Below are 54,981 nucleotides of genomic sequence, written 5' to 3' on the forward strand. Positions count from 1 at the left end.
ATACTCTCCTCTGTTCTCCGTCCCTATAGGTCCCCTACCTCCCCCAACACTAGGTATCCACTGTCCTGAAACTTATTTCCGTATATATATATATATATATATATATATATATATATATATGGAAAAAAATGTGTGTGTGTGTGTGTGTGTGTGTATACATATACATATATATATAGTTTTTTGTCTTTTTAGGGCTACACTCGAGGCATATGGAAGTTCCCAGGCTAGGGGTCCAATCGGAGCTGTAGCCACCGGCCTATAGCCACGCAGGATCTGAGCCCCGTCTGTGACCTACACCACAGCTCAAGGCAACGCCGGATCCTTAACCCACTGAGCGAGGCCAGGGATCAAACCCACAACCTCATGGTTCCTAGTCGGATTCTTTTCCGCTGTGCCACGACAGGAACTCCTATTTTTTTTTTTCTTAAACTCCTGAAAATATATTGTTCAATTTTGGCTGTTTCTAACTTTATCAAAAGAGTATCAAACTGTAAGGACTTACTTTTTTCACTCTACCTTACTTTTTGTCTTTTTTTCAGGGCCACACCCACGGCGTATGGAAGTTTCCAAGCTAGAGATTGAATTAGAGCTGCAGTGCTACCCTACACCACAGCCACAGCAACAGGGGATCCGAGCAACATCTGCAACCTACATCGAAGCTCACAGCAACACCAGATCGCTGAGTGAGGCTCACTGAGTGAGGCCAGGGATCGAACCTGCATCCTTACAGATACTAGTAAAATTCCACTGAGCCACAACGGGAACTCCTTCACTCTATATTTGAATCCTTATATTCACCCACATTGCGTTGTCTGTTGTTTTTCTGCTTTGATAATATTCCTTTGTATTAATATACAACAATTTATCTCTCCATTCTCCTGCTGATGGGCATTTGAGCTATTTCTAGGTTTTCCCTGTTCTGAACAAGCTTGTGGTGTTCTTTTGTCTCCACATCTTCGTGTGCACACACACAAGGTCTTCTTTTGTGTATACATTTGGGTGTAGAAATAACAGATCACAGGGTATGTGAATACTAGGCATTAAACCTTGCTGCCAAACTGGTTTCCAAAGCAGCATTTTAAGGGACTCTCTCCACAACTTTTCAACATCTGGTACTTGTTGGACTTCTTAATTTTTGCCTATTCAATAATTATACATGGCTTCTTACTGCGATCTTTTTTTTTTTTTTTCGGCTTTTGTCTTTTAGGGCTGCACCCGAGGCATATGGAGGTTCCCAGGCTAGGGGTCGAATGGGCTCTGTAGCTGCCAGCCCTCACCACAGCTCACGGCAACACTGGATCCTTAACCTACTGAGCTAGGCCGGGGATTGAACCTACATCCTCATAGATACTATCAGGTTCATTAAACACTAAGCCACAAAGATGAACCACAGCGGGAACTCCCCTTACTGTGATCTTGATTTGAGCTTTTGCTGATCATTAAAGAGATTGAGTTTCCTGCCATGAGTGGACTGAGCATATTTTTCCCCCTTATATGAAACTCTTGGTCATGTAATTTGCCCATTTTTTCTGTTGGATTTTTTTGTCTTCTTCATATTTTCTTTTTGACCATGCCTGCAGCTTGCAGAAGTTCCTGGGCCAGGAATTGAACCCCCACCACAGGCAGCAACCGGAGCCACTGCAGTAACAGTGCAGATCCTTAACTTGCTGAGCCACATGGGAAATCCTGTTTATCCTTTTCTCTCTCTCTCTCTTTTTTTTTTTTTTTTTTTTTATCTTTTTAGGTCTGCACCCGTGGCATATGGAAGTTCCCAGGCTAGGGGTTGAATCAGAGCTACAGCTGCTGGCCTATACCACAGCCACAGCAACTCAGGATCCGAGCCACTTTGGTGACTTACACCACAGTGCCAGGCAACTGCTGGATCCTAAACCTGCTGAGCAAGGCCAGGGACTGAATCTGCATCCTCACAGATACTAGTTGGGTTTGTAACTGCTGAGCCACAACGGGAACTCCTGTTTGTCCTTTTCTTTATTGATTTATAAGTTTTCCTTTCTCTTCTTTTTTTCTTTTTTGGCCACACAGGGGCATATGGAGTTCCCAGGCCAGGGATGAGATCTGAGCCATAGTTGTGACCTACACCACAGCTATGGCATTGCAGTTTCCTTAACCCACTGTTCCAGGTGGGGAATGGAACCTCTGTCCCAGCACTCCAGAGATGCTGCCAACCCCATTGCGCCACAGCGGGAACTCCTGTAATTGTTCTTTTATACAGATAGTCGTGATATAATCTTATGTTTGATTGCATGCAAAGTTTGAAAAAAAATTCCAGAAATAAAGAAGAGAAGCAGAAAAGGAGGGTAGGGTTTTTGTTGTTGTTGTTGTTGTTTGTGGGTTTTTTTTGGTTTTTTTTTTTTTTTTGCTTTTTAGGGCTGCACCGGAGGCAAATGGAAGTTCCTGGGTTAGTGGTCTCATTGGAGCTACACCTGCTGGCCTAGGCCACAGCCACAGAAACCCCAGATCTAAGCCACATCTGCGACCTACACCACAGTTCACAGCAACACTGGAGCCTTAACCCACTGAGTGAGGCCAGGGATGGAACCTGCAACCTCATGGTTCCTAGTCAGATTCGCTTCCACTGTGCTACAGTGGGAACTCCAGAAAAGAGTAGAATTTGGAGTGAGAAAACTAGAAGTTTCCAAACTAGAACACTGAAGTCAGAGACAGACTAGAGTGTGTCAGGGTGATTGGCAGGACCCAGGAGACTGGCTACTCAAGGCCAGCCACCTATTCATCTTCAGACCTACTCCTTTTCCCCAACACTCACCCAGGGCCTGGCTCAGCACCTCCCCATGTCTGAGAAATACATGTGGGGGTGAATGAATGGAGTCCAAGCCCATGGCAATATGCTGGCAGAAATGGCCTTTCAGGAGTTCCCATCGTGGCCCAATGGAAACAGATCCAACTAGGAACCGTGAGGTTGCAGGTTCCATCCCTGGCCTCGCTCATTGGGTCAAGGATCCGGCATTGCCGTGAGCTGTGGTGTAGGTCACAAACATGGCTTGGATCTGGCGTTGCTGTGGCTGTGGTGTAGACCGGCAGCTACAGCTCCAATTGGACCCCTAGCCTGGGAACCTCCACATGCCGCAGGTGCAGCCTTAAAAAGTCAAAAAAAAAGACAGAGAAATGGCCTTTCAGTACTTCCGTTGCCATCTGTGCCCACAGAAGCCACAATCAGCCTCCTCCAGCAGGGCCAAAACTGCTGCCCAGCTCATGAGGAGGCTCTCTCCCTGGAGAGGGAAGGGCAGAAAACCCACTAAGGCTCAGTTTTATCAATCCAGAAAAGGGCCCTTGGCCCCTTTTCACCCCTGCGCCCCCCAGGCTCTCCTCCTCCAGGCCTCTGTCCCTGGTGTCTCAAAGCCATGCTGTCTGTGGGAGAGGGCTCAAGAGTGTGGTCACACCCAATCAGAGCTACAGCAATCTGTCGGCCAGACCCTGGTCCCAGACCTCGTTCCTTTACGTGCCAGGGACCAAGGGGAAAACGGACAGACGGGGACTCCCGATGATGTTGCTGTGAATGATCTTTTTCATCTTGCAAAATGGAGAGAAAAAATGCTGAGGATTCTCACCCCCAAAGAGATGAAGTGGTACAGTACTATGCACTGCAGCATTGTTGGTATTATCAAAAGAAACAACCTAGGAGTTCCCGTCTTGGCTCAGTGGCTAACAAATCCGACTAGGAACCATGAGGTTGCGGGTTCGATCCCTGGCCTTGCTCAGTGGGTTAAGGATCTGGTGCTGCCGTGAGTTGTGGTGTAGGTTGCAGGCGCGGCTTGGATCCCGTGTTGCTGTGGCTGTGGTGTAGGCCGGGGGCTACAGCTCTGATTGGACCCCTTGCCTGGGAACCTCCATATGCTGTGGGAGCAGCCCAAGAAATGGCAAAAAGACAAAAAAAAAAAAAAGAAAGAAAGAAAGAAAGAAAAAGAAACAACCTAGATGCCCATCAACATGGGACTGATGAAATCATTTGTGACACAGAAATATTGTGAACTATTATGCAATCACTAAAATAATGGGGCAGGGAGTTCCTGTCGTGGCTCAGCGGAAACACACCTGAGTGGGATATTCTTCCAGTAATAGTCTATGTAATTTTCAAGCAAGTGCAAAACTTTGCACACATCCCTTTATACAAATTGTAGCATCCCATATGCACTGTTCTGCCCTTGACATTGTTTTACTTAACAATCTCTGGACTCCTTCTATTTCAGTCCACAAAAATCTGCCCCATGCTTTTTATTTATTTATTTATTTTTTCCTTTTTACAGCTGCACCTGAGGCATATGGAAGTTCCCAGACTAGGGGTCACATCTGAGCTATAGCTGTGGCCTATGCCTCAGCTTATGGCAATGCTGGATCCTTAACCCACTAAGCAAGGACAGAGATCAAACCCACATCCTCACAGAGACAATGTTGGGTCCTTAACCTGCTGAGCCACAGCAGAAGCTCCTGCTCCATTCATTTTATTTTATTTTATTTTTATTTTTTTGCCTCTGAGAAGAAAACTGGGGTGGCAAGGGTGAGGGAGGGGTACATGGACAAGACTTTTCACTAAATTATGTGGTTTTTTTTGGCTGAACCTTAACTTGGTGTGCCACAAGGGAACTCTTAAGCTGAATATTAAAATGGCAATCTGCAACTCAGAAGTGCTGACTTCTTTCTGCTTTATGAAGGCTGAAGTCTCTCTCCTGAGGACTAAGAAGCCTCTGCCACCACAATTCTTGGAGGATCGGAGAAGAGAACCCAGAAATTCAGCTCCATCGGAGCCTCTGTAGCCCCTTCCATGTGTGAGGTCACATGTCCCTCGGCAAGGACCGCTGCTATACCCCCTCCATGGCCTGCCAACTCCAAGCCCCTCCATATCCGTGCTGCCTCTGGATGAAGCCCCTAGAAGTTCACCTCTGCTCATGTTTCCTCTCCTGCCTAAACCTTGTAATAGTTTCCACAGTCAACCAATTAAATCTAAACACTGGGGAGTCAGGCCCAGGTATTAGTTTTTCTGTTTTTTTCTTTTTTGGCCGCCCCAAAATGGAGTTCCCACATGGAGTTCCCAGACCAGGGATGATATCCAAGCCACAACTTCGACCTACACTGCAGCTGTGGACACGCTGGATCCTTAAGCCACTGTGCCTGGGTCGGGGATAGAACCTGCCTCCCTGAGCTCCAGGGATGCTGCCTATCCAGTTGTGCCATAGCAGGAACTCCAGGTGTTAGTGTTTGGTTTTTGTTTTTGTTTTTTTTTTTTGTCTTTTTGCCTTTTCTACGGCCGCACCCACAGTATATGGAGGTTCCCAGGCTAGGGGTCTAAATGGAGCTGTAGCCCCCAGCCTACACCAGGGCCACAGCAACGCCAGATCTGAGCCACATCTGTGACCTACACCACAGCTCACGGCAATGCCGGATCCTTAACCTAGTGAGCGAGGCCAGGGATTAAACCCTCAACCTCATGTTCCTAGTCAGATTCGTTAACCACTGAGCCACGACAGGAACTCAGGGTGTTAGTATTTTTCAGTTCTTCAAATGGCTGTAATGTACAGCTCAAGTGGAAAGCCATGGCTTTGGAGCAGCACTGTCCAATAGAATTTTCTGTGATTGGAGTTCCCATCGTGGCTCAGAGGAAATGCATCTGACTAGTATCCACGAGGACGCAGGTTCTATTCCTGGTCTTGCTCAGTGGGTTAAGGATCCGGCGTTGCCGTGAGCTGTGGTGTGGGTTGCAGATGCAACTCAGATCTGACATTGCTGTGGCTGCGGTGTAGACCGGCAGCTACAGCTCCGATTTGACCCCTAGCCTGGGAGCCTCCATATGCCGAGGTTGAGGCCACAAAAACCAAAAAAAAAAAAAAAAAGCAAAACAAAAACAAAAACTCCAGAACCCTCTTTTTCAAAAATAATATTTTTATTATGCCGGATATTACACATATATGTATATTTATATATTATACAGATGAGTTATAAAATATAAGCATTTTTAAGAAAAACAGCTAATATGATCATACTAACAGCATAGCTAATACAGAGTTAGCCAATAGTGCTTACAATGTGCCAGGCACAGTTCTAAGCATTTTTTTATTTACCTTTTATAATGATTTCTATTTTTCCATTACAGATGGTTTGCAGTATCCAAGCATTTACATACATCATGCATATTCATTGACTTATCAAATCCCCCCCTTTATAGATGAGAAGATTGAGGCACAGAAAGGTTGAGTAACTTGTAGCAGGTCACATGGTTGTTAAGTGGTGGAGTGGGACTCAAACCCAGGTAAGGAGACCCCACTGTAAGGGTGCCAGCTTTACCAGGCATAAGGCTGGTACCTAGAAGCCCGTTTTAAAGGAATTCATTTTCTCAAACTAAATATCACTCAAAATCTAATACAAGGAGTTGCCGATGTGGTACAATGGGGTTGCTGGCAGATCTGGGGTGCTGGGACACAGGTTGAATCCCTGGCCCGGCACTTGCGTTAGGATCCAGCATTGCCACAGCTGGGGCATAGGTTGCAACTGTTACTCAGATCTGCTCCCTAGCCCAAGAACTCCATATGCCACCTGCAGCCGGGAAAAAAAATCTAATATGATAAATACAGTGATAACTGATTTTATCAAGCACTTACCATGTTCCTGGCTCTGCTCAAAGCGTTTTAAAATACATTAATTCATTCCACCTTCATCACCAACACCCCTTTTTTGGGGGGAGTGGGAGGCAAGCCCAAGGCATGCAGAAGTTCCTGGGCCAGAGATAGAACCTCTGCCACAGCACTGCTGCTGTAGTGACAATGCCAGATCCTTAACCCGCTAAGCGCCAGGAAACTCCACAACCCCTTTTTACAGACATGGAAACGGAAACTCGCCCATTTTACAGACGTGCAAACTGAAACTGGGGGCAGTTAGGTAGTTTTCTTAAAGTGATACAGCATGTCACAGTGGTAGAGCAGGTACTTAAACTCTGTTATCTCTGATTCTTAACTACTCCAACTCCTTGTAAAGTGCATAAAAGCATGGGTGCTTTTTCACTCTGGGTGGCACCAGTGGGAGGGGGCAATAGAGGCAGTTTTGAAAACCACTGTTCTAGAGTACCCATCCTTCTCTCCTCCATTTCCAGACGGGGTAACCGGGGCCAAGAAGTAATAATGGGAGTAGGTCACACAGTGTTGAGGGCTGGGGGCTGGAGCCAAACCCCTCAGACTCTCTTAGGAGTCAAAGGGAAGGAAACTGACATTTCCTTTGAACCTAATGAGCAGGTGAGGTTTTCACTCAGATGATCTCCTTTTCACTTTACAACCACCTAAGGGTAGCTGTTTGGATTAGTTTTTTTTTTTTTTTTTTTTTTTTTGTCTTTTGTCTTTTTAGGGCTGCTCCCACGGCATATGGAGGTTCCCAGGCTAGGGGTCGAATCGGAGCTGCAGTTGCTGGCCTACACCACAGCCACAGCAACGCCAGATCCGAGCCGCGTCTGTGACCTACACCACAGCTCACAGCAATGCTGGATCCTCAAGCCACTGAGCGAGACCAGGGATTAAACCCACCTCATGGTTCCTGGTCGGATTTGTTTCTGCTGAGCCACGACGGGGACTCCTGGATTAGCATTTTTGCAGAGGAAGAAAATTTTGTTTAGAAATTCTAGGAGTTGCCATTGTGGCTCAATGGAAACAAATCTGACTAGCATCCATGAGGACGCAGGTTCGATCCTTGGCCTCACTCAGTGGGATCTGGCGTTGCCATGACCTGCTGTGTAGGTTGCAGACGCAGCTCGGATCCTATGTTGCTATGGCTGTGGCTGTGGCATAGGCCAGCGGCTACAGCTCAGTTTCGACCCCTAACCTGGGAACCTCCATATGCCACAGCCCTAAAAAGACCAAAACAAAAACAAAAACAAAAAAGAAAGATTTCAGTTAAGCCATTTGCTAAAAGCAAGTTTCAAACCCAGGTCCCTTGACATGCAAACACAGATTGTTTCCATTGGACCACACTGCCGCTGCCTCCAGTGCACTGAACTCCATCCCCCTGCTGCTGTGTCAATTCCTCCTTCTTGACATGAACAGAGATGAGTCCACCACCATCTTCCCTGCTGTTGCTCCTCCAGACTGGCTTCAGAACCTTAGAGGCAGATCTGTACCCACAAGCCTCCACTCTGGGGCCCCAGGCCCACTGAATTCTGTCCTGACCTCCCTCCCACACAAAAGTAGAATCAAACACCAGCATCAAAGGAATCATCTCACTGAGACATCTGAGAACTGGTTCCAAGCTGGGCTAGCAGTCTGGGGGCCCCAGGACGGGGTGCTTTAGACCTTACCAATTAAATGGAGGTCCGAAGCAGCAGCAGCAGCACCTTGGGCAATGAAATAAAAATACAGGGACTGGAACTCCCGTTGGGGCTCAATGGTAATGAACCAGATTAGTAACCATGAGGACTGGGTTTGATCCCTGGCCCCAGTGGGTTAAGAGGCCCACTCAGTGGGTTAAGGATCCGGTGTTGCGCTGAGCTGTGGTGGAGATCGAGGACACAGCTTGGATCCTGCATTGCGGTGGCTGTGGTGTAGGCCGGCAGCTGCAGCTCCGGTTCAACCCCTAGCCTGGGAACCTACATATGCTATGGGTGTGGCCCTAAAAAGACAAAAAAAAAAAAAAAAAAAAAAACCCAAAAACAAAAAAACAACAACAAAAAAATGCAGGGACCCCCAAACCTACTAAATTAGAATCTGCTTTTAAAGAGTATCCCCAGGTGATTCATTTGCACATTAAAGGCTACAAAGCACTAAGTTAGACCTGAATCCCAGGGGAAGCAGGCTTATGCCTGCCCCGTGTAACTGACCCTCTGTGGCTCTTGGCTTGGTTGTTAGGGGCAGCTGTGAGGTTGATGATGTTATTGTAAGGAGAACTTGGATATTAAATTGCAACCAAGGCCTGGGAGATTACTGCAACAAAGGGAACCCTGGTTGTTTTATTGCAACCAGCATCTGCATGGTGACCTGAGTGACAGGCCCAAGAGATTTGTTGCAAAGAAAAAAAAAAATTTAAGAAGCCCTTACTGCCATCTCCATGCAACAAAGTGGAGAAATGGATAGGACTCTTTGGTTTTCACTAATTTGGGATGTGCTAAATTGGAAAATAGTTTAAAAACATGTTTGTTGCACTGAAACAGCATATTTATAATACTAGCCTGGACACTAAAAGGAAACCAGTGGTGACACTGGATTTACTGAAACATCTCTAAGACCTTGTGACAAGATTCTCTCCTAACAATAAGAACAAAGAAAAGTACTAGCCTGACAGAATCTGGACTATTACACTGACTGCATTTCAAACTGGAATGCATGGTAGAGTAAACACCAACTGGGATCTAGCTGCTCTGTTGCAACAAGTTTGGATTTGCTATTGAAATAACTCGACAAGTCTGGGGCTAAGGGCATGCATGAGGACCGTGCAGAGTGCCCTGCTGTGCCAGCAGCCTGGGGCCTGGAGGGCCTGGGTATAGGACCAGAGGGATTCCTATCACAAGGCAGAATTATGCTGAGAGACCACATTATTATAAAGGCAAAACATGTGAAATGCATTGTCATGACCATAAGGACAACAGATAGGAAGGCTGTAGGGAGCAATTTCAGGCCTCGGCTAATGATAAGCAGCCATTCCATGCCCGTGATGTTGGCAGGGAGCAGTGTGATCCTGCCTCACAGTTGAGGAAATTGAGGCTCAGGGAGAAGTTCAGAGGGTAGTGTAAGTTCTTATGATTGGTGAATAGCTGGGCAGAATGTGTACCTGGGCCTTTTGGCCTCATCCTGCACTTCTGCAGGGAGATTCTGCATATGCTTTGAAGCAGGATCAGGAAACTCATGGGGAAAGAAAAAAAGCTTGTTTTCTCTCTTTGAACCTAGAATATTTTGTTGCAAAATTTTAAGGATCTAAACATGGTATAAGGTAAGATCTAAATAACTATCTCATTTCTAAGAGATCATAGGTGTCTGGAATTTCAGCAAATCCAAAACCAACACAGTGACAGCAAATCAAAGATGTAATTACAGCAAAGTCTTGTCTGGCTTAAGAGACCTGAGTTCAACTTTTGGCTCTATCAATTCTTAACATATAACCTAGGCTAAAATGTGGTCTCTGGAATCTGGCAACATTACATTTGTCCTCTAAGGCCCAACTCAAAGTCATCACCTTTGTGAAGCCTTCCCAGATTCTTCCCCGGACTCTTACCCTCCAAGAGAGGTAGTGATGTTTTACCAATGGTTTGGGATTTACACTGTCTCTTCCCAAAAGAAAAGAGTTCATATTTGGGCCCGTGGCTAGTGGTAAAACCCAGATCTCTTCTGCCAGGAAATAGCACAGAAAGCCGAGACCTATCTAATGCACATGGATCGCGGTCACTTTGTGCCACAACCCCTCGGACACCTCCTGGCTACCAAATTCCACAAAGGCCGTAGTGTCGGAGCAATCCCCGACGTTTCGGTGACCCCACAAATTGTAAGCACGTCGAGGTCCAGGGCAAACCTCTGTGCGCTCAGGGGCGCGGTGCCCAGCTCTCGCCGCTGCGCCCAGCACTCTGCCAAGCACCGCAAGTGCCGAGCAAACATTCGTGGACAGGGATGGAGCCGTGGGCAGGGAGACACTACGCCTAGATGTCGACACTCCACTGCGCTGAAGCCGCTGTTGGGAGCGCCCCGTGGGGCCGGGGGAGGGGCGCCAGGCCGCTCCGTCCAGCCGGGCGCCAGCTCCTCCCGGGCTGGCGGGCACCCACCGACAGCGGGCACACAAAGCCTGCTCGGCTTGCTCGGCGATCGGCTCCTTACGCCTGTGTCGCCACGCGCCGCCAGGCGGCTCCAGGTTGGGCGTCGGGTTGGGGCAGGCACGGGGCGTCAAGAAGCTGCACGCATCAAACCGCCGCGGGAGGGAGCGCGGAGGGGGGAGGAGGAGGAGTGGGAAAGGGAGGAGGGAGGAGGAGGAGGAGTGGGGACCGGGCGGGGGGTGGAGGAAGAGGCCTCGCGCAGAAGAGGGAGCAATTGAATTTCAAACACAAACAACTGCACGAGCGTGCACCCACCGCGCCGGAGCTTTGCCCCTGATCCGCGCCCGCCCCGTCCGTGCGGCGCGCGGGCGGAGACGCCGTGGCCGCGCCGGAGCTCGGGCCGGGGGCCACCATCGAGGCGGGGGCCGCGCGAGGGCCGGAGCGGAGCGGCGCCGCCACCGCCGCACGCGCAAACTTGGGCTCGCGCTTCCCGGCCCGGCGCGGAGCCCGGGGCGCCCGGAGCCCCGCCATGTCGCGATCCAACCGGCAGAAGGAGTATAAATGCGGGGACCTGGTGTTCGCCAAGATGAAGGGCTACCCACACTGGCCGGCCCGGGTGAGCAGCGCGGCCCGCCGCCTCCTAGCCACCTCCAGGCTCGGGTTGCATAACACCCGGGAGGGCACGAGCGCTCCGCGCAGAGCAGGGGGGGTCGGGTGGGGGCGGGGGATGTCCGAGTCCCTGACTCTTTCCCGAGCACCTCCGAGCCCACCCGCCGGTTATATAATGGCTGGGGGTGGGGGGTTGGCGGCGGCTGGGAACACCTGGGCAGACGGCGTCCGCGCGTAGTGGCGTGTGCGCGGCGTGGGGATCCGAGGGCGCCGGTCACTTCCCGGCCCCCGGCTCCGCGTGCTTAGTTCCGCCCCCAGCCCCCATACTCCCAGCGGTTTCGGGCGCGCAGCCTGGGTTGGGGCCAGTCGTGTTACTCCTTCCCTCCCCCGCCGCCCCGGCGCCACAGCCATCCCCTTCAGGGACCCCCTTAAAGACCCCCAGTTTAAACCTTCACTGATGGTTGCCCCTAGCTCAAACTCTCCTCTTCTAGATTAAATGGTTAAGAAGGATCTCTGCTCAGAAAGGGATAGATGGAGGCGGAGTTCGCTTCTAGAAAACTTTGGTTTGGGGGATCGTAAGAGATCTGAAGTTGGGAGGGTCGAGGAATGGTTGGGGGGCGACAGAAGAAATCTGTCCGTCTTAGAAATTACCCGCTGTTATCCTTCGCTCCTCAGCCCCGCAAAAAAAATGCCTCCATATGCTGCCAACTCAAATGTGGGGCTGAGAGTGGCAGAGCCCTTGTGGGATTGGGAAGTCCAGTCCAGACTGCCTCTTAGTGGAGGTGGGGGGAACCGAGTTGCCTCTCCTCCCCATGTTGGAGCCTCTCCCGCCAGAACGGCCCAGCCTGCCATGTGGTTGATTCAGCCCGCCAGTATGAAGCCCCCCCCACCCCAGCACCTGGCCAGGTGGGAGGGTGGGGCCCAAAAGCTCAACCTGGCACGTTCATCATGTTTCCCCCTAAGAACTGAGACAGGTGAAGTAGGGGATAAGGGAGGTCGTTGCCAGAGGGTGCTGGGGGAGGTCGGGGGTGTCCAAAGGGGCAGTACCTCTGGCAGCTTGTTTCAAAGTTGGTATAGAGAGAGGCCTTTGGTATTGGCCCTAGAGTGTCAGGACTCCTGTAGAATGAAATCCAAGGGCAGAGACGAGTAGAGGGAGTGAGTCTTCTGGGCGAGGGGGCCAAGTGCAGAACTGCCTTATGGTGGTGGGTTGCTCTCTTCCACTCAAGTCTGTCTCATCATCTGGCCCAGAGTCTGCTCTGAGCTTAGGCAGTTGACCCAGGCTTCCTGTTCAGAGTGTCCAGACCAACTTGGAGACCACCCCCCACCCTGCTCTGTTCGTGTCCTGAGGAATGTGCCCAATCCCATATGCCTTGTTCCCTGAAACTTCTAGATATCTGGCCTCTACAGAGCAACGCAGGGCTCTCCCAGCTTCCAGGGCCTCCTAGGGGACTCGGTTAGAGGGCAGTGTAAGGAAGCAGCCACAGACAGCCTTGCATGTGCATGTATATGTGTGTGGTGTCTGAACACGTGTACTTTACCCTGCACCTTTGATCCATCTGACTTCTTGGTCCAGATGCCAGGTCCTGGTGGGCAGGGCAAGAACTGACCCAAGGTCTCTACTGCTCCTACCTCTGGGAGTGGGACAAAGTCCAGAGGCTGGGGAGGGGGCTCAGGTGGAATGTGGGTTGCAGGGAACCTCTTCAGGTTGCAGGGACGAGGGAAGTGGGGGGCCACATATGGACCCACACTAGCCCCTGTGAAGAAGACCTTCAGGTTTCTGGTGGCCTTTGGAGGGAGGGAGGGGGACAGGATGCCAACCACTTCATCTCTTTCCCTGGGCCTCTTGGGACAGGGAAGGCAGTTGAGGCCTGGGCTCTTCAGATAAAGTTTGGGTTGGGGGAGGGAGATCAGGCTGGATCCTAAAGAGATAGGACTCCACCCATTGTGTGTGCTCTGGCTCTTGATTGTGAAAACTGGGGATGTGTGTGTGGGGAGGGTACACCCAGGGCTGTTATCTCCCAAATACATTCTCCTTTGAATGCCAGAAGAGCAGACAAATCTGCATCTCATCACCATCCTTGGATGCTGTCTTAGTCCATTGAGTGGCAGAGCCAGAAGGGGCCTGGCCCCTCCTGAGATGGAGGAAGGGTAGCAGGGCCTTGCTGACTGCCCCATCTAATGGGCAGCCAGAGTCCTCCGTCTTGGTGAAGGCCCCCGTGTCGACTTCCCTTCCCCAGCCTCTGCTTCTGGGGGAGGTTGGCTGATGCTGGGTGAGACTAGAACAGCCCAGGGCTTGGAGAGTCCAGCCAGAGGGGCCACGTGGTAGGCAAGACCTGCTGGAAGGATGGTGTGTCTCCATCTTAACCTTCTCTTTTCCTCTTCCTCCTGCCTGCCTTCCTGGGGGATCTCCAAGCACTTAACAATTAACCTCCAACACCCAGGGATTTTTTTCCCCCCCTTGGGTTCCTTCCTCCTTTCTCCACTTCCGGTTTCACGGTCCCAGAAAACCTGAGCAGCCAGAGGGCCTCACCCATCTTTCCTCCCCCCTGCCCCTCCCCCACATCCAGGCACCACCTTCTCTTTTCTGCCTCTTGGACTTGCCACACTTTCCTGGCCCCAGCTGTTTCTTGCCCCAGATTTTCCGGTTCCTGGGTCAGGTCGGGCCTGGGCCCTGGGTGTGGTGGTCAGAACCCTGGCTGGCAATCGTTGTGGGCTTAAGCCTTCCCGGCTGCCTTCCTCTGTGCTGAGCAGGCACCCCTGGCCTGGATTTGGTCGGAGGCTGTGTGTGTGTGTGTGTGTGTGTGTGTGTGTGTGTGTGTGTGTGTGTGTGTTCAAGTCTTCTCTCCCCACTCCTCACCTGGGAACTTCAGATCCCTCTTTAGAACCTCAGAGGGTGTCTGTGGGCTCCGGGAGGAGGGGCCCTCCTGTGCTCTGGCCTGTCTGATGGTACCAGGCAAAGGCAGAAGGGTGGGGGTGGGAGTGGACGTGCCCCAGCCTGGGGGAAGTAACTTGCCAGGATTCCTGAAATGGCTGAGAAGTAGTAGGGCCCCTTCCCCTGTTGGCTAGGGGAGGAGGGGCAGGGGGTCCCCAGCACTCATCTGGCCCCGCCCTGACCCACTTAAGCCTTGACTCACTTGTTCTGAGTCACAGCCTGGATATAAAGGCACCGCCTGGGAGACTCGCGTGTCTGTATTGGGGGTATCTGGGATCTCATATCCTCTACGTGGATGAAGAACCGCCCTTCACTTCCAAATGCCAGAAAAGATGTTTCCTTTGTGGCTTGAAAGATAAGGGTCCACTACAGAAGAGATTTCTCCCCTTTGGGGGGTGAGGGGTTGGGCATTCCCTTAAGTGAAAAGAGCAGGCCTCTCCTGCAGGTGCCTACACGCGAGGTGGGGTGGGGCAGGGTGGGAGGGGTGGCAGTACCCTTTGGCATAGGTGCCCATCGGCCCAGGCCCCTGACTCCCTCTTTCCTCTAGATCCATCCTTTATTTGGCTAGAAGTCAGTAGGGCGGGTGTATCTGGTGTGTCTCCTTCTGTCTATTTTTAATTCCCATCCATTCTTTTGTCCCGTCCCCCCCCCCCCCCCCCCCCCCCGAGGCTGGGCAGCTGGTGGCCTCCTGGATCCCCTGTCACAGCATTCAGCTACCTCAGAGTTTGCTTCCCACGGGAAAGAGACCGATGGCCAGGGCACTGCTTGGCCTGGCCTGAGTTCCTTGTGAGAAAATCTCAGGTCTCATGTTTCTGACCCCTTTACTGGGCCGACCCCTCTTCCTGAGCCTCAGTTTCTCTCCTTTCCGCACATGTTTCCGGTGAGCCAATTACTGTCCTGACTCAGAAAGGGCAGAGCCCAAAGTACTTCCCAGCTGGGACCCTTATGTATTCTCTCCCCCACCCCTGTTCTTGGTGCGCAAAGATCCGAGAAGAGGCCTAGGAAAGGGCTTTCGCTATTATTGTCCTGTCCTCTCTCCTGGGATCTCTAAGCCCTGGAGGCTCTCGTTTTGTTTTTTGCTCCCCCCCTCCCCCCAGAGGAGGGTGGGGAGCTAGCTGGCAAGAGGACCCAGGTGTCCTGGCTAAGGATTGGCTCCTCCTCCGCCCACACCCCAGCTCTGGCTTCCTGAGAAAGGGCCCCGGCCCTCAGCCCTTGCTGTGGTTTCAGGCACAGCCGGGGACCCAGGTGCCAGACTCCAGGCTTGGGGGTGGGGTGTGTGTGAGTGTCCCCTCCTCCCCAATCTGGAGAGAGGGCCTGGGGGGGAGGGGCAGTCACATTCCTGGTTGCTGAGTGGCCCCGGGGGCGGGGTCGGGTTGTCATGGCGATGGGGATTGAGCTGGGGTGGGGGACAGCGTTCCTTTCCACACACCCCCCCCAACACACCCCAGTGTCTCCAGGTCCTGGGGAGGGCCCAGTTTGTGCTGAGCCTTCCTGGGGGGAGGGGCTGGACCTCTGTCCCCAGAGGCCACAGGGCAAGGGGGGAGGTGCCCAGGAGTCTGAAGACTGTGTCTGGAGCAAGATGCCCCTCATATTCTTGCCCAGGTTCCACGCCCCTCTCCTGGGTGTGTCTCAGCGCATTTCCATCCACCCAGCCTTCCTCCCTCCGCAGGCCCCCACTCAGGCACTCTGTCCCGGCTCTGTGTGTTAATCACTGCCTTGGCCTGTCAGTTTGTTTCCTATCTGCGCCTGGGGCCCCAGTCAACATGGCCACCCAGCCTCTGTCCGGCGGGAAGCCAGGCCGCTGGGGCTGCTGCAAGTGGTGCTGGGAGTTGTAGTCCTCCTCCCCCACCCCCACCCCCACCCCAGCTCAGCTTGGCCTGGGCTTCTAGGGCCTGATCTGGGAGAGGCTGCCTGGGCCACTGCCTCTCACCATTTCCCTGACCTCAGACCTCTGCACCTTCTCGACCACAGCACCCCTCATGCCCCCAGGACATACATATGAGGCAAAGGATCAAGTCAGGAGGTCTAGTTCCGAAATCTGTCCTTCACAAACTTGTCTTGTCATTTTGGGCAAATCACTTTTCTGGGCCTGTTTCCTCATCTGTCAAATGAGAGACCCCTACTGACTATATCCCATGACTTTCCAAGTGTTCCACAGAAGTCTTTTGGGGGTGCTACTGATGAGGGATATTGAACAGGCCAGCCGCTTGGCTTCATCCCTCCATTTTAATTAGTGCAGTCTGGTTTCGTCTTTTTTGTGTGTGTCTTTTTTAGGGCTGCCCCTGAGGCATATGGAAGTTTCCAGGCTTGGGGTCTAATCGGAGCTGTAGCTGCTGGCCTACACCACAGCTCATGGCAATGCCAGATACTTAACCCACTGAGCAAGGCCAGGAATTTCACCTGTATCCTCATGGATACTAGTCAGGTTTGTTACTGCTGAGCCACAAGGGGAACTCTTGCTTTTGTCTATGTCATAGTTATTCAGCAAGTCTTTACTGTGTAACCCATGTGTGTTAGGCACTGTGCTGGACATAAAAATAGACTCTCTGATCTCAGGGCAAGTATAGTCCACACAGACATTAATCGAATGATAATATGAACTGTAAAGTTGGAATCTTGAGGATGTGGGTTTGATCCCTGGACTCGCTCAGTGAGCAGTCCGGCATTGCTGTGAGCTGTAGTGTAGGTCACAGACGCGGCTCAGATCCCATGTTGGTGTAGGCTGGCAGCTACAGCTCCAATTCGACCCCTAGCCTGGGAACTTCAATATGCTGCAGGTGTGGCCCTAAAAAGCAAAATAAATAAATAAATAAATAAAACAAAATTGGAATCGTGAAGGAGAGGTGCTCAGAGTTTTTTCTGGGAAGCCGATCCCATTGGGAGAGATGATAAAGCTTTCTGGAGGAAGTGATGATGGGGCTGAGGTTGGAAGGCTGATCAGGAGATAGTGTATAGGAGATTGAAAACTCAGTGTGGCTGGAGCAGAAGGCAGTGTATTGGGAGAAGATGCTGATAGCAAGCACATATGTGGGACATATTACATGCCAGGTTATGGTTATCTAATCCTTACAACCCTGTAGCTTAAGTACTCTGACTGTCTCTGCTTTGCAGGTGAGGAAACAGGTTCCTTAAGTTGCCCGAGATCATACAAATACTGGTGGCACTATTGGAATTCAGACCTTGACATTACTGAGAAGGGTGAACAAGTGGGCCCTAGAGATCAGAAAAGCCATTGAAATGTTTCTAACAGGGGGATGAAATGCACAGATCAGCACTTGGAAAAGCCCCCTCTGACAGCAGTGCAGAGAATAGGGTTGTGGTGGGGCAAGGATGGAGACAGAAGAGACTGTGGTTTAGTCCAGGCAAGAGGTGACAGTGGTTGGACCAGGGTGATGGCAAAGACATGGAGCTTTATGGACAGGATCTGTTTATGGATGCGGTTTGGTTCATGGAGAGAGGGCATGACTCGGGGGATTTCTGCTGGGCTTTTATGTCTGACTTTTGACCAAAGTTCCAAAAAGTACTAAAAATGTGCTAAGAATGTGTCTCCTGGGTCCCTCTCAGTCTGATTTTTCACAAAGGTGGCTTCGCAATCGGCCCCTCAACCCCTACCCCCCAGCCCCAAACTCATGACCTCAGGACTCCAGTTCACACGCACTTTCCTTCTCTTGCTCTCAGATTGACGAGATGCCTGAGGCCGCCGTGAAATCCACAGCCAACAAATACCAAGTCTTTTTTTTCGGGACCCACGAGACGTGAGTGAGGGGGCAGAGGCGGGGAGGGCCCTGGGCGGACCCCTTTGGGGAAAGAGCGGTGGTGACGTCACCCCTTCCCTGTCGGGCTGCCCAGCTCAGAGGCAGTGAGGGGCTCGAGAGCACAGTCTCCCATCTCTCACCAGGGCATTCCTGGGCCCCAAAGACCTCTTCCCTTACGAGGAGTCCAAGGAGAAGTTTGGCAAGCCCAACAAGAGGAAAGGGTTCAGCGAGGGGCTGTGGGAGATCGAGAACAACCCTACCGTCAAGGCTTCTGGCTACCAGGTGAGCTGCCATCTGCCCCCGAGACCCTCTGGAGAGCAGGTGTGGCCGTGGGTGTCTGGGGCCCCCATGTGACGCTTAGTCTTTAGGAGTAGGGGGCTCTAAACCAATGCCAGGGCTTTCAGAGTAGGAGCTCATGGGGTGGGGGGTGGGGGGGCGGGGGAGGCTTCCTGCAGGAGGCGGGGACGGGGCTGTGGGTGTGCGATGTAGCCGCGGCGAGGGGCCACTCGTTAGACAGCGCCTGGGGGGCAGGGTGGGGCGAGAACAGGATGGAGGCGGTAAGTGGGGGACAGGCCTTTGGCGGGCCCAGCGTGAGTATAGGACGTGGCCTTAACTCTTTGCACGAAGGCTTCCAGGAGGAGGTGCTCGTGAGCCGGGCAGGATGAGGCGGGAGGGTGGGGGGCGGGGGTTGGCGGGGAAAGGGTCCCAGCTCCCTTGGGGAGAAGTTGACCCGAGGTTTTGCCTCCTGCTCCAGCCCTCCCCCCTCCTGCACCGAGCCCTGCCTGCCCGGCCAGTGGGTTTACCCCGGGGCTAATCCGACAGAGGTGGGTCTCCAATCACTCGTGAGACTGGGCACCTGGGTGGGGGCGGGGGCGAGGTGGGAGAAGGAAGGAGCGAGTGGCAGAGGGAGGGGTCTGGGGAGGGGGCCCGACCGTGGCAGCCGCTGGTGCCACTCAGCCCCTCCCCGTCTCCGCCGCAGTCCTCCCAGAAAAAGAGCTGCGTGGAAGAGCCGGAGCCGAAGGCCGACGCCGCTGAGGGTGACGGCGATAAGAAGGGGAACGCAGAGGGCAGCAGCGACGAGGAAGGGAAGCTGGTCATCGACGAGCCGACCAAGGAGAAGAATGAGAAGGGGGCGCTGAAGAGGAGAGCAGGAGACCTGCTGGAGGTAACTGCCCGCTGCCTGGGGCCCAGGAGGGGGCAAGGCTCCCAGTCTGAGGAGAGAAGCTACTGCTTCTTCAGGGAGTGCCCAGTCCGAGAGCCAGACGGAGCTCCTAGTCTTGGGGAGTCCCTTGCTGAGAAGATGGGACACAGGAGAGACATCTGAGCTAGCAGAGGGCAGGAGAGGGATTGCAGCTCTTCCCCCTACCCCCAAGGAGCCTCTGGGGAAAGGAGGGGAGGCTGGCGTCCTCCCCGTGTAGCCTCAGCCCACCTCCTCTCTGCTCATCCTGCCCAGGACTCCCCCAAACGTCCCAAGGAGGCAGAAGACCCCGAAGGCGAGGAGAAGGAGGTGGCCACCTTGGAGGGTGAAAGGCCCCTTCCAGTGGAGGCAGAGAAGAACAGCACCCCTTCTGAGCCCAGCTCTGGCCGGGGGCCTCCTCCGGAGGAAGAAGAGGAAGAAGAAGAAGAAGAAGAAGAAGAAGAGGCTACCAAGGAAGATGCTGAGGCCCCGGGCATCAGAGATCATGAGAGGTGAGTGAGCCCCCTGCCCTGTGGCAGTTGGACTGGGAGGGCCCAGCCACCTGCCAAGAGGAGGAGGAGGAGGAGGGCCTGCAGCAGTCAGCCTCTCAGGAGGCAGGGGGGGCTCTCCTAGGAGACCGGCACTGGCTGGGGCCTGGCCAGGCCAAGGCCGCACCATTAACCGTTCTCCCCTCCAACCCTCCCCTGCAGCCTGTAGCCACCAATGTTTCAAGAGGAGCCCCCGCCCCGTTCCTGCTGCTGTCTGGGTGCTACTGGGGAAACTGGCCATGGCCTGCAAACTGGGAACCCCTTCCCCACCCCCACCCGCTCTCCTCTTCCATTCACTCTCCCCCTTCTGAGCTCAGCCCCTGGAGATTGATCTGGATGGGGCAGGCCACCTGGCCCTCACCTCTATGTCCCCACACCAGTGTGATCCGAGTCAGGTCCATGTCTTCTGCTCCATGGGATGAGATGAGGCCGTTGTGTCCCTCCCTACCTGGAGCTGTTTCCCAGCGCATTTGTCGGGGCCTCGACTGGCTCTTTCCATCTCCCGACACCCCTCTCCCCCTCCCCCGGGCATTCTAGACCTCTGGGTTGGTTGGGATCAGGGTCATGAGTGGAAGGGATGGAAGCCTAGGTGGGCTTCTGGGGCCTGGGAAGGGCAGTCTTCACATTGGGGTAGGGAGTGGACAGGAGGCTCTAGCATCTCCTTGAGCTCCTGGCCCTTCCTCCCACACCTGTCATCCCAGCTGCCTAGATTCAGGGAAAGTGGGATAGCTTTGGGGGGAGGGGCCCCCTTCCGCAAATCCTTCCTCATTGGCAATGCCCCTTCTCCTTTGCTGACCCTGGGTGTCATGGGAATTGGAGTCTCTCAATCCCACGATTTGGGGGTTTGCAGGTTCTTTGGGCCAAGGAGCTGAGATCTGAATGCTTGACTTCACCCAGCTTGGGTGGAAGTGTTGAGGAGTATCCACCCACCTTTAGATCTCAGACCAGAGATGGGATGCCCTGGGGAGATCCTTAGCTGCCCTTTTTCCTCTCCCCACAGTGCTCAAGGCCAGCCTACAGTCCATATGTCACCCAGACATTAAGGAAAAGACACATTTTTTAGGAAATGTTTTTAATAAAAGAAAATTACAAAAAAAAAAATTTTAAAGACCCCCCCCAACCCCTTTGTGTGCCGCCCCCCCCACTCTGCTCCTTTCTTCCCCAATGTTGCTCCCATTTCTGAGGTGCACTGGGAGGCTCCCCTTCTGTTTGGGGCTTGATGACTTTTCTTTTTGTAGCTGAGGCTTTGGTGTTCCTTCTGGTGTCATTTCCCATCCACATACCCGCATCTGGTCCCCTCAGTGTCGTCACCAGATCAGATTTGTAACCCACCGAGAGGCCAGAGGGAATTAAGCGCCCTCTCCCAACCTCTTTCTAGTGGTCTCTCTGCCTCTTCCGTCTCTTGTCTCTTTCACCCTTGCCCCTCTCCCTTGGGCTCTGATGAAAAATTGCTGACTGTAGCTTTGAAGTTTAGCTCTGAGAACCGTAGATGATTTCAGTTATAGGAAAATAAAACCCATTGATTACTACATTGGATTTTGACTGATTCTTTGGGGTTGTATTGGTTAACAGATTGGGGGGGGCGCAAATGATTTCCAAGTCCACTTAGATTGAGGTAAGGGGTGTCAGCCTCTTCCATTCTCTAAAATTCTACATGAGGGTAAAATTATATAATACTATGCCCGGTATTCTACTTCTGCCTGGCCACTGTTTACCAGTGTCACCCATCAGCACCTGGGAAAGTTAAAAAAAAAAGGTTTGCACAAGGAGTTCCCATTATGGTGCAGTGGAAACAAATCCAACTAGGAACCATGAGGTTTGGGGTTGGATCCCTGGCCTTGCTCAGTGGGTTAAGGATCTGGTGTTGCCATGAACTGTGGTGTAGGTGGCAGACACAGCTCAGACATGCTGTGGCTGTGGCCGGCAGCTATAGTTCCAATTGGATCCTACCCTGGGAACCTCCATATGCCTAGGGTGTGGCCTTTAAAAAGCAAAAAAAAAAAAAAAAAAAAATTTGCATAAAGAGTGGGTGTGAAAGGGCGACATTATAAGCCACAGCCTCTGATGGCCAGGGAAGTGGGGGTGTCGAGGCTGAGGCTGGTTGTAGAAACAACTTTGTCCTTCAAGGGCAAAGCTAGGGATGCCTGCCACTCTTAACCGGTGATTAGGGGCCAGGAGGTTGACAGCGTGAAATCCTCCCAGTACTCCTTAATTAAGTGGAATAGCTGGATTAGATCCTGAGGTTTCCTCTAGTCTGACATTTTGTGACTAGATCATCGACTGGCACTGAAGTGCCCACGTTTCATCTCTTATTTTAGAAAGCCAATGTTATTTCTGTCATCTGCCTTAACCCCTGCTAGCGGAGAAGGGCGGGTGGCGAAAATATTCGGAGTGCAGCCTCATGAGAAAGGCAGGCCCTCTGCTTTGAATAGGAAGCCGCAATCACCTAGAAAATGGAGCCATCGTCTCTAGTAACTACAATTCCCAGAGGTCTCCACGCAGAGCATGTGCAGAAATGTGCCAGGCCCGGCAGCCTATCCATCTTTGCCTTCAACTCCCGACATGCTTCACGGTGCTCTTACGCTGCCTTGATTTCCTCCTCGGCCAAATTTCCTTTTTCTCTCGTGCTTCGTAGCGACGGACTACAACTCCCAGCATGCAGAGAGGCTGTGCGTTATTGCGTTGTTGAGCGTCAGTTGTACAATTAAGACTCCATTTCCCAGAAAGCCGAGAAGGGGACGGGTGGGGCTAAGGTCCCGTGTGCAGGGGGAGCAGGCGGAGGCTCTGCGACTCAGCGGGAAGCGGAGGTGAGGGCTTTGTGGCCTAGAGGTGATAGCACCTCTGGACTAGTCTGGAGGCGAGAGTGGGAAGGGCCTTCCTTTGCCCCGGCACGGGTCAGCCGCCTCCTCCGGGGTCTCCCTGCATCGGAAGCTTGGAACGGGTGGGTGCTGAAGACTGCTGGGGACTGGACGTCTCCCTCACCTAGGATGGGACTCGGGGGGAAAGCCTTAGGAACCGAGGCCTGAGGGAGCAGACGCTCTCCGCCATGAAAGCTTCACTGCGGAAGGGGCACCAGCATCTCCAGGGTTTGGAGGCAAAGAAGGGAAAGATTTAGGGGGCCTGCTTCTGGGATCTCCCCCCAGAGCTTCGGCTCTAGAATGGCAGAGGTTAAGGGATGTCACGCAGGAGTCTTTAAAAATTGGCTCCGCTCCTCTCAACCTGTATGAGCTAGGGCAAATGACCTGTTCTCAGGGCCTTGGTTTCCTTGTCTCCTGTCCACCTCCCCAGACAGCAGTGTGAAGATCAAATGCCAGGAATAGTGAAGTTCCCAGCATTGGATCTGTCACATGGTAGTGCTTCCAAAGCATTTTTTGATTCTTCTGAATAGGAACCTTGAGACTCGTAACATTCATCCAGCTTTAGTTTGAAAATAAAATTAGGTCATTTCTTTTTCGTATTAAATTAAGAAGTAGAGAGAAGAAAAATGACCCAATAATATCTCACTGTTCAGATGAACCGGTTGATAATTTTTTTTTTTTTTTCAAGTACACGTGGTTAGAAACGTTATGGGAAGGAACAAGATGGAAAGTAACAGCCCTTCCAGACTTCCTCTTCTCCAAAACAAGTACTTTAGTTGTTTTCTGTTTCCTTCTCGTCAATATTTATGCCTGGGACAGGACATATATATATTTTAAAATTTGTGCAAAAGGAATAATATTATCCAAATGATTCTGTGGCTTGCTTTGTTAAAACATTAAACACACTTTGAGTGACAGAAACGACCCTCTAAGATGTTACAGATAATTAAACCGAAGCTCAGAAGTCAAGTTGCCTAAGGTCACAGATTAAGTTGATGGTGGTGCAGGGACTAGAACCCAGGTTGCCTGACTCCCAGTTCAGAGCTTTTTATGTCATTAAAGCACACTTTATTTGTACTTTGAAGTTAGGCTTCTTTCTTAGTTATGAAACAAGGTCAGTGGTACCTCCTTTGTCAGTTGTCTTTGAGCTTAAATGAGATGATACAGGAAAGCACTTGGCATGGTACCTGGAAGGTAGCAAGTGCTCAATAAACTGAAACGCTTTTTTTTTGTTGTTGTTAGTCTTCTTAGGGCCGCATCCTCGGCAAATGGAGGTTCCCAGGCTAGGGGTCGAATTGGAACTGTAGTTGCTGGCCTACACCACAGCCACAGCAACGCCAGATCTGAGCCTCGTCTGTGACCTGTACCACAGCTCATGGCAACACTGGATTCTTAACTAACTGAGCAAGACAAGGGATCAAACCTGCGTCCTCATGGATACTAGTCAGATTTTTTCTGCTGAGCCACTATAGGAACTCCAAGCACTTTTTTTTTTTTTTTTTTTTTTTCAGGGCTGCACCCTCAGCATATGGAAGTTCCCAGGCTAGGGGTTGAATTGAGCTACAGTTGCCGGCCTACGCCCGCCACAGCCCCAGCAACGCTGGATCCAAGCCTGGTCTGCTACCTACATCACAGCTCACAGCAACACTGGATCCTTAACCCACTGAGTGAGACTAGGGATTGAACCCGTGTCCTCGAGGATACTAGTCGGGTTTGTTAACTGGTGAGCCACAATGGGAACTCCAGCATTTATTATTTTTGCCCTCAGTTCTCTCACCACCCCATGGATTTAGTCCATTATCCAAAATTGGGAGGCTTTAAATACATACCTAATTGGGAAATCTAGGACACTTTAATTCTAGAGTCTGGCTCTGGACCCTTTTCCTCTAGAAAGAAACTATCTTAGGGAGAAGTAGTTATTTCCTCATTGAAATTAGGAATTGGAAGTGATGTAGGGACATTTTAACCTCAGTTTTTATCTCTGCTACCTGCCTTCCTTTTGGTCTTATGCCAGTGTTTTTTGTCCATTACCTGTTTGCTTCCCATCTTGTTCTTGGTACATTTATTTAATGACTTTTTTATTGAGTACCTACTACATGCCAAGCCCTACAGGGATCTGCTGGATTCAGAGGTGAGCTAGAGGAGTTCCCATTGTGGCTCAGCGGGTTAAGAACCTGACATAGTGTCTGTGAGGATGCGGGTTCAATCCCTGGCATCACCCAGTGAGTTAAGGATCCAGCATTGCCACAAGCTGTGGTGAAGGTTGCAGATATGGCTCAGATCCAGTGTGGCTGTAGCCCACAGCTGCAACTCTGATTCAACCCCTAGTTTAGGAACTAATGTATGCTTAAAGTGTGTGGCCTTAAAAAAATAAAAATAAAAAAAGGTGAGCCAAATAATATAGTCTCTGGACTCAATTAACTTTTTGGACTTTTTTTTTTTTTGGCTTTTGTTTTTTTAGGGCCACACCTGTGGCATATGGAGGTTCGCAGGCTAGGGGTCTAATTGGAGCTATTGCTGCTGGCCTATGCCACAGCCACAGCAACACCAGATCCGAGGTGCGTCTACAACCTACACCATAGCTCATGGCAATGCTGGATCCTTAACCCACTGAGTGAGGCCAGGGATCAAACCTGCAACCTCATGGTTCCCAGTTGGATTCATTTCCGCTACACCATGAATGGTACTCCAGCTTTTTGGACTTCAGTGTCACATGTATGTGGGTTTGAATGCCAGTTCTCCCACATAGTAGCTATATGACCGTTGAGAAACCGCTTAACCTCTCTGAGTCTTTTTTTTTTTTTTTTTTTTTTGTCTTTTTGTCTTTTCTAGGGCCACTCCCGTGGCATATGGAGGTTCCCAGGCTAGGGATCAAATCAGAGCTGTAGCCGCTGGCCTACGCCAGAGCCACAGCAACGCGGGATCCGAGCTGCGTCTGCAGCCTACACCACAGCTCACGGCAATGCCAGATCCTTAACCCACTGAGCAAGGTGAGGGATCGAACCTGCAACCTCACGGTTCCTAGTCAGATTCGTTAACCACTGTGCCACGACGGGAACTCCATCTGAGTCTATTTTGTAATCTGTAAAGCAAAGATAGTATCTTGTAAGGAGTTAGTAAGATGAAATCCATTGACCCATGGAGTAAGTGCTTTAAAAATTTTTTCTTCCTTTGTTTCTTTGCCTCCTTATTTCTGTCCTACCCCAGAGCTAACTAGGAAGATTTCTGGGTCTTTTGCTGGCCAGGGGCCTTCTCAGAGCCTCCAGCCATGCGGCTGTCTGCCCTGCTGGCCTTGGCATCCAAGGTCACCCTGCCTCCCAACTACCGCTATGGGATGAGCCGCCCAGGCTCCTTGTCAGACAAAAGGAAGAACCCTCCAGGGACCAGGCGGCGCCGGGTGCCTGTGGAACCCATCTCTGATGAAGACTGGCATCTGTTCTGTGGGGACAAGGTGAGTCTCAGATGGGGAAGCATAGTGGGGCAAGGATCTCCGTCTCTGACCCTCACATACTCCCACAGGTGGAGATCCTTGAAGGCAAGGACGCCGGGAAGCAAGGCAAAGTAGTTCAAGTTATCCGGCAGCGAAACTGGGTCGTTGTGGAGGGACTGAATACAGTAAGTGAAGAGTGGGGGTGGGGGTACCCGGGAAGCCTGTCCCATCTGCCCCTCTCCATTAAGAGCAGCACAGGGAGACAGGAGACTGGCCGGGGGTGGTGAGACACCTGAGCCTCCTACTTTTCCATTTGGGCTGAATGCTCTGAGCTGCGATAGGCAAGCCGCCGTCACACCTCTGGCTTCCTGATGGTCCCCTCCCCTCTCTTGGACAGCATTACCGCTATGTTGGCAAGACGGTGGATTACCGGGGCACCATGATCCCCAGCGAAGCACCCCTGCTCCACAACCAGGTCAAACTTGTGGATCCCACAGACAGGCAAGCACATGGGGCTCTGGTCAGAGGGTTTCCTGCCCTCCGAGTCCACACAGCTGTCGACCAGGTTTTTCCAAAGGGTGTGGTGGATTGGATGTGCTGGAAATGGAGAGGGGCCATCTGGTGAACTTGACTCCCTGTCGGAAACCCCAGTACAGGGGTAGCAGAGAAAAAAAGATGGTGACCTTGGTGTTTTCAGTCGTTGACTTTTAGGTTGGAGGATAGCAGGGAGGCCTGGCTTCGTGGCTGGGCTCACTTCTCCCATCCACTAGGAAACCCACTGATGTGGAGTGGAGATTCACTGAGGCAGGAGAGCGGGTACGAGTCTCCACAAGATCAGGAAGAATCATCCCTAAACCTGAATTTCCCAGAGCTGACGGCATCGTCCCTGAAACATGGATTGGTGAGGCTGGGCGAGAGGCAGGAAGATGGGGGTTGGGAGGAGCAGGAGTAAGGGATGTTAACAAGCCCTTCCACCCATCGTCTTTGCTCTGGCTCAATAGATGGCCCCAAAGATACCTCAGTGGAAGATGCTCTAGAAAAAACCTATGTGCCCCGGCTAAAGACACTGGAGGAGGAGGTGATGGAGGCGATGGGGATCCAGGAGACTCGGAGACACAAGAAAGTCTATTGGTATTGAGTCTGGGCAGAGCCACTGCTCCCCTCTTTGTCTTAGCCTTGAAGCTTGGGGCCACCTCTTCTTCAGATGCTAATAAAGAGCCTTGGGTCCTCCTCTGTGTACAGCTGCTGTCTTCTGGTAGACTGGCATCCCTGACCCCGATGCACCTGCTTCCGGGACTGAGGGAGGGAGCATCTGTCCTGATGTTATGACAAAACCTGGAGAGCAGTTAGCCAGCCTTAAGGTAGCCCTGCCAAAGGGCAGGGCCTGCAGATTCTGGCATGGGGATCTAAGGGAGAGAGCCTCCCTCCGTGGAGATCTCTGAGTCACAGCGTGCTGCTTATTAGGGAAGACAGTGGGGCTGGGGTGTGAGACCTGATAGAGCACTTCTTCAGGGTGCAGTACAGAGGGTGCGTGTCTATCCTTGTCTAAACTTAATAGAAATCATAGAGAAACAAAGATTTCAGTTTTTTAATAAATTACAAATAAATGTTCACATAATATCAATATCATATTTGGAGGGAGAGAAGGGGTACAAAGCCGAAGGTCTGCAGGGAACGGGATTCCAGGTAGTATGCCGGATGCTGGTTCTCTAGCTGAGGAGGTGAAGGTGCTGCCACCCAGTGTGGCACCTGGCAGTTTCAGAGGGGGTTTGGGATCTGCCCTTCCTCACGCCGTGTCAGCTGTCTTCAGTCTCCAGGACAGAGAAGGCCTCACCCAAAGGCCTTTTGGTGGCCACCAGAACTAGGTTTCTGGGAGAGAGTTCGGGGCTGAAGATGGGCAGGAGCTCAGCATGGAAGCCTGTAAAACAGACAGGGCTACTCAGAGGGGGAGAAATGAAACAGACTCTTAGCCATGTCCTGCCTGGCCTGCAGGCGCAGCTGCTTTTTCCCATGGGGGAGGCTCAAGGGGGTCTAAGGAGACCCAGCTCTCTACCAGCAGCATGGGTGCCCGAGGCACTGGCTCGGGAGGAGGCAGTCCTCCCCACACCAGGTTCTCTGTGCTTGGGATGCTGGCTTCACGCACCTCAGGGATGTACAGACATAGGTTGATTCAGTTGGTTATCTGCATTAACAAGTCCCCACCCAGCCAAAAACCACCACAGTGGTGAACCTAGTCCCAACAGGGGCAGGGGCTGGGACCTGAAGGAGAACCCTAGAATGCCGACCCCTCTGGCCTTGAGTCCCCACTCTGGCCACCCTCACCCTGCTCCTGAAGGTAGAGTAGCCGGTCCAGCAGAATCAGTGTCTCCACCAGTGGGGCCAGCAGCAGAGCCAGGCTGAAGAAGGCCACCACACGGTTCTCCTGGGCCTGGTGGGCCCGAAGGGCAGCCAGATTCAGCGGCAGGTGGGGGTCCAGCCCCACCCGCTGTAGCCCCCGCTGCACATATCTGTGGGGTTAGCCACAGATAACACTCAGTTTGGTTTTAGGAAACCACCCCCCATTCAAACGGTCCATTCTTGGAGTTCCCATCATGGCACAGTGGAAACAATCTGACTAGGAACCGTGAGGTTGCAGGTTTGATCCCTGGCCTTGCTCAGTGGGTTAAGGATCCCGTGTTGCTGTGAGCTGTGGTGTAGGTCACAGACGCTGCTTGGATCTGGTGTTGCTATGGCTGTGGTGTAGGCCGGCAGCAACAGCTCTGATTCGACCCCTAGCCTGGGAATCTCCATATGCAGCGGGCACGGCCCTAAAAAAGACAAAAAAATAAAAAAATAAAAAGACAAACTGTCCATTCCTAATTCCATTCCAGCTTTGCTTGATTTTCAACCCTAAGGGGCATGTTTAATGTTGCTGTGAGCTGTCTGTCCAATAGCAAATCAATCCAAACATTTATTTTTAGCCAAATCTAATTATTTAGCCATATTTCCAGCAGTGAAAAATTTTGATCAAAGAGTGACAGCTTCCTTTCAAAGAAAATTTGAAGCTGTCTCAGAATGCAAACTCACCACCCCCACCCACCCCCGGCACACTTAGATTTTCTTGAGGACGAGCTCACAAGTGAGGGTGGGAGGGGAATCGCACCTCCAGTCGGTGATGCCTCCCTCCTCACCACCCCCCCAACACCCCCAGCCTCACTCTTCAATCTTGAGCTCGTGGACCCTGGGGATCCCCTGCACGCCTGGCCGGCGGAGCTCAGGCTGGGCTCGCCGGATGACGGTCTCCAGCGCCGCCCGGTAGCAGTGGGTGCGGAGGCCTGGGCCTGCTCTCTGTAGCCGCTCAGCATACTCCTCCAGGGCGTGACAGGCCCCCTCCCGCAGCCTGTAGGGCAGTTCATAGCCGGGCAGCCCAGCCACCCACTGACTCAGTGGGTAGCCGCCAGGGTCACTCAGCTTCATGTAGCAGCAGCCCACGGAGGCCAGGGCCACCACCTCAGGGCAGCAGGAGAAATGCCTCAGCAAGGCGACACTCAGGTCCCCACAGGCATGGAGGCCTGTCAGAAGCAAGCGGGTCCCACTCTGAGCTGAGGTCTCCAGTGGAAGCAGAAGCTCCTCGCACAGGGCTGTGGGGTCTACCCACCTCACCACGTGGTGTGGGGGGTGGCGAGGGCCAGCTTGGACCACCTGTGGAGGCAAAGGCAGATGGGAAGTCCGTTTGCTGTCCCCATGCCACCTCAGGCCCCAGGAAGGCATGTGGCCTCTGAGCTCCTTCCCAAGGAGGAAGGTGGGAAAGAAACAGGCACAGGAGAAAAGGAGGACCTTACATCAGGAAATGGGACAGATTCTGGGTCTGTCGTTATCTTTGCATCTCTAAGTCCGAGCTTCCTCATTTTTAATGAGCCTAATACCTGACTGGCCACTTCACAGGTGGGTGTGAGAGGATTTATCAGTGTGGAAAGACATTTCTTCCCCCCTTTTTTGGCTTCCCTGAGGTATATGGAGTTCCTCGGCCAGGGATCAGATCAGAGCAGTTGTGACCTATGCCACAGCTGTGGCAACACCGGATCCTTAACCCCCTGGTCTGGGGTTATACAGGGATGGAACCTGCATCCTAGCACTCCAGAGATGCCACTGATCCCGTTGTGCCACAACAGGAACTCCCAGAAAGCATTTTTTTTTTTTTTTTTTTTTTTTTTAAGGGCTGCAGGTGCGGCACATGGAAGTTCCCAGGCTAAGGGTTGAATCAGAGCTACAGTTGCCGGCCACAGCCACAGCCACGCTAGATCTGAGCTACATCTGCGACCTACACTGCAGCTCTTGGCAATGCCTTTTCCTTAAACCACTGAGCGAGGCCAGGGATCAAACCCACATCCTCATGGATACCAGTCAGGTTTGTTTCCACTGAGCCACAAGGGGAACTTCTGGAAGGCACTTTTTAACTAGAAAATGCCTTTTAGATATGAGAAGGTTTGGCCAAGGAGGGACCTTGGAAAAGGAGTAGTGGAAATAGGGACACACCACCTCAAGCTGAGAAAATGAGGGAATTCAGCCTTTGTGCCCAGTTCCGGCCAAGCAGACCCTGCTGTCATGGTCCTGGCTGCAGAAAGGGCTGGCCTACCTGTGGGTTCCTCTTTTCTTCTTTCGCCAGAGTCTGCAGGAGCTCCTGGTCTAGGCGCTGGGCTCTCTCCACCAGTCTCGGATCCCCTTCAATGCTCTTCACCATCAGCCCCAGCCCCAGGGACATGAAGCGGGAGAGATGGCCCTGGAGTCATGAGGGGGAGGGTGGAGATAGCTCCTCTCAGTGTCCTCTCCACTGTCACCCTCCCTATCCATGATTTGGATGCCTGGGTGCCAGGCCCCCAAAGGCTTAAATTCTACCCAGCTTATTTAGCACCTGCCTCCCTGGGTCTGTGGCCTGATAACCTGCCCTCTGGCTGTCCTATCCTCACAACAAAAAGCAACAGGACATAAGGGGTCTGGCTCACCTGGCCTGAGCCTACATCCACAACCTGGGTGCAGCCTGTGAGGTCGCTCAGCTTCTTCACCAACTGAAAGAGGAAGGAACAAAGGTGTCCTGGCCATTGGCTATTGGCTCCTGGGGCCAACACCCATAATGAGAGTGGAAGAGCTGAAGACGGTAAAGGAAGATGGGGAGAGGGCACCATGGGAAAGACAGGAGACACGGAAACCAAAATGGGGTCTGCTGCCCCAGGCTCAGGCTCCTCTCCTGGCTCCACTCAGGTCAGTGATTCAGTCTCCTCCACAGAACAAGAAGAGCCCCACTGCGAAGTCATGAGCGGATGGTGAAAGTTATCAGAACAAGAATAAGACAATGATTCGAATAGAGCCACCAACCAACCCAGCAAAAGGATGAAGCTATGGCTATAGCATACCCGCTGAGGAAGGGACCTTCTAGGGCCTCTGGTCCTGCAGGTGATATAAGGCACCCACATCTTTGTAACCCACAGGCCTAAGGAGTCCCCAGGCTCCCAGACACCACCTGCACCCCAGCCATCTCCTCACCTCTCCCAGCCTCCGGATCTCATGCTGCTTCTTGGGCCTGACGTGTTTCCGGAATGGAGCTGTCAGTCGGGAACTCTGGCTGGGGTTCTCCAGGAACTCTGAGGGGGTCTGAAACCCAGGTGTCCGCGTAAAGGCCAGGGCATAGGCTGTGGACTTCAGGGCCAGCAGGGTGAGTGGCCACACCGACCTGTACCTGAGATAGTCCGGCCCCGGCCCCCAGTGAATAGTCCCATTGCATCCTGAGTCTGCCCCTTACAACCCAGGAAGCCCTTATAAGACTGAGCAGTGGCTCCCTGCAGGGCTCAGCACCAGGTCCCCCAGCACAGGACCCCCCTTGCCCATACCTGACCACTTCCCCTTCCCCAGGCATCCCCAGCAGCAGTGTGGCCAGCTGTGGTGGGTTCAGTCCGTCCAAAGCTTCCTGCCACGCACAAGGGAGTGTGCCCCACAGGTTGTCTGTGAAGAATTCCTGTAGGGGAGAGGCAAAAGTGACCGACAGGCTACTCCCCTTCCCATCTTCCCCACCCCACTCTCCACACAGGACCACTGGCTGCAACCAGCAGGCACCTCTGTTCATCGGTGTCACCTCTTCTCTGAAGCCTGCTCTAGCCTCCCCCTCCTCCTCTGAGCCCAAACTGCATTCTGGACACACCTCTTCTTTTAACGGTTTCCCCACTTTTTAAAAAAAATTATTTATTATAGTTGACTTATTGCCAATTTCTGCTGTACAGCAGTGACCCAGTCATACATCTATACACACTCTCTTTTTCATATTATCTTTCATCATGTTCCATCACAAGTGATTGAACATAGTTTTGTGCGCTGTAAGCAGGACCTCATTGTCTATCCATCTAAAAGTAATAACCCCACTTATTTGTCTGTTTTCTCTACTCAGCAGCATCTAAGAGCAGGGATGGTGTCTTCATATTTGCATCCTCAACACCAGAGCGACTGACACACAGTTTTAGTGCGTTACCATTAGCAAACCTACTATTACACGTGCCAGACACTTTATATGCCAGACATATATGCCAGAATGTTGTTTTATGGCCACACCCATGGCCAGGGATTGAATCCGAGCTGCAGCTGTGAACTGCGTCGCAGCTGTAGCAATGCCAGATCCTTTAACCCCTGCGCCAGACCAGAGATCAAACACATGCCTCCAGTAGCAACCTGAGCCACTGGAGTCAACAGCATGTATTTGTATTTATTCATTTGTTCAACACAAATTCTGAAGCTTGGTTGGGGCACCAAGCTCTATCCTAGGCTCAGGGGACGCAAAGAACCAGACAGACAAGATCCTTGCTCTTGCAAAGTTTACATTAAATTACTTAAGATAACATCAAATGCTGCACAGACAATCAACAGTCACATAATGGGGAATTTGAGAGAGGACTACTTTAGATAGAGCAATGAGGGAGACTTGTCTGAGGAGGTGACACTTGAGCTGAGACTTGAATGATGAACAGGAAACAGCACATGTAAAAAAAAATTCAGGCAGTGGTTACCAGGGACAGGGGGTAAGGAGGGCCAAAAGGTACAAATATTCAGTTACAAAACGAGTCATGGAGATGTAACATACAGCATGGTGACTACAGTAAATAATACCCTATTGTATATTTGATAGTTACTGAGAGTACATCTTTTTTTTTTTCTTTGTCCTTTTGCCTTTTCTAGGGCCACTCCTGCGGCATATGGAGGTTCCCAGGCTAGGGGTCCAATCGGAGCCGTAGCTGCCAGCCTGTGCCAGAGCCACAGCAATGCGGAATCCGAGCCGCGTCTGGGACCTACACCACAGCTCACGGCAACGCTGGATCCTTAACCCACTGAAGAAGGCCAGGGATCGAACCCGCAACCTCATGGTTCCTAGTCAGATTCGTTAACCACTGAGCCACGATGGGAACTCCCCAGAAAGTTACTGAGAGTACATCTTGAAAGTTCTCATCACAAGGAAAAAAAAATGTAACTATGTATGGTGATGGACATTAACCAGACTTCTTGTAATCATTTCATAATATATACAAATATGAGTCACTATGTTATACACCCGAAACTAGACTAATATGTCACGTCTATTTCAGTTTTTTAAAATGCAGGTAATAACAAATACTTACAGAATACTTTAATATGCCAGGCAATGTCTGAAACACTTTACATATATTAAGGCATTTAATCCTTAAAACCACCCTATGAGGTAGTACTATTTTTATCCCCCTTTTACAGATAAGAAAACTGAATCACAGCAATTAAGTAATTTGCCCAAGTCAAAAAGCTGTAAGGAGCATAGTTGGGATTTGAAACCAATTTAACGCTTCTTGCTCTTGACCACGATACTCAATTGCCCTTCTGTGGACAAAAAACATTCTAAACAGATCAGAAAGTGCAAAGGCCCAGGAGTTCCCATTGCGGCACAGTGGAAACGAATCTGACTAGCATCCATGAGCATGCAGGTTCGATCCCTGGCCTCCCTCAGTGGGTTAAAGATCCAGCATTGCTGTGAGCTGTGGTGTAGGTCGCAGACGTGGCCCAGATCCTGCCGTTACTGTGGTTATGGTGTAGGCCGGTAGCTGCAGCTTCGATTCGACCCCTAGCCTGGGAACCTCCATATGCCAAGGATGAGGGCCTAAAAAGACAAAAAGAGCAAAAGAAAAAGAAAAAGAAAGTGCAAAGGCCCAGATCAGGCCAGTGCAGGTGTAGTATCGTGAATGTGAAGGGGTCTAAAAAGGAACACAGATTATGCAGAACTTTATAGATAATGGTAAAGAATTAGAATTTCATCAAAGTACCTAAGAAACAAATAAGTGTCATCATCAGATTCACATTTTCAAAAGATCAATCTGTTTTATGAAGAATTGTTTATGGAGGAGAGGAAGCAAACACAGAGCTCAGTTAGGAAGTAGTCCAGGAGAGAGACAATGTTAGCTTGGCCTAGAGTGGTAGCAATGGCGATGGAGACAAATGGGTGAATTTGGTATCTATTCTGGAGGTTGAACCAAATAGGACTTGTTGAAGGACTGGATTGTAGATCAGTGAAGAAAAGAGCTAAATTGAGGATGGTTTCTGGGTTTGGGAGCTGAACAATTCGGAGGATGCTGGTGCCATTTATACATCATCTCATTTATTTTTCACAATCATCCTTCAAAAAGGGATCCATTTTACAGCTGAGAAACTGGGGCTAGGAGGAATTGTTTTAATGCCTAAGGTTAACACAGTAAGCGAGGCAGGATTCTAGTCCAAGTCTCTCATATTCCAAAGCTGGAATTGTCCATTACACTGCAAAACCAGGAATTTATTCAAGGCTTGAATGAATGAACATGTGTGTTCTTGGAACACCTCACACGTTCCTGGGAAAGTTCGACGCAGCTGCAGCAGCATGGCTCAAATATCCATGCATTTTACTACTTTGGATTTCAGAAGCTTAGAAAGACAACCCAGATGCTAACATATTAACATTTAGGTCAGAAGAAAAAAAGGAAGAGCAGCCTCAAACTTTTCTTGTACAGACAAAAGCCTGAAGAAACTCATATTAGAAGAGACCAGACGCTAACTCTCCAGATCCTCTCCTGTCGTGAGCACCTATCCACCACACAACCAGGAGGAGCACCCCACCCACACCCCTGTGGCCTCACAATGATGTAGGCGTCCAGGATGGAACGGTAGAGCGTCACGACCCGGGTGAGGTTCACAGCTAGTTGCCTCCTCTCCTCGTAAGAGAGGCCCCGGGCGGAAACCCCCGGCATTCCGGGGCCCAGCCGGTGGCGCGAGGAGCGACAATGCAGTGAGGAGGGAACAGGGTCAGGACTACACGGGTCCAGGACCCAGGCTGGATTCAGTTCTGCACTCGGAGCAGGAAGAAAGCGCTCAGAATCCAGCCCCCGATGCTGCCTTTCCGGGACTTCAGCCTGGGTGAAGACTTGAGGCGCCCTCCAGACGTCACAGGTCGCGACGTCCCATAGCGCGAAGGTGTCAGCGTCGGAGACACACCGGGCGGGGGGGGGGGGGTTGCCAGCGCAGTGACGTCACAGAGGCGTCCCCCGGCGCCCCGCTCACGGAGAGGGGTGGGCCAAGCTCAGGTCCCGCCCCTTCCCGTACAACCCCCCCCTCCCGGAAGTGAGGCCGGGGTCTCCCGCGCGCTGCAGTTCTCGTTTGTCGCGGCCTCCCTGAACCTTCGAGTTGTACCTCCACGGGGCTAGAGGGGCTGGGGAGCGCATCCCGCCCCCGCCCCCACCCACGCCGCCTCCCCCACCGCCGCCGCTGCCGCTCCCCACACACTCGGAATCCCTGGCCTCGCTCCCGGAGGCGGGGGCGCTGTGGGCTCGCGCGCGCAGGCCCCCGGCGCGTTCCAATCCGCGCGCCTGCCGGGCCGGGCCTCGTCGGCGCGTGCCAATTTCCGTATCCGGCTCCTGGCGCTTCCGGTCCTAGCTGGGCACATCTAGGAGGTAGGTGCGCGAGCGTGTGGGGACGGCCGAAGTGGTGCGGACGGCCGAAGTGTGCCGTCCCCCGCGTCGGTTTCTTCTCTGTTGATATGTGGTGTCAAAGGTCCTTTCTTGGGAGAAGGACTTGGGTGAGATGCATGTGGCGATTTCCCCCACCTGGAGATCAGGGACAGGGGTTCCTGGAACCCGCGCTGGGGATGCCTGGGTAAGCCAGAGGTCGTCTGTGGCATACCCCACACTGCCTTCGAGCATACTTAGACGTTCTCTCCCTGGACAGATGAGATAGCTCACCTATTCGGGCGTTCTAGATCACAGAGTTTCAGCTGGTTGGCCCTGCAACCCCCTCAGTTTGCGGTTGAGACAGATATTGAGAAGGGAAATGGCCTTCCTGTACAGCTGCTGAATTGTGGGGCTGTCCTAGAACCCAGGCTTCCTGGCTGAGAAGAAGTGCTCCTTCCATCATTTCACATTATCTGAGAGGTTACTCTGATGTCTTTCTCTCTCTTAAGTCCTAGGGAGATGGGTCTTATCTTACGGGTTCCCAAGCCTATGGGTTCCCATTATCAGTATCACCTTCTTCCCCAGGGTATACTGCAGACCTCCAGATGTTGGTCTGTGGGATTCGGCAGAGGATGAGTTTTCTATCCTCCTCTCAACTGTAAGCTACTCTTCCCAACTGTTCTCCCGCTGTCCACTGTCATCATGTCTACCTTACTCCTCAATCTGGATTTTGGTGAACCTCCCCCAAAAAAGGCATTAGAGGGGAATGCCAAGCACCGAAAATTTGTCAAGAAGCGCCGGCTCTTGGAACGGAAGGGCTTTTTGAATAAGAAACAGCAGCCCCCTAGCAAGGTGGCTAAGTTGCAATCAGAATCGTCAAAGAAAGGGAAATCTCCCAAGGTAGATGGCGCTTGGAAGGCCCCTCTTCTTTCAAAAAAGAAGACAGCTGCCTCCAGCGGTGGGTCAGGGCAGTCTCTGGACAAGCCATCTGCAGTGCCTTGGCTGACCCCTGCCCCTTCACAGAAGGCTGGTTCTGTTGTGGCCAAAGTAGACTTACTGGGGGAGTTCCAGAGTGCCCTACCAAAGATTAAGAGCCACCCAACTCGCCCCCGGAAGAAGGGCTCCCAGAAGAATGCCCCACAGAATTCCACCCAAGCTCATTCCGAGAAGAAATATTCTGGAGCATCCCAGAAGGGTCCGAGCAAGATGGTGGCAATTGACTGTGAGATGGTGGGCACAGGACCCAAAGGGCATGTCAGTTCCTTGGCTCGGTGTAGTATTGTCAACTACAATGGAGATGTGCTTTATGACGAGTACATCCTTCCCCCCTGCCACATTGTGGACTACCGGACCAGGTGGAGTGGTATTCGGAAGCAGCATATGGTGAATGCCACACCCTTCAAGATTGCTCGAAGCCAGGTGAGAGGCTGGGGGGACAGGTGGTCGTGGAGAAGTGGGTGGGAGAAGTCCAAATCATTTCTCCCCAAAAGATAGCACCCTGGAAAGGCAGTTGTGGAGGGAGGTATGGAGTGGGTGGAATAGCAGATGATGAAGAAGACTTTTCTTTGGGGAAAAGGAGTGGGGAGGGTCTGGAAAGTTACAACTAGTTGGTATAACTTTATTTATTTATTTTGTCTTTTTATCTTTTCTAGGGCCGCACCTTCGGCATATGGAGGTTCCCAGGCTAGGGGTCCAATCGGAGCTGTAGCCGCCAGCCTACACCACAGCCACAGCCACGCCAGATCCGAGCTGAATCTGCGACCTACATCACAGCTCACAGCAATGCTGGATCCTTAATCCACTGAGTGAGGCCAGGGATTGAAGCCGCAACGTCATGGTTCCTAGCTGGATTCATTAACCACTGAGCCACGACGGGAACTCCACAAACTTTATTAGTTAAGATCTACTTTAGGTCCCAAGTGGAATCCTATACTGGAGGAGTGGGAGTCTACTAGAGAAATAACAGCCATGATGGACAGAGCAGCAGGCATGCATGCCAGGGGGAAAGGGCTTAAGCCATTCTATGCCTTGTAGAGGTTGAGTCTAGGGTTGAGAACAGAGAAGTGGTGAGGGCTTCCCACACAAGACATAGTCTGTGGCAGTGTGGAAAGTTGGTGGTCGGAGAGGGCAGAATGTTGACAGGAGGAGCTGGGGTATGTGTATATACCTGGAACAGGGAGCCTGCAGTGAAGGGGATAAAAGACACAGGACGGGTATGTCGGGGTTCTTCTCTCACTCATTGAGCAAACCTTACTCTAAGCCCTTATGGTGAATATTGGAGGCACAGGCAAATGAATAGGAAAGGAGGGGGAGCTGGTAGAGTTGAAAGGGAAGGAAGAGTGGGCGCACTGGCCTTGGAAGACCTCCAGAGGGCGCCCTTGGCTTTGTAATTTCAGCTCCACATTCTTTGCCTTTCCTGGACACACACTGTTCCAGTAATTCTTTACACGCCAGAGCAGTCAGTTGGAGGAATTTCATCAGAGGTGGAACAATTGGATTTTAGAAAGAACTCGAAGAGTTGAAGGATGTCCTATGCACCAGGGGCACAGCTGAGCACAGGCCTGGGAGAGGCAGGAGGTGGGATGGGTCTGAAACAGCAAATCCACTCCACTTGAACGAGGCCTGTATGTTGAAATTCAAAGGTGTTGGTGGTCAGTAATCTGCCGGTGAAGTCAGGAGCAACTAAATACCAAGTTGATTGGACTATATCTGGTTTTCGTCATAAAAACCAGTGTCCAGGCTGGAGTATGAGCCTATGGAACATCCAGATGAGTCTGTTCCCTTCCAAGGGGTTCCACTGGGAGGCCAGGCATTGATTCTAGACCTGTTGCTCTTGTTCACAGTCTGTTTGGAACCCCTCTTTGATGATGGCCTTCACAGCTCATGGCATATTCTTTAGTTGTCCTCATTGGCAGTATGTCCTTAGGCGTTAAGATTCTGAAATGGTGAGAAATTATGAATCCCAAGGCTAGTGTGAATAAGGTTCCTGGCCATCTGGTAAATGTGCTCTGGTTATGAGCAGAAGGAGCTCTAAAGCAGTGGAACTGACTTTTTGTTAAAGCAGCATAAGCGTGGGTCCCTGGCTCACATCTCTTAGCTGCCTTGGTCTATAAGTGTTTTTTTTGTTGTTGTTGTTGTTGTTGTTGTTTTGTCTTTTTAGGGCCCTACCCGCAGCATATGGAAGTCCCCAGGCTAGAGGTCAAATTGGAGCTGCAGCTGCCGGCCACAGCCACAGCCACAGCCACAGCAATGGCAGATCCATTTAAACCCACTGAGTGAGGCCAGGAATCGAATCACTGTCCCCATGGATACTAGTCAGGTTCATCACCACTGAGCAATGATGGGAACTCCTGTAAGTGATTCTTAATTTTTTATGGCTTGTAGGCACTTTGGGCATCTGATGGAAGCCATGGCGTTCCCTTACCCCAAACAAACAAACATATGCATATCGATTTGAATATAATTTGGGGCTTCTGTTCCCTCCCCATCTTTGGTAGCCTTTGTCCCCAGCCTGTGTCTAAGGCCAACAAATGATCATGGTTAAAGAACCTCAAGTATTGGAGTTCTCGTCATGACGCAGCGGAAACAAATCTGACTAGGAACCATGAGGTTGCAGGTTCCATCCCTGGCCTTGCTCAGTGGGTTAAGGATCTGGCGTTACCGTGGCTGTGGGGTAGGCTGGCAGCAACAGCTCCGATTGGACCCCTAGCCTGGGAACCTCCATATGCTGCAGGTGTGGCCCTAAAAATGCAAAAAGACAAAAAAAAAAAAAACACACAAAAAAAACACATCAAATATAAAGCCAGGACTGAACTAGGTAGTTAAGTGAATATTGCATTAGAATAGAAATGAATGCAGAGCTAAGGAGCTGCTGGCAATGTAAGTCCAAACAGTTACACCATGGAACATGCCTGCTTTCATCTCCGGGATAAGAGGCAGATTTCAGGGCAAAGAAAATTACGGGAGAGGGCATTTGATGAAAAGAACCTGAAAGGACTTTTGGCCGTGTTGGGCTTTTGGGTTGCAGGGGCTACATATTCGAGTCCTCCTCACCATCACCTCTTCCACGCCTGTTTTAGATCTTGAAGATTCTCACAGGGAAGATTGTGGTGGGGCATGCCATCCACAACGACTTCAAAGCCCTTCAATACTTTCACCCCAAGTCCCTCACCCGAGACACCTCCCACATTCCCCTCCTCAACCGGAAGGCCGACTGCCCAGAGAATGCCACCATGTCTCTGAAGCGTCTCACCAAGAAGCTGCTGGACCGGGACATCCAGGTAGCGTCTCCTCAAATGCTTCCAGGCCCCCAGCTAGGACACTGGAGGCTCTCTTGCTGTCTGTCTCCAGGCTCTGACCCTAGAATTCCTTGGGTTGTAGAGAGATCCAGGCAGGATGCTTTGATGGGAGGAGCTTTGGGCAAAGGGGTCCATCTATACATAGGGAGAACTGTTCTCTGCCTCACAGCATGTTCCAGAGGTATATGGGAAAAAAGCCTTAAATTGGGAGTAAAACCATAACTAAGAACAGTAGAAAGCAGGTGGTTATGGAGGTCTAAAAGACCACATAGCGTATACAGGGACCGCTTGTGTATTTCACATGTTTGGCAGGTGGCCCACCTGGCATGAAGATGTGGACACATGTCCTGTATAGATCAGTTAAAAAACTGAGGAGGATGGAAAACTCGGAAGGCCTGTCTATGTTCTGGTATGTTCTGTCTGTATAGGAAAACATAGAACAATGTGGCATATATGTGTTGCCACAGGAAGGACTGAGGCAAATGGTAGCATGCGAGTTGACCCCCTTAAATTCGATAAGGTGTAGGGCCCCACCAGAGTTCTACCTTTGCAGCCCACTAACTGCAGAAGCAGCAGCAAATGTGGGGTTGGAGGAAACCAGATGGGAAGGGAAGAAACAGTCTATTGTAACTTCATGCTTTTTTCTCTCTCCCTTGGTCAGGTCGGGAAAAGCGGACATTCCTCTGTGGAAGATGCTCAGGCCACCATGGAGCTGTACAAGTTGGTTGAAGTGGAGTGGGAACAGCACCTGATCCAGAACCCCCCCAAAGACTAATGGTCGTGGGGATGCTGGAGATGTGGGGTGGCAGAGGCAGCAGTGCACCAGGAGGACGGGGCAGTGGACCCATGAACAGCTCTACCAGCTCCACGCCTTTGGAAGCTAGAGTTATTGGGGAGCGTGAGGCTCCACCCCAGACTTAATATCCATTGAAGTTTCACCTCAGGTGTTGTGTTCTGTGTGTCCTGGTTAAGTGTCCCATGGAAGGAGGAAGTCTCCACGTCAGAACCCAGCCCTAGGCTGTTTACCTCTAAAGTGGTGCTAACTGTGGGGCCCAGGGTGCTTTGCTCCTGGGAAAGCCTTTTGACTCTCAAGGGGCAGGGCGTACTGGGAAATGTAGTTTCCCAAACTGCCTTATCACTAGGGCGGCCATATGTTCCATTTTTTTATGCCTTTTGTTTTCAAAAACAGCTCCCTCTTTCCCTCTCAGAAGTATCCTGTTGGATGATAGATAACGTACATGATCCCATGACATCTCTCAGACTCTGCTTTTGGCTCAGAGTCTACATCTAGTCTGTGTTGGGATATCACCTGTTCTTCACCTTGACTTCCAGAGGCGCCATCCCTGGTGAGGGTTTGTTCTCAGGGCCCCAGGGCAGTAGAGACAAGAGAGTGTGACTTGGAAATCCATTTTTCTGATTTAGGAAAGCAGTCTCTTTCCTAAAGTGATAGAGGATTTATTTAATTTAGATCCCATTTGGTAGCCTACAAAAGAATGTACGGTGTTTTAATGGTTTTTAGTCTTCTACTTTGCTAAACCAAGCCTCTAAATCTCAAATTATTCCCCTGATAAATTTTTATAAAGGAAAAACAGTTGTGCAATGTTTTCTTTATAACCTCACATTGAATAGCTTTGTCACAGGTCCTGTAGAGGTGTCATTCTGTTAGGGGGTCCAGGGTCTTTGGGTGATACTCATGGGGCCCTGATTTGCTGGAAGTCATAAGGAGCGCTGACCGAGCCTTTGTGCGTAGCCCATGTACTCTGCTGCCTTGTCCTCGTCCCTACCACAAATCAACAGGTACACCTAAAGTGACACCCCAAGCCATTCGAACACCCTCACACAGAGGGTATGTGACCAGGAGAGTGACTCAGAGTGGGTGTGCTAGAGGGATGAATCGGGGGAGGAAGGGTGCTTGGTGACACCAGCCTGTTCACCCCTGCCGGCTCTTCCTTGGTGGCACACACCATCACGCTGGGCAGGTGAGTCACAGGTCTGACCTTGTGTCTGGCATCACTGTTTGCACTCTGTCTTGAGAGAATGCAAACTCCATGCATACACCAAGACTTGTGCCCTTTTGGGCAACTGGTTTGGTTCCAGGGGCCAGAGGCACAGTCATGGCTGCTTGTAAAAGGGGATTTCTTGCAGCCAAACCGGACCCCAGACACAGTCTTACTGCGGTGTCTTGTGCTGCAGGACCTGCTTGCACGGGCAGCTGCTGAGCTCTGAGCATGTTGGTTCCTGTTGAACCCAACATATGTAATGTCCGTGACACTTCACAAAGAGGTGCCAGGCGTCCTTACACACCTCTAAGTGGGAAAAATCTAGGAGGCCACACCGAACTGGCAACACGAGTCTTCATTACATCGTGATCAGGAAACTAGAAGATAAGTGGAAAAATTCTCTTTGAGTTCAGGTGTTAAAGTACCTGGCTTTGTGTGTCTTGGTGAGGTAGAAACTGGCTTTGTTGTTTTTCTTTTTACTGCTGCATCTGTGGCATATGGAAGTCCCTCAGGTAGGGATCAAAATCGGAGCTGCAGCTGCAATCTTTGCCACAACTTGCGGCAACACCAGATCCTTAACACACTGAGTAAAGTCAAGGATTGAATCCTCATCCTCATGGATACTAGGTGGATTTATTTTTTAGGGCCACACATGAAGCATATGGAAGTTCCCAGCCTAGGGGTCAAATCAGAGCTGCAGCTGCCAGCCACAGCCACAGCCACACAGGATCTCAGCCACGTCTGCCGACCTGCACCACAGCTCATGGCAATGCTGGATAGTTAGCCAGCATTAACTGGTTAATGAGCAGGGCCAGGGATCGAACTGGCATCCTCATGAATTACTAGCTGGGTTCGTTACCACTGAGCCACAATAGGAACTCCACTAGTCGGATCCTTAACCCACTGAGCCTCAACAGGAACTCCACAACTGGCTTTTGTGCTCCACCTCACCCCCCACTCAGGTGCCCTCAATCCAACATTGGGAAGAGCTCAGTCTCACTTTGGCTCACCGGAAGGTCAGAGGACCTTGCAGCCATTTCCTTATTTCCTCTCATAACGCTTCCTGGTCAGAGTCCAGCAAGCCCTGCAAGGTGCCTGGGGAGCCCCTGTACTTTAATTCTTTCTTTGCCCCTCTGTCCCCAGGGTCCTGGCTTTAGCCAGGTGATGACAGATAAATCCCTTTGCGGATTGCTGCATAAATCTCAACAAGTCCTGTTCGCCTGAAATTTAAGACTCTTCAGAGTGGAGCCCATGCACAACAAAACTCATGCTCTTCCAATCATACCCTTTTCATAGCAAAATGTTTTTCTAGTGCTGAGACCCCCTGCTGCATGGGAGAGTAATGATCAAGGGCAAAAAGTGTGAGTGTCTCCTGCCAAACTCCTGATCTTTTAAAATTTCAGGTAACAAAGTGACTCTCAGAAGCTGAAGGGAGAATAGATTTTGAAGTTTTGAGTGAGAGTGCTGCCATTCCCTCTACCCTTAGGAACTGCTAATTAAGCCAAGGCTCCAAGAAAGGATCATTTGATTCCTAGTTTAACAGATGATTTCAGCTAACAATAAGAAAGATGAACAGTACTGTAATTATGAACTTGCCCTGAGGCACATTAGCTCAAGTCCAAGTTTAGAGACATGAGTTCCCATACATGCCAAGTGCATCTATGAATATCCTACATCTACTGTCTGTATTTTCAGTGCACTTTTTTTTTTTTCTTTTTTTTTTTTTTTGGTCTTTTTGCCTTTTCTAGGGCCGCTCCCTCGGCGTATGGAGGTTCCCAGGCTAGGGGTCTAATCAGAGCTGTAGACACCGGCCACAGCCACGGCCACAGCCAGAGCCACAGGATCCGAGCACGTCTGCAACTTACACCAACACTGGTGTGTCACGGCAACACCGGATCCTTAACCCACCGAGCAAGGCCAGGGACCGAACCCGCAACCTCATGGTTCCTAGTCGGATTCGTTAACCACTGCACCATGACGGGAACTCCCGGGGATTCTTTTCTAACCTTGAAGTTTTACTGACAGTTGCTCTCATTAATAATAAGGATGACAGCTATTAATTGGATGCTTCTCTGTGTCAGGCAGTGTGCTAAGTCCTTTAGCAGCCTTGTCCCATTCTCTATAAGATAGGTGGTGGTGGTATTCTGATTGAACTGTTGAGGAAACAGGCTGATAAAAAGTAAGATATCTTCCCCAGGCCAAATAGCTGGAGGTTGGCAGTGCTGGCACTATGACTGCCAAGTTTGCCTGTCTGAAGCCTCTGCTCTTAACCATTGCCCTACTTGGCTGTTAGCACATTCAGGAAGCATCTGATGAGGCTTGGAATCCTTCCACTCAAATGTTTATTAAGCACCTTTTATGTGTCAGGCATTGTGCTGGGCACAGAAAAATGGCATTGTCTTTTCCCCCAAGCTGCCTCCAGCAACCTGAAGAAGAGAAACCAGTACACTAATTTCAGTGCACGGTGGCAAGTGCTGTCCTCAGTCACTGAGAAGTTTAAAGCAGGCGAGTGATGTGATTGGATTTGTGTTTTAGGAAGATGATGCTGGCAGCCAAATGGAAGCAGAATTGGAGAAGGGCCAGGAGATGAGTTCTGTTTGAATAATTTGATGAGTGATGATGGAGTCCTGAATCAATGACATGGGAAGATGCACATGAGCACCTCTGAAGGGGTAGAATCAATAGGACTTCAGAGTTCAAGGCAAGAGGATTAAAGGTTGCCTTGATATTTCTGAATTACAGTGAATAGACAGCAGTGGTGTCATTCACCAAAACAGAGAATATGGTGGGCAGAAGAGCAGGTTTGGTTTTTCCTTTTTTTTTTTTTTTTTTTTTTGGTCATATACAAGCTGTATGGAAGTTCCTGGGCCAGGGATCGAATCCTTGTCACAGCAGCAACCTGAGCTGGAACAGTGACAATGCTGGATCCTTAACCAGGTGAGCCACAGGGAAACTCCAGAAGAGCAGTCTTTGGAGGAGGAGGAGTTGGGGATTGATTTGGAAGACTTTGAGCTGCCTGAAGATATGCAAATGGAGATGTCCCACCAGCAGTTGGATGTACCAGACTAGCACTTAGCAGAAAGAGATTTGGGGCTAGAGACTAAGGCTTAGATTAGCAGGGGGATGAAAGCCTTGGATTGGGATGAAGCCTTTGTATATAAAGAGGAGCAGAAGGTCAAAATCAGAGTCTCACAGAGTACCTGTCCTTGGAGTTCCCGTTGTGGCTCAGCAGTAATGAATCTGAGTGGTATCCATGAGGATTCAGGTTTGGTCCCTGGCCTTGCTCAGTGGGTTAAGGATCTGGTGTTGCTGTGAGCTGTGGTGTAGGTTGGCAGGCGCGCCTCAGATCTGGTGGTGTTGTGGTGTGATGTAGGCCAGCAGCTGTAGCTCCGATTTGACGCCTAGCCTGGGAACTTCCACATGCTGCAGGTTGGGCCCTAAAAAGAAAAAAAAATCTAGAGGCAGAGAGGTCTGCTGAGTGTGAGGGGGAAACCAGGGTAAGTAAACTTGGAAAGACAGTTTGGAGCTGCTACTGAGAAAAATGGGAGAGTGAGCTGACTGGGATCACAAGAAAGGGCCTCTGAGCAACGGCAGAGTTCCTGAGTGAGGTCAGAACTTGAACTTGCAGGGGCACTGCCGGCTGTTTTTCTTTCTCTCTCTCTTTCTTTCTTTCTGTCTGTCTGTCTGTTTTTCAGGGCTGCGCTGGTGGCATGTGAAGTTTCCCAGGCTAGGGTTCGAATTGGAGCTGTAGCCGCCGGCCTACGCCACAGCCCCAGCAATGCAGGATTTGAGCCATGTCTGTGACGGACACCACAGCTCACAGCAATGCCAGATCCTTAACCCACTGAGTGAGGCCAGGGATCGAACCTGCATCCTCATGGATGCTAGTCGGGTTCGTTAACCACTGAGCCATGACGGGAACTCCTTTCCTTTTTTTTTCTTTTCTTTTCTTTCTCTCTCTTGGTCATGGTTTTTTCTAGCATCATTTGGCAGCCCACATAGAGAAATGGAGGGTTTAAATGCTTGCAACTGCATAGGCTGCAGTGGGAGTACTGTGTGGTCTCAGAGGCCAGTGTCTGACCAGAGATAGTGATGAAGTTGGAGTTCCCCTTGTGGCTCAGCGGAAACGAATCTGACTGGCATCCATGAGGACGCAGGTTCGGTCCCTGGCCTTGCTCAGTGGGTTAAGAATCACGTGTTGTGGCGGTTAAGTTGGGAACCTCCATGTGGGGTGCAGCCCTAAAAGACGAAAAAAAAAAAAAAAAAAAAAAAAAGATGGCGATGAAGGTGGAGCCCGTGGAGTCTCAGACCTGAGAGGCTAACCTGTTGAGTGAGTTCTGGAAGTCCCCAGGTGGCGCCTGCAGGATTAAAAGCAGGAAGACGCAGAACGTTGTAAATCAACTACAATTAAAAAAAAAAAATTAAAAACAAACAAAAAAACCCAAAATAAATAAACAAACCCCAGCCTGAGACTTCCTGGTGAAAAAAAAGATAAAACAGAGGAAGCTGGGGAGCCTGAGCTAGATCCTCAGTGATTGGAGGTAGACAGATGGAGCAAATAAATAGCTAAAGATGCGATAAACACATGGCACAAGACAAAGAACTGAGTCCGGATTTCTAAGAGGGTGGCCGAGGCATCACTGAGAAGCATGAAGAGTTCTGGGATCTCCCAGCCAGTGGTCTCTTGTCAGAGCACCTCTTTCATGCATCTATCAAAGACAGTTAAATAAATGATTAAAACAGCAAGGAGAGTGCTAATGAAAGACAGATATTTCTTTCAGGCTTAGTAGTCATTGATTTTGGCTGAAGTCAGTCATTTACTTTTCTCTTCTTTTCTTTTTTTCTTTTTTTGCTATTTTAGGGCTGCACACGGGGCATGTGGAAGTTCCCAGGCTAGGGGTCCAATCGGAGCTGTAGCCACCGGCCTAGGCCACAGCCACAGCCACATGGGATCGGAGCCGCGTCTGCAACCTACACCACAGCTCATGGTGACGCCAGATCACTGACCCACTGAGTGAGGCCAGGGATGGAAACCACAACCTCATGGATACTAGTTGAGTTCCTTAACCACTGAGCTGCAAAGGGAACTCCAGTCATTTACTTTTCATTCATTTGTTCAAGAAATATTTGTTGGGAGTTCCCGTCGTGGCGCAGTGGTTAACGAATCTGACTAGGAACCATGAGGTCGCGGGTTCGGTCCCTGCCCTTTCTCAGTGGGTTAACGATCCGGCGTTGCCGTGAGCTGTGGTGTAGGTTGCAGACGCGGCTCCGATCCCGCGTTGCTGTGGCTCTGGCGTAGGCTGGTGGCTACAGCTCCGATTCAACCCCTAGCCTGGGAACCTCCATATGCCGCGGGAGCGGCCCAAGAGATAGCAACAACAACAATAACAAAAGACAAAAAAAAAAAAAAAAAGAAATATTTGTTGGGCATGAACCATGTGCCAGGTACTGTTGTAGGGCAGCGAAGTCTACTTGGATTTTCCTTGTAGTGGAGGGTGATGGGTGATATGAGGAAAAGTAAGAGGATAAGGCAGAGGTCTGGGTACATAAAATTTTAGATGAGCTGTTTATTTTTTTATTTTACTTTTTTGTCTTTTGTCTTTTTTTTAGGGCTGCACCCACAGCATATGAAGGTTCCCAGGCTAGGGGTCGAATCGGAGCTGTAGCCACCAGCTTACACCACTGCCACAGCAACACAGGATCCAAGCCTCGTCTGCAACCTATACCACAGCTCATGGCAACACTGGATCCTTAACCCACTGAGCAAGGCCAGAGATTGAACCCACAACCTCATGGTTCCTAGTCAGGTTTGTTAACCACTGAGCCACAATGGAAACTCCTAGATGAGCTGTTTAGAGGAGACCTCTGAGGAAGTATCATTTGAGCAGACCTGAAAGAAGTGAAGAAGCAAGTCATGTAAATATCTAGGGGAAGAATATCCTGGAGGAAAAGGTAGGTGCAAAGGCCCTGAGGCAGGAGTAATGCTTGGTGGGTTTAGGGAGCAGTAAGGAGGCCAGCATGGCTGGAACAAGAGAAGCCAAAGCGAAGGGGGTAGGAGGTGGAGTCAGTGAGCAGGAGGGGATACAGGCAGATAATATACACTGTTGTAGGCCACTGTAAAAATGTGAGTTTATATCTGCACAAAATGGGGAGCCAGTGCAGGGTGTTGAGCAGAGGAGTGAACTGACTCAGGATTTAAAGGACCCTCCACCCCTGGCTGCTGTGAAGGGGCGAGAGTGGGAACAGAGAACCAAAGCGGAGGCTCTTGCTGTAATCTAGGCAAGAAATGACAGGAGTGGAGACAGCAGAGGCGATGAGTGGCCTTGTTTGAGACTGATTAACTTTACACAAACACACACACACACACACACACACACACACACGGACAGTCTGTGGTGTGGTTGATGCTGAACAAATGTTTAAGCCAAGACAAACATCGTTGGCCTTTCAACTCTCACCCAAGCTCCTGTACACACTAGCCCGCCACAGAGGGCTCAGCAAGTCGACCACCCCCGCAGCATTTGGAGGTTCCCAGGCTAGGGGTCAAATCGGAGCTGTAGCCTCCGGCCTACGCCACAGCCACAGCAACGCCAGATCCGAGCTGCGTCTGTGATCTACTCCACAGCTCACAGCAACACCGGATCCTTAACCCACTGAGCGAGACCAGGGCTTGAACCTGCCACCTCATGGTTCCTAGTCAGATTCATTTTCAGTGCGCCATGACAGAAGTTCCCTTGTTTTTTTCTTTCTTTAATATGCAAGGCTTCTAGCTTTATTTAGGGACACCATCAACTCCACTTTCTTTGAAAGAGTGTATATAATGCATAGGATTTGGGGATGGGAGCGGAGGGAGACGTAGAGAGAAAGAAGGTATTTTTAAGAATTTGGCATGAGGAATTCCCGTCATGGCGCAGTGGTTAACAAATCTGACTAGGAACCATGAGGTTGCGGGTTCGATCCCTGGCCTCACTCAGTGGGTTAAGGATCTGGTGTTGCCGTGAGCTGTGGTGTAGGTTGCAGACGCAGCTTGGATCCCGAGTTGCTGTGGCTATGGCATAGGCCGGTGTCTACAGCTCCGATTCGACTCCTAGCCTGGGAACCTCCATATGCCATGAGAGCGGCCATAGAAAAGACAAAAAAAAAGAAAAGAATTTGGCATGGAAAAATGAGCACATCTTAATCCTCTTCCAGGCTCAACCGGATTCCATTCTGAAGTGTTTTAAGAGCAAAGCTTTGGAATCAGACAGACCTAAGACAGCACATGGAAAGTTCTTGCACAGTGGTGGATGCAGTCAGTGCCACTCCTCTCCCAGACCTGGGCACCTGGGCCTGTGACACTGACCCCTTGTCCCAGTGCAGCACCAGGAACCTAAACTGTCTGACATCCCGAGTCTGGAGGCAGCTTCCCCAAAGACTGGGTCCTCCACTCCCTTCTACCTTGTGGAATCCCGCTCAGTCGCTTCTTTGGAAAGATTCCCTGAGACGGATCCAAACCATAACCAAAGGAGGAAGAAGGCAGATTGCCCCTGGCCTGGGAGCAGGGGAGGGAGATGCTGTCCACACCCAGGACCAGCAGGGAGGCAGAGGCAGATAATCCAGCCTGGCAGCTGGAGACCTAAGGCTGAGCTGGCAGAGTAGGTAGGTCTGGGAAACTTTTCTGAAGGGTGGGAGGGTGGAGCTGGGGTTGCATCAGAGGGGCCCTGGGCTAGGGAAAGGGCACAGTGTTCTGCCACCTTCCTCCTAGGTTAGAGCCCCCCACCGCCACCCCCATGCTCACTCTCCACTCCAAGGCAGGAACAGCCTCCTCCCTGCTTTAGAATCAATTCTCCAGGGGGCTCCTAGGAGCCTACGGGGTCAGGGAGCTTATCCGAGGCAACTTGCCCACAGAGACCACACTGCCACCACGCAGGGAGAAAGGCACACCCTGTGAGTGTCCTTGATTCACGGTGGCGCCCTCTCTAGGCCAGGTACTGTGAGCTCAGTGGGAAGACAGAACAAAGATCCAGATCATCTGGAAGCCTGGAAAGGTGCAGCTGACAGCTCCAGAGCCGTGGGATTTAGGAGGCGTGAGACCGTGGCGAGGAGGTTGGAAGCTATGAAATATAGGAGCTGCTGGCTCCTTTGATCCCCCAGGGACATGTCCCTGCGGATCCCCAAGTGCCAAAATCCTGCTCAGATGTCTTTCCCAAGTTGGTGGAAAAAGGAGTTCTTGTCATGGTTCAGCGGAAATGAATCTGACTAGTATTCATGTAGACGCAGGTTCGATCCCTGGCCTCGCTCAGTAGGTTAAGGATCCAGCATTGCCCTGAGCTGTGGTGTAGGTCGCAGATGCAGCTCAGATCCTGTGTTGCTGGGGCTGTGGCTTAGGCTAGCAGCTACAGTTCCAATTAGACCCCCTAGCCTGGGAACCTCCACATGCTGTGGGTGCAGCCCTAAAAAGATTAAAAAAAAAAAAAAAGTTGGTGGAAAAGGCACAGTCAGAGGGAGGCGGGGGCTTCACCGGGTCGGTTGCATCCTTGACCTGGTGAACTGAAATTCACAGGCACTGGCCCAGTGCCCTCTGGGAACCCGGGCAGGCTGGGGAGCCTGGCTGGATGGGGCGGGGTAGGGGGGGACTGGGTCGGGGGAGGCAGGGAGACTGTACAGTCTCTGTTTGACAGCTAACATTTTCCAGAGCTGGCGCCCGCAGGGGAAAGGAAATCAGAGCTTCCCACCTCACACATCTTTTTCCCATTTTGTTCATGCTGCCCAGGGAAAGCCATTAGGGCTAGGTCAGTCTGGGGCCTCCCCCACCCGCCCATGTCTCCAGCGCTGCTATAAGGAGGGGTGGGCTGGCGGGGTCACTGGAAGGACAAGGCCCTAGCCTGGTTAAGGGGCCAGACTCTGATCTCCTGTATCCCTTCTTAATTCCCTGTCTGCTCAAGAAGGGAGGATGGGGGCAGGGACCAGGAATCCCAGCTCCTGGGGTCTCCTTTGCTCTGCTCACATCGCCCTGTCTCTCTGATTCTGGAGTCTGGCCACTGGCCTGGGTCTGGTCTGCAGCAGGAAGGGCCCTGGGAAGCTGGTCTTCATTACCTGACTCTTGGGGCTCCAGCCTCTTCCCTGGAGCCATTAGTACAGCTGGTTTCCATAGGCCTCGAGGAGCCAGGCTGGGGGCCAAACTACTAGGTCTTATCTGGGGACAGTAGCTGAATTTGGGAACTAGAGACAGGAGGGGAACAGGAGCGCTAAGGAGCTTTGAAGAGGTTTTCCCCAAGCTGGCTGACCTCCCTGAGTCTGACCCATTAGCCCCCCTCCTTTTCCCTGCCTCCCCTCCCCCCCAGGGACAGTGAGTCCAAAACCCTCTTTCTGCCCCCATCCAGAATCTCAAAGCCCAGACCTGGGGCCCCCTCAGTCTCTTCTCTGGGACCTCACCCTTCTCCCCTCCCTCCTGCCTCTTTCCTCTTCAATCCCACAGTCTGATTATCTGGCCCAGTTCTGGCCAGAGGAGGAAGGTAGCACCCACCCAGTCTGTAGCCCTGCTGAGTTCTTTCTTCCTCCAGATGCACCAGGTCATCTCAATGGAGAGAGGGGTTCTCTGGCTCCCTGGATCTTTTTCTATTTCTCATCTGCAGAGGTGGGAGAGGAGGCCTCTGGGAGATGGCTCTGGCTCCCCAGAACCAGTCTTGCGCTGCTCATCTTTTCCAGGGTTGGCCACCATCCCTAGGTGCCATGCAAGCTCAGATGTCCAGCCTTCCAAATGTGTCATAGCACCAGCTTTTCCCTCCTGCCTTGGGCTGCCAGGGGTTAAGGGGCCAGCACAGGGCAGGGAATGAAAATGACAGAGGGGTCTGGCCCTAGTCCCTGGATCATAAAAGGCAAGAGTTTAACTGCAGGTCATGGTGCTGACAGACTTCTCCATCCAGCAATGCTGCCCTGGGGGTATTCCTGGGGGTGGGGTGGGGGGGGGAGGCGGCCACAGTTGGCCAGAGTCAGGACCCAGGCCCTGTCCAGCTTCAGATGTTGGCAGCTGCCACCAACAATCCCGGCCACCCTGGAATCCCACCACAACCTGGAGGTTCTCCGAGAAGCAAGGAGGCTCCAATGGAAGGGGAGTCGAATTTGATGCCTTTCGCTGTAGTTGGAGAGAACACTGACCTGAGCCTGCATGGGGAAAGGGATGACTGCCCCGTGCCAGCAAGAATGGCGAGAAGCACAGTCAGGGTGGTGGAGCCAGGGCAGAGGGACAGAGGAACAAAGAGCCCAGGGTCAGTGAATAAGATCAGTGCAGTGGTGGACTTCCCATCGTGGTGCAGTGGTTAACGAATCCGACTAGAAACCATGAGGTTGCGGGTTCGATCCCTGGCCTTGCTCAGTGGGTTAAGGACCCGGCTTTGCCGTGAGCTGTAGTGTGATGCAAATGCGGCTCGGATCCCGTGTTGCTGTGGCTCTGGCGTAGGCAGGCAGCTGCAGCTCCAATTCAACCCCTAGCCTGGGAACCTCCATATGCCACGAGAGCAGCCCAAGAAAATGGCAAAAAGACAAAAATAAAATAAAATAAAATAAAGACAAAGATCTCTTAAAAAAAAAAAAAAAGATCGTTGGTGCAGCAGTGGCGGTGGGCCAGCCCCTGTGCCCGGTGGTCAGGCTCTTTGGTGACTGCCCACACCTCCATGTCTGTCCCCTGAAGAGGCCCTCCACGTCTGTCCCCTGAAGAGGCGAGCAGAGCCAGGGGCCTCTCTCAGGGGCCGGCTGGCGATTCAATGCAGACATGTCCTCAGCCGATGCATCCCCCCACTTCCCCCGCCCGCTCAGTGTGCCCTGCCCAGCCCTGAAGAGAGCGCTGGCAGCTGGAGCTGGGAACCAGGTAACAGAGCCAAAAACAACAGAGGAGCCGCCTGGCTGCCTGGGTGCTGGGCAGATCCTCCCCTGGTCTAACTGTAATCCTTTCTAGCAGTCAGCCCCCTCCTCCCACGCCGTGGTTCTAACTCTGCTGGGCCACACCTGCCTCCCTTCTTGCCAAGGACCCTAGGACTGGCTCCAGAGGCCACTGTCATCCTCTCCCTTTGAGTCCAGCCGCCCTTTTTCCCTGGTCACTGGGGTTCTCTGCTCCCACCTTGCCACTTTTCAGGGTGTCTCCCCCGTGCCCACATGTTCCTGGGAAATGTGTCCTCCTTTCTAGATCCCTGACTAGAGCTGGCTCTTTAACTTTGCTGGAAGCTCACTTGGGGTCTAACTCCCATCCGTCCTGTGGCGATGGCAGTTTCATCTGGGGAGACTCAGAGCCAGGTCTCTGAGAAGTGTATCCAGAGAGACACACAAAAGGAACACTCACTTTGGTTCTAAGGATCAGATCAGGCTAGGAGGCAGGATGCTTGAGTCTACACTCGGTGCTGAATGGAGTCCTGAGGGCTCAGGGAGGCCAGGAGACAGCTGTCCTGCCCCAGGGCACTCCCAACCCCTCTCTTCTACTCTCCAGTTTCCCCAGCCTCCATAGAGGTCCTATCTTCTTTGCTGCTCCTACCCTGAGTGGCAGAGACCCAGCTGTCCTGCCCCATATAATTTCTATATGACTCCCAGCCAACAAACTCTCTGATCCAGCAGATGCAATAACACTGCTCAGGGTGAGGCCTTTCTACAAGTGATGAATTTGGCCAGAGTCTCCTTGGTCCCGGTTGGGGGCAAGGGTGAGGGGGCCGTGACTCTCCCCCTCTTCCCACCACTGCTCCCCCACTCAGCTCAAGGGAGTGGTGGAGAGGGATGGGGGAGTCTCCCCTTCCCAATCCCCCAGGCCCCTCCATCGTGCTCTCAGCTACATCCACTCACACCCACACCTCTTCAGCCATCCAGAAGCCTGCACTCCTTCTGCTGCAAAACCCGCCACTTTCCTCATAGCCACCCTGTGATGAGAACAAAGCCCCAGAATATTTCTTTCCTAACTCTCTCTCAAGCTGGGCTGTTTCCTCCCCACCCCACCCCCTCCTGCCTCTGCTCCCCACCAGCTTTTCTCACCAAGTTGGCACCCTCCCCCACTTGAGTCTCCAAATTCCTGGGGGAGCCCCAAAAGGGCTATGACCAAGGCTCCTAGAAAATGGAACGTGTTGCCCCCCGGCAGATCCGCTGCAGATTTGGTCATAATTAAAAGGCCAGCGACACTAGGAAATTCTTTCTCCTTATGGATCCCAGTGGGAAATTAAAGCCAGTTGTTGGTGATTGAGTGACTGATGCTGGTTAAGCGCCTCCCCATTGCCTGGTTCCTCGCCCCTGCCCCTTGCCCCTAGGCTCCCCCAGCCTCCTCCATTAGCCCCCCCCTCCAGTCACCCCAGCCCTCTCCTCCCATCGCTCCCAACTCCATACCCTCCAACCCCCTTCCCCTGCACCTTCCCTAAGCACTCCCCCAAACATGCTCTTCTGGGGTAAGGGGGCTGCTGGAGGCAGAGACCCCCGGCCCAGCTGCTCTGGACCCTCTGCCCACCTCCCTCAGCCAGGGTTGGGTGCAGGGGCTGGAGCACAGGCCCAGAGCTGCCAAACCGCAAACACTCACATCTGGAAAAAATTCCCCTCCCAGCTCGACTTCCCTTTGTCTTACTTCTGTCTCTTTGGAAATTCTGGCTGGCTGGGCCCAGGCCTCCCTGCCCCCATCCCAGGGAGCCCCCACCTCCAGCCTCCCCAGTTTCCTTGGCCAGACCACATCC

The 54,981-nt window shown here is 51.7% G+C and overlaps 4 protein-coding genes across 17 annotated transcripts; 3 read left to right on the forward strand and 1 right to left on the reverse strand.

Moving 5' to 3' along the window:
- Positions 1–10,967: 10,967 nt before the first annotated feature.
- On the forward strand, positions 10,968–21,294 carry HDGF (heparin binding growth factor). The gene is made up of 6 exons (XM_001924643.7): positions 10,968–11,360; positions 17,964–18,040; positions 18,184–18,322; positions 19,020–19,205; positions 19,494–19,729; positions 19,928–21,294. Exons 1-6 carry the CDS (start codon positions 11,274–11,276, stop codon positions 19,932–19,934), a joined length of 732 nt encoding a protein of 243 aa, XP_001924678.3. The 5' UTR covers positions 10,968–11,273; the 3' UTR covers positions 19,935–21,294.
- A 1,221-nt stretch (positions 21,295–22,515) lies between these two features.
- On the forward strand, positions 22,516–27,291 carry MRPL24 (mitochondrial ribosomal protein L24). Of its 4 annotated transcripts, none has more exons than XM_005663257.3 (7): positions 22,516–22,706; positions 23,312–23,390; positions 25,831–26,074; positions 26,143–26,238; positions 26,451–26,554; positions 26,824–26,954; positions 27,055–27,283. In XM_005663257.3, exons 3-7 carry the CDS (start codon positions 25,892–25,894, stop codon positions 27,189–27,191), a joined length of 651 nt encoding a protein of 216 aa, XP_005663314.1. In that variant the 5' UTR covers positions 22,516–22,706; positions 23,312–23,390; positions 25,831–25,891; the 3' UTR covers positions 27,192–27,283. The 4 variants fall into 4 exon arrangements, with proteins under 4 accessions (XP_005663314.1, XP_005663313.1, NP_001231377.1 ...); XM_005663256.4 differs by having other exon boundaries at positions 22,516–22,572; NM_001244448.1 differs by lacking the exon at positions 23,312–23,390 and having other exon boundaries at positions 22,516–22,572; positions 27,055–27,291.
- A 336-nt stretch (positions 27,292–27,627) lies between these two features.
- On the reverse strand, positions 27,628–35,511 carry METTL25B (methyltransferase like 25B). 8 transcript variants are annotated; one of them, NM_001243324.1, is made up of 8 exons: positions 35,203–35,511; positions 31,918–32,042; positions 31,574–31,766; positions 31,036–31,098; positions 30,669–30,812; positions 29,250–29,734; positions 28,376–28,560; positions 27,628–27,971 (listed from the first exon to the last, which is right to left on the reverse strand). In NM_001243324.1, exons 1-8 carry the CDS (start codon positions 35,311–35,313, stop codon positions 27,850–27,852), a joined length of 1,428 nt encoding a protein of 475 aa, NP_001230253.1. In that variant the 5' UTR covers positions 35,314–35,511; the 3' UTR covers positions 27,628–27,849. The 8 variants fall into 8 exon arrangements, with proteins under 8 accessions (NP_001230253.1, XP_084876430.1, XP_084876431.1 ...); XM_085020304.1 differs by having other exon boundaries at positions 31,574–31,681; positions 35,203–35,510; XM_085020305.1 differs by having other exon boundaries at positions 31,574–31,681; positions 31,918–33,282; positions 34,197–35,510.
- Positions 35,512–35,679: 168 nt separating this feature from the next.
- ISG20L2 (interferon stimulated exonuclease gene 20 like 2) lies at positions 35,680–41,896 on the forward strand. 4 transcript variants are annotated; one of them, XM_085021284.1, is made up of 4 exons: positions 35,680–36,489; positions 36,595–37,428; positions 40,089–40,289; positions 40,969–41,896. In XM_085021284.1, exons 2-4 carry the CDS (start codon positions 36,712–36,714, stop codon positions 41,080–41,082), a joined length of 1,032 nt encoding a protein of 343 aa, XP_084877410.1. In that variant the 5' UTR covers positions 35,680–36,489; positions 36,595–36,711; the 3' UTR covers positions 41,083–41,896. The 4 variants fall into 4 exon arrangements, with proteins under 4 accessions (XP_084877410.1, XP_001924782.1, XP_020945321.1 ...); XM_001924747.6 differs by having other exon boundaries at positions 35,680–36,012; XM_021089662.2 differs by having other exon boundaries at positions 35,987–36,214.
- Positions 41,897–54,981: the final 13,085 nt, after the last annotated feature.

Source organism: Sus scrofa, chromosome 4, assembly GCF_054392235.1.
Source record: "Sus scrofa isolate SSC_HxYL_T2T_F1_AM1 chromosome 4, Sscrofa_HxYL_maternal_Yorkshire_Landrace_v2.0, whole genome shotgun sequence".
Lineage (NCBI taxonomy): Eukaryota > Metazoa > Chordata > Mammalia > Artiodactyla > Suidae > Sus > Sus scrofa.

What these genes read in the sequence shown, in the direction of transcription:
- HDGF (XM_001924643.7), top strand. Translation starts at nt 11,274, where the DNA reads ATGTCGCGATCCAACCGGCAGAAGGAGTATAAATGCGGGGACCTGGTG. An exon ending in TTTTTCGGGACCCACGAGAC is followed by an intron (nt 18,041 to 18,183) that starts GTGAGTGAGGGG and finishes ATCTCTCACCAG; the next exon opens with GGCATTCCTGGGCCCCAAAG. An exon ending in GAGCAGGAGACCTGCTGGAG is followed by an intron (nt 19,206 to 19,493) that starts GTAACTGCCCGC and finishes CATCCTGCCCAG; the next exon opens with GACTCCCCCAAACGTCCCAA.
- MRPL24 (NM_001244448.1), top strand. Translation starts at nt 25,892, where the DNA reads ATGCGGCTGTCTGCCCTGCTGGCCTTGGCATCCAAGGTCACCCTGCCT. An exon ending in TTGTGGAGGGACTGAATACA is followed by an intron (nt 26,239 to 26,450) that starts GTAAGTGAAGAG and finishes TCTCTTGGACAG; the next exon opens with CATTACCGCTATGTTGGCAA. An exon ending in CTTGTGGATCCCACAGACAG is followed by an intron (nt 26,555 to 26,823) that starts GCAAGCACATGG and finishes CCCATCCACTAG; the next exon opens with GAAACCCACTGATGTGGAGT.
- METTL25B (NM_001243324.1), bottom strand. Translation starts at nt 35,313, where the DNA reads ATGCCGGGGGTTTCCGCCCGGGGCCTCTCTTACGAGGAGAGGAGGCAA. An exon ending in TGGATGTAGGCTCAGGCCAG is followed by an intron (nt 30,813 to 31,035) that starts GTGAGCCAGACC and finishes TCATGACTCCAG; the next exon opens with GGCCATCTCTCCCGCTTCAT. An exon ending in AAGAAAAGAGGAACCCACAG is followed by an intron (nt 29,735 to 30,668) that starts GTAGGCCAGCCC and finishes TTGCCTCCACAG; the next exon opens with GTGGTCCAAGCTGGCCCTCG.
- ISG20L2 (XM_085021284.1), top strand. Translation starts at nt 36,712, where the DNA reads ATGTCTACCTTACTCCTCAATCTGGATTTTGGTGAACCTCCCCCAAAA. An exon ending in TCAAGATTGCTCGAAGCCAG is followed by an intron (nt 37,429 to 40,088) that starts GTGAGAGGCTGG and finishes CGCCTGTTTTAG; the next exon opens with ATCTTGAAGATTCTCACAGG. An exon ending in TGCTGGACCGGGACATCCAG is followed by an intron (nt 40,290 to 40,968) that starts GTAGCGTCTCCT and finishes TCCCTTGGTCAG; the next exon opens with GTCGGGAAAAGCGGACATTC.